General features: G+C 46.7%; 2 protein-coding genes across 4 annotated transcripts; both read left to right on the forward strand.

Annotated features, from left to right (window-relative positions):
• Positions 1–3,016: 3,016 nt before the first annotated feature.
• ITPRIPL1 (ITPRIP like 1) lies at positions 3,017–8,461 on the forward strand. 2 transcript variants are annotated; one of them, XM_066267744.1, is made up of 2 exons: positions 3,017–3,272; positions 4,329–8,461. In XM_066267744.1, the coding sequence occupies exon 2, from the start codon at positions 4,343–4,345 to the stop codon at positions 5,984–5,986; it is 1,644 nt and encodes a 547-aa protein (XP_066123841.1). In that variant the 5' UTR covers positions 3,017–3,272; positions 4,329–4,342; the 3' UTR covers positions 5,987–8,461. The 2 variants fall into 2 exon arrangements, with proteins under 2 accessions (XP_066123841.1, XP_066123842.1); XM_066267745.1 differs by having other exon boundaries at positions 4,374–8,461.
• A 5,181-nt stretch (positions 8,462–13,642) lies between these two features.
• NCAPH (non-SMC condensin I complex subunit H) lies at positions 13,643–48,961 on the forward strand. 2 transcript variants are annotated; one of them, XM_066267746.1, is made up of 18 exons: positions 13,643–13,715; positions 19,907–20,123; positions 20,274–20,364; positions 21,042–21,134; positions 21,879–22,017; positions 22,428–22,552; positions 26,697–26,886; positions 28,008–28,099; positions 28,838–29,043; positions 33,791–33,939; positions 34,538–34,644; positions 35,361–35,483; positions 38,736–38,846; positions 40,548–40,730; positions 42,489–42,602; positions 43,721–43,812; positions 44,196–44,271; positions 47,677–48,961. In XM_066267746.1, exons 1-18 carry the CDS (start codon positions 13,697–13,699, stop codon positions 47,734–47,736), a joined length of 2,187 nt encoding a protein of 728 aa, XP_066123843.1. In that variant the 5' UTR covers positions 13,643–13,696; the 3' UTR covers positions 47,737–48,961. The 2 variants fall into 2 exon arrangements, with proteins under 2 accessions (XP_066123843.1, XP_066123844.1); XM_066267747.1 differs by lacking the exon at positions 13,643–13,715 and adding an exon at positions 13,875–14,009.
• Positions 48,962–70,774: the final 21,813 nt, after the last annotated feature.

Raw genomic sequence — 70,774 nt, forward strand, 5'->3', positions numbered from 1 at the left:
CTTCTTTGAAATATTCTTGCCTGTGTTCTTTTTTTTATGCAGATTATTCATAAGTCTAATTCTTCAGTAACCACAAAGTCTGTGCTGGCTTCTGGAACAAACAGCTACAACTGGACAGTATCAGTAACATCTGTCAACTCATCAAGAGCCAAGGAAAACCACTCAATATCATTTGTCTTTTAAAAAATTGATTATTGATGTTTTTGTCAACATTCTCAAGTTTTTGAACAACTGTTCTCACCAAAAGGTTAACAGTCTTGAGCAAATTTTAGGTTTTGCAGGTCAAGGCAGAATTGAGTAAATTTAGGTATTTACTTTCTATGTCCCTTAGAATGTACCTTTTTAAACAATAAAAATAAATTTATTTTTGCCTGACCTGTGGTCGTACAGTGGATAAAGCATTTACCTGGAATACTGAGGTCACCAGTTTGAAACCATGGGTTTGCCTGGTCAAGGCACATATGGGAGTTGATGTTTCCTGCTCCTCCCCCTTCTCTCTCTCTCTCTCTCTCTCTCTCTCTCCTCTCTAAAATGAATACTATATACAAAATTTAAAAAATAATTTAAAAAAATAAATAAATTTATTTTGGGGAAAAACTACCATGTCTCATTGTTTGACGAGGGTAAGTTCCACACAGTGTAGTCTAACCACTGCTACAATTTACTCACACATCATTTGTGTACAATCACCAGATAACATGAGTGACAAAGTATCCCAATGACTTGATTTCCTGTTAGTCCTATTGACTAAGCCAACAGTTTTTTCACATCATGTGATGAAAAAAATCACCAAAACAAAATAAACCAGGCTACTATTTGAGAGCATTCTGTGATTGAATGTGATCTTTTTTTTTTTTTTTTTTTTTTTTTTTTTTTTGTATTTTTCTGAAGCTGGAAACGGGGAGAGACAGTCAGACAGACTCCCGCATGCGCCCGACCGGGATCCACCCGGCACGCCCACCAGGGGCGAAGCTCTGCTCATCAGGGGGCGATGCTCTGCCTCTCCGGGGGCGTTGCTTTGCTGCGACCAGAGCCACTCTAGCGCCTGGGGCAGAGGCCAAGGAGCCATCCCCAGCGCCCGGGCCATCTTTGCTCCAATGGAGCCTTGGCTGCGGGAGGGGAAGAGAGAGGAAGGAGGAGGGGGTGGAGAAGCAAATGGGCACTTCTCCTATGTGCCCTGGCCAGGAATCGAACCCGGGTCCCCCGCACGCCAGGCCGACGCTCTACCGCTGAGCCAACCGGCCAGGGCCAAATGTAATCTTTAAATGGATTAATAGTTCTCTACCTTGGGGTCTCTAAATCTGTTTAACAACCTGTGCAGGCCATGAATTAACAAATGTCTTCTAATCCAACAGTCACTTTTTTTTTTTTACAGAGACAGAGAGAGAGAGTCAGAGAGACGAATAGATAGGGACAGACAGACAGGAACGGAGAGAAATGAGAAGCATCAATCATCAGTTTTTCATTGTGGCACTTTAGTTGTTCATTGATTGCTTTCTCATATGTGCCTTGACCGCGGGCCTTCAGCAGACCGAGTGACCCCTTGCTCGAGCCAGCGACCTCGGGTCCAAGCTGTGAGCTTTACTCAAACCAGATGAGCCTCCGCTCAAGCTGGCAACCTCGGGGTCTCGAACCTGGGACCTCCGCATCCCAGTCTGACGCTCTATCCACTGCGCCACCGCCTGGTCAGGCCCAATAGTCACTTTTTAAAACAAACCATTACTTGACCATAAACACACATCTCTAAAACACTTGACTTTAAACACCATTGGTTTGCACACCCTGAAATGTATTTTTTTCATCTCAACATTGCCATGTCATAAATTAAAAAATAATAGAGCCCTGGGATGCTCAGTATCCTCCTGATATGTCAAGGTTGTGGGTTTGATCCCTAGTCACCACACATGCAAGAATCAATGAATAAATGCATAAATAAGTGAAACAAGAAATTGATGTTTCTTTTTCTTCCTAAAATCAATAAGTTAAAAATAATTTTTTTCTTAATCATACAGAATTTCATTATCACCACTTGAATGCTTAGTAGCACCTGTGGTATGTTCTTTGTCATGCAAGTTAGAGTAATCTTGGAGTTTCAGTCATGGTCAACCAGAAGACAGTCTTTCCCCCTCTGTGATTAATCCAATATTTTTGGAAGTATGTTCAAAGTTGTTTGGGGCCTCCCTCTTCATTGCCACTAGATAAGAAGGCCTGCAACTTGTCTTTCAGCAGAAGAATTTTAATTAGTAACAAGAGATCACCCCTTCCTTTTCTTCTTAGGACGCTGATAACAGGGCAGAAGTCTGGAGCTCTTCCTCACACTCTAAAGATCCATTTCAGGAAATCCATTCTGTTGGTATTTTTTAATGCTGATCCTAAGACATGTCCCACCTCCTCATAAGCAGAGATTCTGTAGGTTTAGAATTCTTATTCTCACGTGGCAAGGCCTCAAGCCAGGTCTTCGGATGCTGTGTGGTTGGTCCATCATCAGAGCCAGAAGGAGCTGGGAGGAACGCCGAGTCGGGGGTGGGGGGTGGGGGTGGGGGAGGGCTGGGAGCGACGCACCTGAAGGGTGCTGACAACACACCTGATCTGTACCACTTTGCGCGGCCCTTAGTGGGAAAGACGTTCCCCGCGTCAATTCCTACTTTTGCTGCTATCACCTTCACACCTAAATTCGTGTACTGTTTTCTCCAATGAACCGAGCTGAATGAAACTGAAGCCGTCATCGTAGTGCCCCCTGGCGACACCAATGGAGGCTGAGCAGTTGCGGCGTAAGCACCCCTTACCTACGAGTCTGGGGCCGCAGCTCTTGCGCTCTGAGCACAAACCCTTGGGAGTCGGGGCCGCGACAGAGGGTGTGTATAGCAACGAGGGTCACCGCTGCCCCAGGATGGGCTCCTGCAACTCGCTCTGCGGCTGGGGTGTGGTGTGGGAGGCTGGGCGGGGCCTGGACAGCAGGACGAGCGGGGCTGGGCCGGGCTGGGCGGGGCTGAGCGGGCGGGCGGGGCTGGGCGGGGCCTGGACGGCGCGAGTCGCGCTGCTGGGCTGGCGCCCTCGGGACCGCGCGCCGCACCTTGGGGTCTCAGCGGCCGGCTGCGCGCAGACTTACCGGACACTCGCACAGACATGGTGTGCTCCCTGGGAGAGGAAAGCCAGGCCACTCCCGCGGGCGGCCCCGGCGAGGAACCAGGAGCCCCCACGCGGCGGAGTAGCAGGCGGGGACGGTCAGGCCGCGCTGTCTCTTTAAGACCGTGTTACCGCTGACACCCACGGTGAGGAACCTAGCCCCAGGTCCCGGGAAACCCCCAGGGAGAATGGGCGGATGATATCTGAGCGTGGAAATTGGGGAGGTTAGGAATGAGCCGGAGCACCTGCTTTGAGCCAAAGCCTCCAGGTACCTGGTAAGTTATAACAGGGCTCAGGTGAGTCTGAGCAAGGCCAAGGTCCAAAGGAAGGAGAGGCCCGAGTCTGGCTTCAGCGCCCGCTCGGCTTGGTCCTTCATGATCTCGGTAAGCCCAGCCAGTTTATGAACTAGTGGGGTGAAAGCAGGAAGCTTCTGGCCTCTGTGGTGGGTGGGGAGGCGGAGGAACCAGCTACTGTCAGCTGTCAGGCCTTGGGCACCCAGTTCTTTACAAGTTTCCTGGGCTGAGAGGTGCAGCTGTGGCTGCCCGTGGGCCCAGATGAAGCATTTGGCAATGCGCTTAGGACCTCAGGGTAAGCAGTGGAAAGGTGGCTGGGAACTGTGCCTCCCTGGTGCCCACTGGGGGTTGGTCCACTGGCACCAGGGAGAAGAGGCTGAGGGGTCTAATGACACTGGGTGAGCAGAACTGAGGATTATGAAGTCATAGTGCAAGTGGGATGCTACAGGTGGGACCTGGGGTTGACTGCCTGCCAAGAGGAAAGGTATTGCCCAGGCAGATCAGTGCTTCCTGCCCGTGGAAGGGAGCCTCTGGGATCAGTAGAGCACACCTGGTGCCCATGGTGGACTGATGAGTCGGGTAGGCCACCCTACCACAAGGGTCCCCCTCCCTATCCTACACAGGAATGAAAGCAGTCCCATGTCCACAGTCTGTAAGCCTAAATAGCACTCACGCCATGGGGAAGGAAAGCAATAGAGAGACTGAGTGGCATCTCCTGCTGCCCCGCTTTCTCTCTGACCTCTTCCTGGGCAGACCACTGTGGCTCTGTCCAGCCCCAGCTCTGTGAGCTTTCTGTTCATCCTCAGTAATTGGCTTCCAGGATATAGGGTTCCAGAGCTCTGGGGAATGTGCACTGAGGAGCAGATAGTACCAAAGATCACCACTGACTCCCACCCCCTACTTCTCCAGATGCAGAGGCCTCCATGGCTGTGATAAGCCTTCTGTTCTTGGCAGTGATGTATGTTGTTCACCACCCCTTGATGGTCAGTGACCGGATGGACCTGAGCACACTAGCCAGAAGTCGGCAGCTGGAGAAGCGCATGAGTGAGGAGATGCGCCAGTTAGAGAGAGAGTTTGAAGAGAGAAAGCGAGCAGCTGAGCAGAAGCAGAAAGCAGAGAACTTCTGGAGAGGAGACACATCCAGAGACCAGTTAGTGCTGGAAAGGAAAGACATGGGGTGGCCATTCCAGGCCAAGGGCCAAGAAGGGCCACTGAGCTGGGTGCTGGGAAACCTGTGGAATGCTGGCCTTTTTTGCCTTTTTCTTATCTTCGAGCTTCTGCGACAGAACATGCAGCATGAACCGGCCTTTGATTCCAGCAGTGATGATGAGGAGGAGGAAGTCCGGGTGGTGCCTGTCACCTCCTACAACTGGCTTACTGACTTCCCTTCGCAGGAGGCCCTGGAATCCTTTTACAAACGCTGTATCCAGAATGCCACCCGTGACCTGCCCTGCACCTGTGAGTTTGTGGAGAGCTTTGTGGATGACCTTATTGAAGCCTGTCGGGTGCTCAGCCGCCGGGAGGGTCACCCACAGCTGGAGGACTGCCTGGGCCTTGGGGCTGCCTTTGAGAAATGGGGAACCCTCCATGAGACCCAGAAATTTGATATCCTGGTACCCATTATCCCCCCTCAGGGTGCCATGTTTGTACTGGAGATGAGGGATCCATCCCTAGGCCATCGCTGTGGCAGTGTGCTGGTGGAGTCAGAATGCATGTGCAAACGTGAGAAGCTTCTGGGGGATGTGCTGTGCCTGGTGCACCACCATGGGGACCACTCAGGCCTCTTGAACAAGTGCAGCAGCTCCATCAAAGCAGCCCTCTGCACTGGCTCCCACCTGGACGTGTGCAAGACCATACAGTGGTTCCGGAACATGGTGGGCAATGCCTGGGCCCTTGTAGCCCACAAGTATGACTTTCAGCTCAGCCTCCCACCATCCACCACCTCCTGCAAGCTCAGGTTGGACTACCGCTCAGGCCGCTTTCTCTCTATCCAGTTGGTCCTGGGGGTGCAACAGGAAGACACCTTGGTCTACCTGGTGAGCCGGGCCCCCGACCAGGAACAGCTGACCAGTGTGGACTGGCCTGAGTCCTTTGCAGCCTGTGAACACTTGTTCCTGAAGCTGGTAGGGCGTTTTGCTCCAGAGAACACCTGTCACCTCAAGTGCCTCCAGATCATTTTAAGTCTCTGGAACCTTCAGAGCTTACCCCAGGGAGCATCCCGTCCCATCCTTACCTCTTACCACTTCAAAACAGCCCTCATGCACCTTTTGCTGTGGCTGCCCCTCCCAGACTGGCAGCACAGCATGCTCTCCCAGCGGCTCCAGGACATCCTTTGGTTCTTGGGCCGTGGCCTCCAGCAAAGATCCCTCCACCATTTCCTCATTGGTAACAACTTCCTGCCTCTGACCATCCCAATCCCTAAGAAATTTCGGAATGCTGAGCCTGTCAATCTCTTCCAACACCTGGTGCTAAACCCCATGGCACATTCACAGGCATTAGAAGAGTTCCACAACCTTCTGACCCGGGTGAAAGCTCTACCCTGTACCCCATTGGCTGGGGCACATTAATGTAAAGACCATTAAAAAAGGGGGGAAGTTATTTCTGATTCTAAAGGCTGCAAAAGAGTTTCTTTTTCAGATATTAGTGGTATGTGTGATCCTTGTCTTGTGAACAGGCATTGTAATAGATTAAGATACTTTAAGGAGCGTGTAAAGTGGTCAGGAAGATGAGGTCCCAGTGGGTCTTCTGAGGTTTTCTTCTCCTGACTTAACTTTTATCATGTCCCACAGAGATCCCAGGGAAATGGATATTATGGGAGGATCTTGCTGCTAAAGAGTTAGATCCCAAGGTGGCCTCTGAAGTTGTGTTTTGTATCAACACTGGAAATGAAAGAGAACCAGAGAATATCTCCACTCCAGCTCATTCCTTATATTTTAGGAGCTAATTTTTCAGACTTTCACTATTTGAAGATACAGCCAAGATGTTTATTTTCTGTTTTCTTAATTTAGACCAATTTTATATGACAATTTAACTTTTCATGCATCTGAAAAAATTTCATTACTACTCAAATAATTTATTAGCATTGACTCACAAATATTAAGTCAATAGTGACCTGTCCCATAACTGATAATGTATTTACTACAATTACCTTAGATAGCCAACATCTGATGACCTTTTCAGTGCCTGGAAGCAACATTATAAAACCCTTAGAAAGGATGATCTTCACCTGACCAGGCGGTGGCACAGTGGATAGAGCATCAGACTGGGATGCAGAGGACCCAGGTTTGAGACCCTGAGGTTGCCAGCTTGAGTACGGGCTCATCTGGTTTGAGCAAAGCTCACCAGCTTGGACCCAAGGTTACTTGGTCTGCTGAAGGCCCACAGTGAAGGCACATATGAGAAAGCAATCAATGAACAACTAAGGTGTCACAACGAAAAACTGATGATTGATGCTTCTCATCTCTCTTCGTTCCTATCTGTTTGTCCCTAACCCTCTATCTGACTCTCTGTCTCTGTAAAAAAAAAATAAAGTGAAAGTAGCAACTTTGTAAATGACTAAGCTTAGATGTAAGTCAATAAAATTTTTTTTTTTTTTAAAAGAAGGATGATATGCTGGGGGCTCCAAGATGAACAATTGTTGTATCTGATAGCCATTTGTTGCTAAATGGAAAGTTTTAGCTATCATATATAGATGTGCTTTTTCTCAGTTTGATATTTTTTGTATTCTCTTTTCAAAGTTCACAAAGGGATTATCTGAACTATATTTGCAGTTTTGCAAAGCAAGGTCAACACAATCGACCACAGGCAGGGCTGGACTGGAAGGGACTGTGAAAAAGTCCAACTAAAACAAAGTCATGATTATGGAGATGTCATTGATGTATATATTTCTGTTCTTTAAAACCATGAGCAGGGCCTGACCTGTGGTGGCGCAGTGGATAAAGTGTCGACCTGGAAATGCTGAGGTCGCCAATTCGAAACCTTGGGCTTGCCAGGTCAAGGCACATATGGGAGTTGATGCTTCCAGCTCCTCCCCCCTTCTCTCTGTCTCTCTAAAAATGAATAAATAAATAAATAATTAAAAAAAAAAAAACCATGAGCATCCTGCCTGACCAGGTGGTGGCGCAGTGGATAGAGCGTCGGACTGGGATGCAGAGGACCCAGGTTCAAGACCCCGTGGTTGCCAGCTTGAGCGCGGGCTCATCTGGTTTGAGCAAAAAGCTCACCAGCTTGAATCCAAGGTCGCTGGCTCCAGCAAGGGGTTACTCAGTCTGCTGAAGCCACATATGAAAAGCAATCAATGAACAACTAAGGTGTTGCAACGTGCAATGAAAAACTAATGATTGATGCTTCTCATCTCTCTCTGTTCCTGTCTGTCCCTGTCTATCGCTCTCTCTGACTCACTCTCTGTCTCTGTAAAAAATAAAATAAATAAAGATATTCAGCCTGAAAAAAAAAAAACCATGAGCATCCTGAGGAGTGTTAAGAAATGTGACAATAGGCTTTAGCCAAGGAGCTTAATTGGTTCGAGTGTCATCCTGATGTGCTAAGGTTGCGGGGTTAGATCCTCAGGGCACATAAGAGAATCAACCAATGAATGCATAAATAAGTGGAATAACAAATCAATGTTTCTCCCCCCCCCACCTTCTTCTCCCTCTAAAATCAATTTTAAAATGTGACACTAGTTGTGGGTGTGTTCTTACCTTGCAAGCCAGGAAGATCTGCTGGGGATAATCAGGCCCACATTTCACTTGACCTTAAGGTGGTTAAGATGCTGGCCTTATGGCTCTGGTTGTAGAATCCACACCCTACTCCCAGAAAAAATAAATCACAAGTGTCCCAGAAGCTGATACCAGTCAATATTTGGGGCTCCCACTGCTCAGTAGCTGCTATGTTCCCATGTCTGCTAGTGTCTGTCAGGTACTGCTTTCAGGTTTAGATGCAGTGGTGGTTGGTTCCATGCTGGTGGGATTTGGGTGTATTATAAACATCCCTATGCTTTTTGTTTAGAAAATAATTTACTGGTGTTTCTTTCTAAAGCAATAAAGGGGGCTACGTTCTGTATCATTTGGAATCTGTGCATAACACACACAGAAGATCAGCATTCTCACAGGCCTGTTTCCAAGAATTTCACGTTACCCTGATGGCCTCATCCAACACACCCTGGTGTTTCACAATGCACCTTAAACCAGTCTGCCCTGTGGTTTCCCAGTGGCCTGGCCAGTAGCCAGAAAGAATAATTCAGAATGTTAAGGAACATCTAAATAATTTTCATGGTGCCCAAACCAAAATAGCTAAATTGAAAGATCTTAGTGGCTACAAGCAGCATACATAAGTTTTAGAGGGCATAAGTGTGTCACGTAGTGAGAAGATGGTATGATGTTCTAGCACTGTAGGGTTTCTAGTCTAGTAAGAGGCAGGAAAGAAAACATGAAGTTATGAGCCAATGAAAGACTACAAAAGGGAACAGCACAGCTTGCGTGGGGCAGCAGGTGTAAGAAAGTATAGAAAAAACAAGTAGTGGGAAGAATGGAGCTGTAGTGCTCTGAGAAAACTTACAATGAAAGGGGAAACCTTCAGGTATTTAGGAAGCTGAGCTTTCTTTTAAAACAATACCTGGCTGGCATCCAGGGTAGAACAGCAGTTAAAGTAATGAAAATAGTAGCGTTCATTGAGTATCGCCAATGGTCCAGGCACTGTTCTAAATGATTCACATCTGGTAACTCATTTAATCCTCACACTAGAATCCCATGGAGTTGGTGCTTTATCTTCTCCATTTTATCTATGAGGCAACTGAGGCACAGAAAGGGTACACAACTTCCCCAAGGTCACATAGCTGGTAATAAATGACAGAGCCTGGAGTAAACCACCTGTCCCAGCAACCTTTCAGCATGATCTTGGGAATTAAGATGTAGGGCTTAAAGTTCTTTGAAAAGCAAAAAGTACTGTATTAATTTTAAGATATAGGGTGGTATGTTGTTTGGAAATTCCAGAAGACAGAAATTGTTGGTTCTTAGCCCAGTCTTTAGGAGGTCAGGAATTTCATATCCCATACAAAATTAAAGGTATTTGCTCAGAGGCCAAAATGAATGTAAATCCACTTCAACTATGTGCCTGTTGAGTCCCAGTAAAAACATGGTTTGTATCATAAACTACATTATGATATAAGCCAGCTGCAGGTTAGAAGGTCAGGGCAAATTTGAAGCCAAAAAGATTAATTGTATAGGTAGCCAATTGATAACACTGTTGTTGTTCTCCACCTAAACTAAGGCAGTTTGCATTCATTTTGGGGAAGTAGAATCTCAGTGAAGAGTGAAATGAGGAAGGGAAGTGGCCTCAGCATTGCTTTTCTGCTGAGAAGGAGTAGGGGAGGGACCCCACTACTTTGGTACCAACAGGGTAATTGAGTTTGTTTGTTTTAAAGACTTTATTCATTGATTTTACAGAGAGAAGGGGGGCGCTGTGGGAATGAGAAGTGTCAACTCATAGTTGCTTCACTTTAGTTGTTCATTGATTACTTGTCATATGTGCCTTGACTGGTCAAGGCCAGGGTTTTATTTATTTTTTATTTTTTGTATTTTTCTGAACTTGGAAATGGGGAGGCAGTCAGACAGACTCCCGCATGCGCCCGACCGGGATCCACCCGGCATGCCCACCAGGGGGCAATGTCCCGCCCATCTTGGGGCATCGCTCTGCCGCAATCAGAGCCATTCTAGCGCCTGAGGCAGAGGCCCACAGAGCCATCCTCAGTGCCCGGGCAAACTTAGCTCCAATGGAGCCTTGGCTGCAGGAGGGGAAGAGAGAGACAGAGAGGGAGGAGAGGGGGAGGGGTGGAGAAGCAGATGGGCTCTTCTCCTGTGTGCCCTGGCCGGGAATCGAACCCGGGACTCCTGCACTCCAGGCCGACGCTCTACCACTGAGCCAACCGGCCAGGTTAAGGCCAGGGTTTTAAACTGGCAACCTCCATGAGGCTCTATCCAATGCACTACCACAGGCCAGGTAGTAATTGAGTTTCACACACCATTGACACCACTGATAAACCATTCAATCTTTTGGCATCCTTCATACTACTAATCCCCCTGAACAAAAATGGGCATTCAGAGCAGGAGGTGAATGACCTTCCTGCACTCACAGAGGGCAAAGGGTAGAGAGGCCCAAGCAGTCAACTCAAGAGGCTCCAGTATAATCAGAACAGCCTCATGCCTCATCTAATGGGTCATCTAGTAACCTTCCTTTGCCAGGAATTCCAAGCCAGTTCTTAAGAGGCTACTGATTCTGCACCACCTACCACCCTCCCAACACCTACTGCTCTTAGTTGGTGCAGACATGGAATCCAGAGGCTCACTCCCCTCGACTCTAGCACTCACTGAACCATGTGCTCAATGGGAGTTTAATCTAGCACTAATACCTATGAAAGAGGGTATTCTCATCACTGTTTTATAAGTGGAGAATAAAATGAGGCCCAGAGAGGTTAAGATGCCCAATCCAGGATTTAAACTTCTCTTCCAATGTCACTCATATTAAAGTGCTAGCTGTGTCCAGGGCTAGCATCAGGCTCTGGGAAAGCAATGATGAGCAAGGACATGGCTTCATCCTAATGGAGTTGACAATCTATGAAGGGGATAGACATGAAATAGGCACCCCAGCAGATGTAAAATTGCACAAGTGACAAGTTCTATGAAAGCCTCCAGTATAGACACTTGAGTGTATCAAGGAAGACACTTGAGTGTATCTCTGAGAAAGTGATGTGAGGTAACTGGGTGAAGATGAGGGTGAAGTGGATTCTATGTGCAGGACATGGCATGTGCAGGGGCCCTGCACTGGGAGTGGGCATGGAGAGGGTGAGTCTGAAAGAAGGCCCAAGTGACCGCAGACCAGGAGCAAAGGAGCAGAGGTATAGTGTAAGATGAGGCTGGAGAGGCTGCAGGGATGAAACCCTGTGGGTCTTGTACATAATTTTATAAGTTCCCAGAGCAGCAGAACTGTTGAATGTGTAGGAGCTAAAAAAAATTAATACTTTTCCTCTCACCTTCTTAGATGCAGCTGGGCTAATAATCAAATGAACGGAGACAGATTAACAGGAGAAAATCAACGTTTAATACATGTTCCTGGGGGATTCACACAAGCATGAAAAAGTCCAAAGACAGTGTGGAAACACTGGGTATATATGACGTTTTTGGACAAAGGAGAGTGGGGGTGGGGGACAGGGTTTAGATTTCTGAAATGAGAATGGGTGATTTACAGGGTGTTGAGGAAGAACAGAACATACATGGCAGGAAAGTTCTTGCCAGGCAATTCAGAAACAATGGGATGCAGAGTATCTAGCTAATAGGCTTGGAATCTTTCTAATGCTAAGGTAAAGATTTTTTTTTTTTAAGATTTTATTTATTCATTATAGAGAGGGGAGAGAGAGAGAGAAGGGGGAAGAGCAAGAAGCATCAACTCCCATATGTGCCTTGACCAGGCAAGCCCAGGGTTTTGAACCGGCAACCTCAGCATTTCCAGGTTGACGCTCCATCCACTGCGCCACCACAGGTCAGGTGCTTTCTTAAGGTGATTAAGCCAGGGCTCCCTTCCTAAAGTAGGTTTTTCTGTATGAATGTCTTAGGCAGCAAAGGAGAGTCAAAAGTTCTGAGTCTTGTTCCTTTTTTTTTTTTTTGGCAGAGACAAGAGTCAGAGAGAGGGACAGACAGACAGGAAGGGAGAGAGATGAGAAATATCAATTCTTTGTTGCGGTTCCTTAGTTGTTCATTGATTGATTTCTCATATGTGCCTTGACCCGGAGGGCTACAGCAGACCGAGTGACCCCTTGCTTGAGCCAGCGACCCTGGCCCCAAGCTGGTGAGCCTTGCTCAAACTAGATGAGCCCGCGCTCAAGCTGGCGACCTCGCAGTCTCGAACCTAGGTCCTCCACATCCCAGTCCAATGCTCTATCCACTGCGCCACTGCCTGGTCAGGCTTGTTTCTTAATAAACAGTTTAAAATCAATATTCAAAAAAAGCAGCAAAAATTAAGTTCTCTTCAAATGATTTTAGACTTTGAAGAAGAAATGACAGATCAGATTTGTATTTGGCAACCACCAACCTGGGCCTGAAGAGCATAGGTCAGAGCTGGGGTGGGGCTGCTGCAGACTTACAAGGTGTTGTGGACAAAAATGAGAGGCACAAGACTGAAGACTTCTGGGAAGCAAACTCAACAATGGATTGTGTGTGAAGAGTGAGAGAGGGAGGCATCCAGGATGGCTCCTGGTGGTTGGTATCATTTGCTGAGATGAAGAAGCCTATAAAAAGTGTTTTCTTTCCTCTATCCCACACTGCCTGAAGGTGGTCGCTGGGAGAACAATTTCGTGCAAAAAATAAATAGGCTATTTAAAGTGTGGTTTTTAACAAAGGGTAGTAGTACCCTATTGGTTGCCAAACTGACTGAGGCACACTGATGTCATTTAGAGGCAAATGGTGTCAGGGATGTACAGAGAACAGGAAGGAGTCCTGCACGTTAGGTATTGTTTCCTCCTGAAAGCGAGTAGCACCCTTAAGAAGAAACCCTGCATAAAATGTCAGACCTGTGTTATAAGAAAGTACTGTATAGGATGTTCTAGGAATACTTGGAAGAATTGTCCTGGCCTTTCCTCCCCTAATACAATTTTCAGGATCATGTCTAGGAATCAGATGAAGCAGATCAGGGACAGGCGGCACTGAGCACCCGACTTACTTCTACCGTTTTTTGTTTTGTTTTTGAAGGAGGTTTGGGGAAGTGATCCAGAAAGCTTTTCGTAAGAATCTGGATAGAAACGATGGCTTCCATTTTTAAAATATACATAAAACATTTTGCGTCTGTCCTTCCCGCCTGTAACGCTCATAGCAGGGTCGGCTCCCTCTTTCCTCTCTCCTCGGTCGCACACGCGTCCGTCACCTTCCTGGAGTGGTGCAGCGCTCACAGCACAAGGAAATGAACCTCGTTTCCTGGTAATCCGCCTTTCCCTTCAGTAAGTGAATTCCGTGAAAGCAGAGCCCTCGCCCGTCCTGCTTCACCCTGGGCTCCCAGCGCCCAGTTCCGCGTACAGCGCCCAAAATAAAAGTTTCATTGGGGGTCCCCTGCAACAGAGCCGAGGACCCCCGTTCTGAATTTCCCTTTATACCACGCCTTCCGAGAGCCGCGTTCCGCTCGGAGGACACGGCTGTCTGCGCACGCGCGCATCCGACCCCGCCCATGGGTGACGTCACGCGGCCGTTACGGCCCGCGCGCGATTTAAAACCAGCTGTGGATTGGTGGCCGCCAAAATGGGATCTCCCTGCCCAGGTAAGGCTAGGCGTGCGGAGGTGCAGTGGGAATGTCCCGGCGCGAGGCGACGGCAAGGCCAGAGGGCTGGCCAGAGCGGGACTGCGGTGTTCTCGGCACTGTCATTGACCTTGCTCTCGGCTGGCCGACGGGGCCTGGCGAGGCGGGGTGGGGGAGGACTCGTGCGCTCACCCAATCGGGAGGCGGCCTCCGCCGGCGTCTTCTCTGTTCGCGGGCGGGAGTGGGACCACTTTTCGCCTGGGTTGCTCCACTGTGCCCTGAGTCTCTTCATTAAAACCGTGTTTTTTTGGAAAGGTACGTTAGTCCAGGGCCGTGAAATAATTTTGGTTACCGCTGTATGCTTAATACGCATGCATTTTTACATTCATTCCACAAATAGTGGGTGCTCCCTTTAGGTCAGGCCCTCTGTCAGTTGCAGCGATACAGTAAAGAACAAAATAGTCCAGCCTGTTGGAACTTCTATTCTAGTTGGGGAGACAGACAGTAAACAAACGAAATAATTTACAGATGAGACCGAGTGCTGTGATTGATAATAGCAGAGTGGGGAGAGGGACCCTTTAGATTAGGAATTTAGGGAAGCTCTTAGCAGGGACTGGGGAAAGTGTTTCAGGCAAAGGAGCAAGTTCAAAAAGGGGGGAGGGCTAGCAGAAAAGAGCCTGACTTGGGATAAGACAGAACATTATGACTAAACAGTGAATGGGGTCGCTCAAATGAGCAGAGCCTCTGTAGGTCTTGGTAAAACATTTGGGAATTTAGAGTTAACATGTTGGACATGATAAATAACAACCAAGACACAGGTGAAGGATTCGATAAACACTTGGATAAGAGATTGCCACTCAGGGAAGTGTGGCTCATGGACTGAGAAATAATTTCAGACATTATCATCATAGATTGTAAAACCATGGGAACAGGTGCAAACACTAGGAAGAGCCTATAGGGGAAACACTCAGGACCAACATTTAGAAGCTGGATAGGAGGAAGAGCTGGAAAAACTTGAAAAGAGAGTAGAACAGAAGCCAAGAGTGTTTCAAGAAACGGGGCGAGGGGGCGTTGTCAACTGCTTCAAATGCTGAAGAATCTCAAGAGAAATGAGGCCTGAAAAGTGTGGGATTTGGCAACATAAAGGTTGTGGGGTGGTCAATAATAAGTTTTCATGAGGTGGTGGGGATGGAGGCCAGAAGGAGGGAGCTGGAAATGATTAAGAATTGAGGAAGTGGATGCAGAAAGTGTTGTTGTTGGGGTTTTTTTTTGTATTTTTCTGAAGTTGGAAACCGGGAGGCAGTCAGACAGACTCCCACATGCGCCCAACCGGGATCCACCCAGCACGCCCACCAGGGGGCGATACTCTGCCCATCTGGGGCATTGCTCTGCTGCAACCAGAGCCATTCCAGCGCTTGAGGCAGAGGCCACAGAGCCATCCTCAGTGCCTGGGCCAACCTTGCTCCAATGGAGCCTTGGCTGCGGGAGGGGAAGAGAGAGACAGAGAGGAAGGAGAGGGGGATGGGTGGAGAAGCAGATGGGCGCTTCTCCTGTGTGCCTTGGCCGGAAATCGAACCTTGGACTTCTGCACACCAGGCCGATGCTCTACCACTGAGCCAGGGCCTTTTGTTTGTTTTTTACAGAGACAGAGAGTCAGAGAGAGGGTTAGATAGGGACAGACAGACAGGAACGGAGAGAGATGAGAAGCATCAATCATCAGTTTTTCATTGTGACACCTTAGTTGTTCATTGATTGCTTTCTCATATGTTCCTTGACTGGGGCTATAGCAGACCGAGTGACCCCTTGCTTGAGCCAGTGACCTTGGGTCCAAGATGGTGAGCTTTGCTCAAACCAAATGAGCCCGTTCTCAAGCTGGTGACCTCGGGGTCTCGAACCTGGTCCTCCTCATCCCAGTCTGAAGCTCTATCCACTGCACCACTGCCTGATCAGGCCAGAATTGTTTTTAAGCTCAATAACTTTCTGTTGAATGAATGGATGCACGATGTCAAAGGAAATGCAAGAAATCAGAAAGAATATTCCAAGAATTAAAGTGTACCTCTAATTCCCATCTTGAGTATTTCTTAGTCGAGTTCCTTCTTCAGTGCTTCCTATTTCTGGTCTGGTCTTTTCTCCTTGAGGTTCAACTCCTTTCCCTTGCAGTGCTCACATCTAAATAGTCACAGGTCTTCTTGACTCAGACCCTGACAATGTCTCATGCCTCCTTTCTATTTTTATTTTCTCTTTTGTTTGTTTTGACTTGAGCTGAGAGTTGTTAATCACTCTTCAGCTTGTGGGAAGCAATCAGGGAACCCTGAAGTTCTCCTCCCTGTATGTTTGTTTGTTTGTTTATTTATTTATTTTATTCCTAATCACCACTCCTATTTCCTTCCCCTAACATGGGCAAACCATTCACTGTATATTGTGTATCACTATTTTTTTTTTTTTTATTCATTTTGAGAGGAGAGAGAGAGAGAGAGAAAGGGGGGGAGGAGCAGGAAGCTTCAACTCCCACATGTGCCTTAGACCAGGCAAGTGCAGGGTATCGAACCGGCAACCTCAGCATTCCAGGTCAATGCTTTATCCACTGCGCCACCACAGGTCAGACGTGTATCACTATTTTTAACATGTTCCTATAAAATATGTTGTGCACGTGTGTGTGTGTATATATATTATGTATATATATTTTTTTCTTTTTTTTTTTTTTTAACAGAGACAGAGAGAGTCAGAGAGAGGGATAGATAGGGACAGACAGACAGGAACAGAGAGAGGTGAGAAGCATCAATCATTAGTTTTTCGTTGCGATACCTTAGTTGTTCATTGATTGATTTCTCATATGTGCCTTGACCGTGGGGCTACAGCAGACCGAGTAACCTCTTGCTCGAGCCAGCGACCTTGGTTGGGTTCAAGCTGGTGAGCTTTGCTCAAACCAGATGAGCCCGCGCTCAAGCTGGCGACCTCTGGGTCTCAAACTTGGGCCCTCTGCATCGCAGTCCGATGCTCTATCCACTGTGCCACTGCCTGGTCAGGCACATATATATTTTTATATGACAAACTCTGAACCATCTAAAATGCACATTCTTAATCATTTGGAGGATGAAGAAACAAATGCTTAGGGCATATACTTGCTTAAAATTTCACCAGCTAGTAAGTGATGGGGCTGGGTTTTGAGAACAAACCTTCAGATTCTTTTTTTTTTAATTAAGTGAGAGGTGAGGAGGCAGAGACAGACTCCCATATGAGCCCTCACCCACCTGGCAAGCTCCCGCTGCTCTGTTGTTCAGCAACTGAGCTAAGTATTTAAGCACCTGAGGTGAAGTCAGGGAGCCATCATCAGCATCCTGAGCCAACTTTGTTCTAACCCAGTGGTAGTCAACCTGGTCCCTACTGCCCACTAGTGGGCGTTCTAGCTTTCATGGTGGGCGGTAGTGCAGCAACCAAAGTATAAATAAAAAGATAGACTTAACTATAGTAAGTTGTTTTAAGATTTATTCTGCCAAACAGCGAAAATCGACATAAAGTACTTGGTAAGTAATTATTATTATATGCTTTAACTTGCTGTAACTCTGCTTTATAAATTTTATAAAGTAAAGTTACTTCCCTACTTTATAAATCACCATTACTGTGGAACTGGTGGGCAGTTAGAAAATTTTACTACTAACAGAGATACAAAAGTGGGCGGTAGGTATAAAAAGGTTGACTACTCCTGCTCTAACCATTCGAGTCATGGCTGCAGGAGGGGAAGGAGAGAGCAAAAGAGAAATGGGGAGAGGAGTGGAGAAGCAGATGGTTGCCTCTCCTGTGTGCCCTGACTGGGAATTGAATCTGGGACTTCCACACCAGTCAGGGGCACCCTCCGATTCTTAAGTCTGAAAGTGTTCCCCAAGGCCTCTCAGTTTTCTCATCTCTCTCTTTGGGTGATCTTGTGTGTGTGTGTGTGTGTGTGTGTGTGTGTGTGTGTGTGTGAGAGAGAGAGAGAGAGAGAGAGACAGAGACAGAGAAGGAGAGAGACAGAGACAGAGAAGGAGAGAGGGACAAACAGGAAGGGAGGGAGAGAGATGAAAGCATCGATTTTTTTTCCCCCTTGAAGTGAGAAGCAGGGAGGCAGAGAGACAGACTCCCATATGCTCCTGACTGGGATCCACCTGGCAAGCCCACTAGGGGCTCTGCCCATCTGGGGTGTTGCTCTGTTGCAACCAGAGCCATTCTAGTTCTTGAGGCAGAGGCCATGGAGCCATCCTCAGCACTGGGGCCAACTTTTGCTACAATGGAGCCTTGGCTGCAGGAGGTGAAGAGAGAGATAGAGAGAAAGGAGAAGGGGAAGGATGGAGAAGCAGATAAGTGCTTCTCCTGTGTGCCCTGGCTGGAAATGAACCCCAGACATCCACACACTGAGCTGACTGACGCTCTACCACTGAGCCAACCAGCCAGGGCCAAGAAGCATCAATTCTTCATTGCGGCACCTTAGTTGTTTATTGACTGCTTTCTCATATGTGTCTTGATGGGGCGGGCCTACAGCAGAGCGAATGACTTCTCGTTCAAGCCAGCAACCTTGGGCTCAAGCCAGCAACCTTGGCCTTCGAGCCAGTGACCATGGGGTCATGTCTGTGATCCCACTCTCAAGCTGGTAACCTCGGGGTTTCGAACCTGGGTCCTCCATATCCCAGTTTGATGCTCTATCCACTGCGCCACCGCCTGGTCAGGCTCTTCTGGTGATCTTGTTTCTCCCAAACATAATAGGCCACAGCACTTAACTACCATAGTCACACTCTAGACCTTCACATTAATCAACAGCTGCACCACTCTGTAATCTCATTTTTTTAAGAGAAAGGAGGGGAGATAGAGAGACAGACTCCCGCATATGCCCTGATCAGAATGTACTCGGCAATCCTGTCTTGGGCCAATGCTGGAATCAATTGAGGTATTTTTAGCAGCTGGGGCAGAAGCTCCAAGGAGCCATCCTCAGCACCTAGGGCCAACTTGCTTGAACCAGTCAAGCCATGGCTATGGGAGAAGAAGAGAGAGAAAAAGAGAGAGAGGAGAGGGTGAGGTAGAGAAGCAGATGGTCATTTCTCCTGTGTGCCCTGACCAGAATTGAACCCTGGACATCCACACACTGGGCCAACACTCTACCACTGAGCCAACCAGGTAGGGTCTCTATATTTCTTATAAAATGGAAGTTAGATCATCTTAGTTAAATTTAGGTTACCCATCTTTGGCAAAAATATTTTATGGGTGATGTTGTGAGTTTCAAATTTTGTTCCATCAGGAGATGAGTCGGTTTCATTTTTAGATTGAGTTAAGTTGTCTCATTTTTATAGAGGCTACATTGATGGCTTGGTTAATGTGACTGCTAGGTCTTTTGTTGTAAAAACCATTTACCCAGATAGCAAGTTATCTGTGGGTGATTCTTTGGAATGTTATATTTATTTTATACATTTGTATTGTTTATTCTCTGTGTCCTAACCTGCCTGACTTGATAGCCCATACTTCACCTTTATCTGGGTATCTGTCTCACCAGGAGTGTGGTTATATGTTTGTTGTTTCTTTAGCTTGTGAGCTTATCAGAAGCATCAACTTTCTCTTACTTATTTTAATATCCTAATAGTGCTTTAGGTTCACATAGTGGATTTTTGTTCCAGATGGGCAAAGAAGCATCAGAAACTTATCACCCCTAAGAAGCCCTATAGAAGTTGTAGCCATAGACTCTTAGAGCTGATAATGATCTTGGTGGGAAATATGCAGTAATCGTCTACCTTGTCATGGGCCCCAAGCTCCCCTTAGATCTAGGAAACATTCTGTTGAAGGTTCTTTTTTTTTTTTTTACAGAGACAGAGACAGAGAGAGAGGGTAGACAGGGACAGACAGACAGGAATGGAGAGAGATGAGAAGCATCAATCATTAGTTTTTCATTGCGCATTGCAACACCTTAGTTGTTCATTGATTGCTCTCTCATACGTGCCTTGACCGCAGGCCTTCAGCAGACTGAGTAACCCCTTGCTGGAGCCAGCGACCTTGGGTTCAAGCTGGTGGGCTTTTCCTCAAACCAGATGAGCCCACGCTCAAGCTGGTGATATCGGAGTCTCGAACCTGGGTCCTCTGCATCCCAGTCTGACGCTCTATCCACTGCGCCACCGCCTGGTCAGGCTGTTGAAGGTTCTTGAGCAAGGGTTTTGTTCCATCACTGTGAGCCACAATGAATCTCTCTTCTTCAGAGACCCGTGCACACCACCTCAATGCCTCACCGTCAAAACGAGTGTTCTCAATTCCCCCACCTAAGAAGGCCCCTCTCAATACTCCTGGCACCCCGGTTTTTGAAGACTTTCCCCAGAATGATGATGAAAAGGAGCGTCTGCAGCGGAGGCGCTCTCGGGCCTTCGAGCTGCAGTTAAGCACAGGCTCACCTTGTCTGCTGACCTCCCCCTTGAGTCGGTGAGTGTGTTCTGGGGTGGCCCACCACCCTGATGTGGTGGTGCACATGGGTCTGCCATCTCCACACTACCCCATGGATTCTGGGTCTTTTTGAAAAGTTACAGCATTGTGGATCCTTGTCAGAATTTTTTATTTTTGTTTTTCATTTAGGAATGTTGACTTTTCAGCTACGATTCCTAAATTTACAAACACACAGATTACAGAGCATTATTCGACCTGTATCAAACTATCTACTGAAAATGTGAGTATCTGCTGGTTTATCTGCAAAGATTCTGCAGCTTGAGCACCAGGAAATCTAGCGTTCTTGATTCTGTAAGAGAATGCATGATCCATAATAACTGGGTACTTTTATTCTCCAGTGACTCCTAATGTTGGTGTTTTCAGTATGGTTTTACTGTTTCTTTAGAGACCTTTGGTGTGCCTTCTGACAGGCTGCAGTATACCAGCATGGCTTATGGGATAATAGTGTGAGTTCTGGCGCAGATAGTAGAGAGATAGAGTTGTGGACCTAATTATGATTTTTAGAGCTCACTTGAGTTGGAATCCTCTCCCTGCCACTTACAAACTGTGTGTCCTTGGTAAGTCACCCAGCCATTTTGCTGCAGGGTCCTCTGGAGAATGAGAATAGTGCCTACTTCATTGAGTTGTTCTGAGGGTGAAGGGGTCCCTTTGTGTGCAGTGTTTAGAATGGCCTGCACACAGTGAGTACTCAGGAATCATGTGCTGTCACTCTCTAGGCCTTGAGGATGAGGAGGGACGTGTATAGATTTAGCTATGTCCCCAAATGTTTGTTGGAATTGGTATCTGTGGTGACATGTGAGCTATCCCTGTTTTAAAACTTAGCTACCTCTCAGGTAGAATCATTTATGTGAGCCTGGACTATAAATAACAAACATTTCTGCAATTTTCTCTTTCCAGAAAATCACTACCAAGAATGCTTTTGGCTTACACTTGATTGATTTCATGTCAGAGATTATTAAACAGAAAGACACCGAATTGACCAATTTTAAAGTAAGGAGAATGTTGCACCTTCTGTTGCATCTGAATGTCCACCTTCTGTTGCATCTGAATCAATGATGATTAGTTCTGTTCTTAACATAGCATAATCATTGAATTCCACAAACATATAATCGCCTTCCTTGTTTAAGACATTTTATTTTATTTTTATTTTTATTTATTTTTTGTATTTTTCTGAAGTTGGAGATGGGGAGGCAGTCAGACAGACTCCCACATGCACTTGGCCGGGATCCACCCGGCATGCCCACCAGGGGGCGATGCTCTGCCCATCGGGGCATTGCTCTGCCACAATCAGAGCCATTCTAGCGCCTGAGGCAGAGGCCACAGAGCCATCCTCAGCGCCCGGGCAAACTTTGCTCCAATGGAGCCTTGGCTGCGGAAGGGGAAGAGAGAGACAAAGAGGAAGGAGAGGGGGAGGGCTGGAGAAGCAGATGGGCGCTTCTCCTGTGCCCTGGCCGGGAATCGAACCTGGGACTCCCTCACGCCAGGCCGACTCTCTGCCACTGAGCTAACCGGCCAGGGCCTGTTTAAGACATTTTATTAGCTACTTTACCTTCTTTCCCGAACTAATAAAATCTTTCTTCTAGGTTCTGTCCAATCCCTATCAGTCTTAGGGGATCTTTGTAAATTTTTGGAAGGTCAAATAGATGCAGTATTTTATAAAGCTTGCTGTGTTTTGCCTGTTCAGCAGTTCCTTTTTATGTATCTCCATGAGTATAGCTTTGCTTGTCTGACTAGGTGGCTGCAGGCACTCTGGATGCTAGCACCAAGATCTATGCTGTGCGAGTGGATGCCGTCCATGCTGACGTTTACAAAGTTCTTGGGGGCCTGGGCAAAGATGTACCATCTTCAGAAGAGGCAGAGAACCATGATGCAGGTACGTGGGTGGAGATCTGCTTTTTAAAGTTAAGAGCTTTTAAAAGCTCATAGCAGGTTATTATTTGAGTAATATACTGGAGTGGAGTCATAAAAATCAATTACCTCATCTGGTGAAGACATGGACATTTTCAGATTTGTCTAGGATAAGCTTTTAGATTTTATTTAGGCCAAATTGAGTAAACATCACCAATTAGGAAACTTTCAATTTGAGAGTCTTTGGAAATTGATGTGTCTTAGAAGCTTAATTAAGTAGTTTGGTGTCTCCCTCAGTTGAAGGCAGATGTGCTTGTTGCTTTGGGGGAATGACGTGTTTAAGTATCAATCACTCTTTCGAGTTTTGCAGAAATTGAAATTCACTTGCATCCTCCAAAGCAATCCTCATAGTACATGGTCTTATTCCTTCTTTAGATGAAAGTGCAGCTGAAACAGGAACAACTAAAAAACCTCCAAAGCCCAAGAAGAAGCACTCACACAAAACCATTGAGCAGAATATAAGCAACCTTAATGTCTCTGAGGCAGATCGGAAATGTGAGGTGAGCAGTTGTGTGCACAGTGTGGTCTCTGCTTATCTAGGACCTGGGGGCTGAGTCTGCTTTGCTGGATTGTGCTTGGTTAGGCCTCAAGGGGGTAAAATATTCAGCTGGTCTCTTCAGTATCTTCCTTTAACCTTGTAGTGAAGAGTAAAGGGGCAAGTCCCTGCTTTCCCTCAATATTTCAGAATGAGTAGAAAAAGATAGATGACGAATTACCAAGAAATTCAATTAAAACGTTTATTTTCTTGCTAGTACTTGCAGTAGTGATGGCAATAGTGAGCATTTCTTGTGTACTTGCTAGGCATTCTGTGCTGCCCTGGGCCTGTGACGAATGTTAACTCATTTAATCCTACAGCATCCTTGTCACATTTTATGAAGGAGTGATTGTGGTATAGGACTGTCAAGGAACTTGCCCAAGATGACACAGCTAGTTAGTAAGCCTGGTGTGAAGCTAAGTGGTCGCCCCAGAGTCCTTGCTCCAAGCAGCCAATACAGTCTAGGAAATCCTAAGGAATCTGCTTAAAGGAATAGCACTGGTGACTTCATTTCAAACTATCACAGTTAATTTGAAGCAAACAAGTAAAGTTAGACAATAGTAATGAGCCAAGAGCTAATATTAACATCTCCCAAGAAGGGGTTAGGCCTTGTGGTTAGAAGGCCCTAACACAGGTGGGCAGAGGGTGGTATGGTCTGATGTTATGTTCAAAGCTGAGAGTTTTAGAAATTGGGAATAATAGTCTGGAAGCTGCAATGAGAAGCAAGGAAATCCCCAATTCTTGCTTGGCCAGTGGTTTGAGGGTGGCGGGAAGGCAGTGGCCATGCTGGAAAGGCTGCATGGGCAGCACTGTCCATGAGGGAGCACCATGTTTCATTTAGAGTGGTGCTCCTCCTCAGCCATTGTCATTGTCTCCCCCCTTCAGAGGGTGACAGGCATGCCGGAGTGTGGGAGTCAGTATTGACCTTGGGTGACACCAGATTTGGAAGCATGTGAAGTTCAGATCCTGGTTCCACTGTCTTAGTTGTGTGGCCTGGAAAAAGGTTCTGAATCTCACTTTGTTAAAGTATAAAAGTAGGCAACACTGATGCTACCCATATAGTTTGTGTTAGTACATCAGTTGATGACAAGAGTTTGATGTAATATGCTGTACAGGGCGCTGTGAAATCCTCTCCTACCTCCCCTTTCCTTCACTTCCTTTCCCAAGTTGTTTTTTTCTCCTCCAATAATATGATTTTTTTTTAAGTGAGAGGAAGGGAGATGGACACCTCCCACATGTGCCCCAACCAAGATCCACCCGCCAACCCCCACTGGGGCTGATGCTCAAATCATCCAAGCTATCCTTAGTACCAGGGGCCAGTGCTTGAACCAATCAAGCCACTGGCTGCAGGAGGGGAAGAGAGAGAAAGGGGGCAGAGGGAGGGGAGAGAAGCAGATGGTCGCTTCTCCTGTGTGCCCTGACTGGGGATCAAAACTGGGACCTCCATATACCAGGCCAACCGGCTATCTACTGAGCCAACTGACCAGGGCCAATCTGAATATTTACCATATTTTCCCATGTATAAGACACACCTTAATTTTGGGGCCCGAAATTTGGGGGGGAAATGTATTACATAAAGTTATTGAATTCAAGTTTTATTCATCATAAAATTCATACAACTCCTCATCACTATCAGAACTCCTCATCTGTGTCTGATGACAAATCACTGTCTTCGACAATGACTGCAAAAAATTGCAAAAAAAAAGGGAAATGTGAGTAAAAAATCTACAACCACTGTATAAGATGCACCCAGTTTTTAGACGCCACATTTTTCAGAAAAGGTGTGTCTTATACGTGGGGAAATATAGTATTTCACTATCATTCTTGCTTTTGCTTCTGGTTCTACAATAAAATGTTCAACAGTATGGTTGGCTTTTTTCTACCCAGTTTGGGCGAACCCAGGAGGGTTACAGTAGCCTCTCTCATTTGTTAAAAGGAACGGGAAAGCAGGCAGCGCTGCCCCCTCTAAGCCTCTGGCTTTTGGGCTATGGTATATTTTTGCCATATTAAATCAGCAGTCTTGAAGAAACACCAAGAACCCCAGTCCCGGAGAGTTTTGTTTGCTCTGTCATCTGCCAGAAACTTGTAACAGCCAAAGGTACAGATGATGAAGAAGGGGTTAATTACAAACTTAGAATTTGAAGTTTCACCTGGTTATTGTAGTAGTGCTCTCTTTATGGAGAGTAGAGAGCAACTGTCTGTGGGTGTGTCTAGAATGGCGAGAACACTATTTGTATGTGAACTCATTGGTTTGGACACAGCTCTCTACTGTGTGCTCAGTTTGTGGGAGAACTGGAATGTGAACTTGCCCCGAAGGAAGCGTAGGTCTTTGACAGGTGGACACTGCCAGAAAGGTGCGTCTAGGCAAAAGCATAAGCACAAGCCATGAAACAGGAAAGTTTTGGCTCTTCAGGGAGCAGTAAAGAAGTTGGGCTGGAGCTGAGGACTTACTCCTGAGGCTGCACCAGCCCTGCACCTTATCATGCAGTCTGCTGCCTACCAAAGCCTTTACTATTTTTCTTCTTTGCTGTGCACCCTTGTTTCAAAAGGGTTGTCTACCCAAACTACGTAGCCAGCAGTAATTCACTTCCCATGACATTACTAAAGGATGTCAGCCAGATCTAATGTCTATGAAAGAACCATTGTTCTCACACTGGCATGGTATGATTCTAGACAAAAGTGCAGGAAATTGTCTTTTTTTTTCAGTGTTTATTTTTATTGATTTTAGAGGGAGAGGAAAAGAGAGAGAGAGACAGGACATCAATCTGTTCTTGCATGTGCCCATATTGGGGATTGAACTAATAACCTCTGTGCTTCAGGATGATACTCTAACCAACTGAGAGCTATTGGGCCAGCATGAGGAAAATCATCTTACTGTTTTCAGCTTTAATGTGGATTATTATTGTTTCTTTGTTGACTCTTTGAAATGCTGAATTTTATTAATTCCCTATACAAGCTCTCTGGGGGTGTGGGGCTCTGGTGAGAACCATTGTTCTGGTTGGCATCTGAGGAAGGGAATGGAGTAACAACATGGTATTTGCAGGTTAGGAAACGGGAGAGACCAGAGACAGGGTTAACTCAGGTGAGGACTGTGATAGTGGCAGTGGAGGTAAGAAAGAAGGCATAGATGGCAGAGATGTACTGGGAGGAAAACCCACCAAACCGTGTGACCGACTGGGTGAGGTGACAAGGAGAATGTGAAGGGACATACATATATCTCTGGTGCTGGTAAAATGGGTTATTGAGAAGGTGGAAGGAGACTCAGTCCTGGTGTGGTCTGGCTCAGAGCTCAGGGAGACAGGAAAGAGCCACGTCTATCATCATGTCCAAGGCACCTCTCCCCATAGTAGGCATGTCTTGAGATATCAGGAAGACCTGTGAACCCAGTACTCAACCTATTCCTGTCACAGGGCCACCTATAGAGTCCCAGTTGACTTCTACCCTCTGACCACACATGCATGTGCTTTGTCCTGTCCCTGTTCTTATGCCGTGTGCCCTGTTCTGCCTTTGGGCTTGATGTCACATGGCTGTGCCACTCTTTCTCCTTGACCCAGCCTGGGGGCCTTCTTACACCCCTCCCTGCTTTACCCAGCCATCTAGCCCTGTCCTTTGCATGTATCTCTTGGTTACATTTTTCCAAATATTTACCATATTGCTGGTCTGAGGGATCTGGTGGACAGATCCATCACCTAGGCTTTTTAAGGCAGCAGAGTTTGTTGTAAGAACATTCTCTTAAGAGATTGCCATTTTAAAATGATGACTTAAAAAAGTAAACAAAAATAAAAATGGTGACTTATGGAAAGAGACCAACAGAAGGTTACTGTTCAGGTTTCAGCAAACAGATTGATGTATTATGAGCTTCTGATCACATACTTTGTACTTGAACGGTATCCACATATATTCATCTGACTACTTACAGCTTTTCTTTTGAACTGATGTCTTCTGGGATCGACTTGGCCCTGACTAGTTGGGAAGCCTCCTTCCCTGCTGATTATGTGCAGGGACATTTTATCCCAGTGTGTGCAGCATTATGAGCAGGCCTAGTGAATGGATTTGATATTTCCTTTGACTCCACTCCATAACCTTGGGTTCCCTCTATTTGTGTTCAGATTGATCCCCTGTTTCAGAAGACAGCAGCCTTGTTTGACGAGTGCAGCACGGCAGGGGTGTTCCTCTCCACCCTCCACTGCCAAGACTACAGAAGTGAGCTGCTTTTCCCTTCTGATGTCCAGATGCTCTCCAGTGGAGGACCTCCTGAGATGCCAGATTTAGGTTGCATAGACATGACAGATTTAAAAGGTGAGTCTACACAATTCCTTTCACCAGAGCATGCCAGTCATTAGAGCTGTTTCTTACAATGGGGTGTAGAAAGTGCATCTTGCTCTTGTGTTTATTTCATTTACCCAGAAGGTTACTCTGGAGTGTCAAAATGGGCACCCTTTTGGGAGATACTGACTTTCCCTACTTTCTTCTGATGGAGTCTGAGACAGTTGTAGCTGGTGCTCCCCTGCTCCTGGTCTGCATGTGCCTGTCCCCCAGGTGCCCCATGAGCAGCCGGTACTTAAAGTCATATATTGGAGCCCACGGCTCCAATGCTGGAGTGTTAGACTTTGGACTTAGGAGAGGGGCTTTCAGAGACTTGTCAAGTCAGGAGGGCCTCATTCTTATTTGTTACCGATCCAGGGACCTGTGGAGAAGTGAACTGTCTCAGATGTCTCTTGTGGTCTAAGAACAGACCTCCTCTGTCGTCAGCCTCCTGTGCTGGCTTGGCAAGGATTTTAACCACCCTTCCAACCTCTTCCCCCATGCTCCGCAGTGGGGGGATCATCTCAGGCTGTTGTGACAGGCACAGGTTGGGGCAAGGCCAGGTACGAGAATTCAAGAGCTGTACTTCTATGTAATTGTTTCTCTGCTTACCATGGAATTGACCCTCCCCCTTCAGGCTGCACACAGGTTACAGTGCCTTCTCCTCTCAGTCTTCTCTCAGATTTGCTAAGTACAACAACTTTATACTAACAACCTGTTTTCCAAGTTTGTGTGTTCACTGAGCTCTCTAATCCCATGAGGTCAGTAATGTGTAGTTTAGAGTGAAAATACCATTGACGATGGGCTGTGCACTTAGCACATTTTAAGGGAGGGTTTTTGATTTCCCGACTAGAGCGAAGAGCATGGAATCCATTTCAGAGTCACATGTGTGACTTCAGGTTTCTGTTCAAGTGTTTTGCTAATTGTTGGAATGCCCGTGTGCAGCCTGCCTTCAGTGGGGGCGCCTGCACACCCGCTCTCCTAGAGGGCAGCCAGTTGCTGCCTGAGAGCCGAGGTGACTGTGCCTCCCTCATCATCGTGCTGCTCTGATCCTCCTGGGGGTAAGGAGCATGCTCTGTTCACCTCTGCCCCTCTGGTCTCCCTGTCCTCTCCAGCACCCCTGCAGCAGTGTGTGGAAGACCGCCAGCTCTGCCCTTCCCTGGCCGGGTTCCAGTTCACTAAATGGGACAGCGAAACACATAATGAGGTGTGGTCAGTCGACTTCACAAGGCTCTGGGCACTTAACTTCTTCAGTATCTTGTGGTTGTGGTGAGATGGTCTGAGATTACATAGTTCTGCCCAATGGGAACCAAAACTGTGTCATCATTTTTATTTGCCCACAAATACAGAAAACATTTCCTTTTGGCACTTTTGTAGGAACTAAAACCTGGGGGCGGCGGAGGGGAGATAGGAATGGGCTTGCGAGCTCCCAAGGGACCAATGGCCTGGTAGGTGCCATCTGGGCCCAGCTTTGCACTTCCCTCTGGTGAGGCAGCCCTGCCACTCTTGGCTGCATGTTTTTTATCAGATCTGCTCTTAGACATGGCTCTCCCAATGGCCACTGGTCTGCTGTCATTCTTGAGGAATTTCCTGTTCTTTGAGATTGAGTCCCTTGGCAGAGAATTTCCTGAGAAATTGTCACATGTAAAGCTTTCCTCTGTGTATTTTTAGCTTGGCCCCTTTAGCCTACCTACTACAACTTCCAAAACAAATGGTCTCTATGGACAACTCTTCTCTAAACATATAGCTAATGATGCAGATTCCTGTTTCATGTTTTACAAAGTGTGCCCAATGACAGCACAGCTCCATTCTGTGCTGCACACTGTAAACCTCCACTGCGCTTTCTGTTGTAAGAACATTGGCTTCAGGGAGGGGCGCGGAGTCTGGAAACTGGTAGTGGGGGTAAGGAGACACATCAGTCTGCCATTCCTCTTTGTCTCACCAGTCTGTGTCAGCCCTGGTGGACAAGTTCAAGAAGAATGATCAGGTATTTGACATCAATGCCGAGATAGAGGACAGTGATGGCGGGGACTTCCCTGATGGGCCTCTGGAGGAGGACTTTGATGCCAACGACGAGCCGGACCGCACCACCTCTGGGGACCACACTGAGTTCGGAAGCTGGAGGGAGCCCCACCACAGTCAGAGCTGCCAGTAAGGCTCTCAGGGCCACAAAAAAAATGCTCCCATGGGAGTTGTCCCAGATTTCCTGTTGGGATGATCTTATTCCAGATCTGTAATTAGAGGGGCTGCTGTGCCGTGTTGTCCAGCCAGGTGGAGCCATCTGACTCACAATGGAATCACATCTACCTTTGAATGTCAGCCCAGGCTCTTATGTAACTGACATTGCAGGAGTTTGTATAGCTAGAACTAGAATAGGTAAAGTGCTGGGGAAAAGTAGCTGTGATACAGTAGCTGCTTCATTGGTGGTGGCTCTAGGGAGCACTTGCATTTGGCAGCATGGAGGTGCTCCCTTTCTGTACACTACACCTGGTGTGGCTTTTAAATGCTCCCTATTATTAATAGATGGAAACAGGCTGATGTACTGCTTACAGAAAAAATGGCCCCTGCCTGAAGGGTCAAGCAAAATGGGTCTAGGCCAGGGGTCTCAAACTCGCGGCCCACGGACCGCATGTGGCCCGCCGAACAATTTTGTGCGGCCCGCAAACTAATCCATGAAGTTCAAAATATTTTGGATAAAATTAAGTAAGCCTAGGGGCCTACTTGTATTTTTCATTTCTCTAGCATCCTAGCTAGATATTAGCTTAGTTAACAGCAGTTGTGATGCGAACTACAGTTTCTGGTCGTTTTGTGACACTGAGTAAACTGCATGTACGATTGTGCTTGTTGTACTGATTTTTTTTTTATTTTCAATTGCAGTGAGAAAAGTGTTGTGTAACAGTTGCCTTTTGTAGACCTAGTGCGGCCCGCCAAACCGCTGTGATCTTGCTCTGCGGCCCACATGCTGAGTTGAGTTTGAGACCCCTGGTCTAGGCAGTGTTGGGTTACCGGGGACAAGACAAGCAGAGCAGGGGAAACTCAATGGGCAGATAACATTGTGTATATGGGGCAGGAAGAGAAGTGGTAAGATTGATCTGTAGTCATTTAAATGTTTTATTACTCAAGTAACTATTAAGCATTGTTGGCCTTTATTATACATACATGCTTAACAGATTAGTATTACTTAAACTTTGAATATGATTTAGAAGCAAGATTCCATAATCCTGTAGTACCGATGGCCTCTAAAGGTCTTAAAAGGGACTAGGTGTCAAACAAGCCCTCTGATGATGCCTGTGCCTATAAGAGCAGCTCTGCAACCCTGGGACTGGAGACAGCCAAGCTGGTTGAGTATGGATGAAACCTTAAAAGTCGTTCAGTACAGTTTCTCCCTGAGGCAAGGATCCCCTTTAATGTCTTCAGGGTAAGAGACTGCTTTCTTGAGCTCAGTTTGTGTCTTCAAATCAGACTGGAAGTCAAGGGGCTGAACGTTTGGTACCTCAAGGCAAAGTTACCGCCTAGCCCTTTAGCACCCTCCTTTCCAGGTTTGTGCTATTGACCTGTGAGTTGGTTCCTGTTCCCATCCTGTATTCTAAGAAGTGAGAAATGGGAGGCAGCTTAGAGGGTCATTTGCAAATATCAGAGAAAAAGAGCTGTTTTTCTTCCTAAACAATGAGGTGGCATCTGAGGAACTGCTGGAGGCGGTCACTTCCATTTTGTTATCTTGTTAGGGCCACAGATGCTAATTTTGAACAAGTGTCTCTATTTGTCTTCTTAGTTCCAGACAGAACAGAATCCTAAGACTCCATCCCAGTGAGTGCTGTAGGGCGAGGGCTTATGTTCTAGTCTAGGCTTTTGTCCATCCTGTAGTCCTCTGTCCTGGCAGTGGTCTGGCCTGTTTTGGGAGCTCTGTAAGTGTTTGAACTGAACTGGACCTGACCTTGCCACGTAAACCATGAGATGTGAGGCAAGTGGCATCACCTTTTGGCCTCTTTGTTTTCTTGAAGGGTTGAGACTAGATGATTATAATAATATCTGATATTTATTGAGCTCCTCATTGTTCTGGCTTTGTGCCAGGCACTATGTTAGGGGCCTTACCTTTGTTATTTTACCTAAACTATGTAACATACAAGCTGTAGTCACTTAAACCTCACAAATGTCCTATAATTAAGTCCAGTTTGCCCCATTTTACAGATGTGGAAACAGGCCCAGAGAGGTTAAGTAATCCTGGCTCCAGGTTAAGTAATGAGCTGTGGATTGCAGCCTCCATCCAGAGCACTTAGGTGGGAGTCTGTGAGGCCATGCATCACTGTTCCCCCAGATCTCCCTGGGAGACCATCCTGTGCACCAGGGTTGAAAACCCTGCACTAGACTGAAAGGTCTTCAGGGAGGGGAGGGACTATGCTGGATTAAAATACCCGTGCACATGTAGGATGCCCATGTCACCTACACCTGGATGGCAACACTGATAGCTCTGCAGTGTAAAGAGCAGCTCTGCATGTGTATGTTAACACGGACATGGCTGAGGAAGTGCTCAATGTCCAGGAGCAGCTCGTGCACCCTTTTCCTGGTGTATGCACGACATGAGATGCTCAGTCTCCAAGGTCCAGGCCCAGACTACAGCCTGCCCAATGCATGCAAGAATGATGCATTGTGTGGGGTATGTGCTAGGAGCCAGATGGTAGGAGACCTTTAACCCAAAATAACTGAAGGAAGAGCTGGGGGTGGGGAGAATAGAAGAAATAGAATTTCTTCCAGGGGATTAGAGAGGTGTTCGATGGGGGTGCAAGCCTTGAACGAGGTAGACTGGTTGGGTTAGCTGTTGAGGGAGGACCAGAAGGGTTCCTGCCACAGAGCATGTGTATTTTAAGAATTATTAAACAGCTAAGAGTTCAAGCCCCCAGGGCCTCAGTCCAGCCCTGGCCTACAGACTTGGGAAGGGAACCAAGCTCTTTATAACTTTGCCCATCAGTTTCTGATGGTTCCCAGCATGGCTGCCAAAGCTTTAACAGGAGTATCTGAGGATTGGGGGTTGTTGCTAAAGCCATCTTATAGTTGTTACTTAATAACACAGGCTGAGCATTCTGCAGACTGCAAGTGTGGAGTTTTTCGTACGTTTTAATTTTTAAAATTAATGTTTAAAAACATTTTTAGCTTATTCCATAATGTCTGCTGTAAACGGGATTTACCTTCGGGCTCACCACAAGTGAGCTTCCTGGAGCTTCCCTGTTACCCTTCCCTGGCAGGGGGCAGTGGAGCAGGGCTCATGCTGGCTGACCTGTCAGAGGCCCATAGGAGAAAGCTACCTCATATCATTACCTCTGGTAATTTGCAGAAAGGGTGAAAAACCAAACCAAAACTGCCATGCTGGATTGTCCAGTGAGATACTTTACACACAGCTAAGAGGGAAGCGAGGTGGCTTAAAAGACGCAGTATAAGGGGAACCCCCTTCACTTGGGGGATATAAATTAGAATAACATCGTCATTTCTAATAGGAACTATAGCAGCCTTACCTGAGCCCCCCTTAGGGAAGTATGATAAGGAAAGGATGAGAAGGTGCAGCTTGTGGTGGAAGCCTGTATGTGGGAAGGCCCCAAGACTGGGGTCAGGGGGTTATGTTAGCTCCCTGCTCTGGCAATTTACCAGCTGTGTGGTCTCGTGTAAAAATTTAACTTCTTTCTACCTGTCTTCTTGTCTTTCAAATGGGTAAGCTTGCATTTATGAAGCAGGTTGGAACATCCAAAGTACTTGTGTCAATATGATCATATTGTTTTAAAATCAAGAGAAACAAAATGGTTTAAAAAATCTTTTTTGCCTGACCAGGCGGTGGTGCAGTGAATAGAGCATCGGACTGGGATGCGGAAGGACCCAGGTTCGAGACCCTGAGGTTGCCAGCTTGAGCGTGGGCTCATCTGGCTTGAGCAAAAAGCTCACCAGCTTGGACCCAAGGTCGCTGGCTCCAGCAAGGGGTTACTCGATCTGCTGAAGGCCCGCGGTCAAGGCACATATGAGAAATCAATCAATGAACAACTAAGGTGTCACAACGAAAAACTGATAATTGATGCTTCTCATCTCTCTTCGTTCCTGTCAGTATGTCCCTGTCTATCCCTCTCTCTGTTCCTGTAAAAAAGTAAAAAATAAAAAAAATAAATAAATAAAATAAAAATCTTTTTTAACTTATTGATTTTAGAGTGAAAGGGAGGGAGAAGTAGAGAGAAACATTGATTTGTTGTTCCACTTATTTATTCATTCATTGGTTGATTCTTCCATGTGTCCCAACTGGGGATCAAACCCTCAAACTTGGCACATTGGCACAGTGCCCTAACCAACTGAGCTACCTGGCCAGGTTATAAAATCTTTTTTTTTTTTTTTTTGAAACAGGGACAGATAGGGACAGACAGACAAGAAGGGAGAGAGATGGAAAGCATCAAGTCTCTGTTGCGGCAATTTAGTTGTTCATTGATTGCTTTCTCATATGTGCCTTGACAGGGCAGAGGGGGCTCCAGCCGAGCCAGTGACCCCTTGCTCAAGCCAGTGACCATGGGGTCATGTCTGCGATTCCATGCTCAAGCCAGCAACCCTGCACTCAAGCTGGTGAACCCGCGCTCAAGCCGGCGACCTCGGGGTTTCGAACATGGGTCCTCTGCGTCCCAATCCGATGCTGTATCCACTGCGCTACCACCTAGTCAGGCTGAAATCTTTGATGTTGTAAAAACTAAGGGGTTGTTAATGATGAAGTATTTGTATTAGACTTACTTAGATATGTTGCTCATTTGTGGAAGGTAGGTAGGTAGAGACTTCAACTGCAATACGTGCTGCTTTACATGCAAATACATGATTATATTGTGTATATCGACCAGGACATGACTGTATATTTTAAAATATTACTTCGTATGTGTTACAGGAATGAAATGATTCCCCTTGGGGATGGAGACATTAGGACCATGTGCCCCCTTCTATCCATGAAACCTGGAGAATATTCCTATTTTAGTCCCCGCACCATGTCGATGTGGGCTGGGCCGGAGCACTGGCGCTTCAGACCCCGACACAAACGTATGTACTTCCAGGTGGACCTCTTAGGAGAAAACATAGTGTAGGTGACCAGTAGTCAGCAGGTCAGCCAAGGAAGGGACATACCACTCACTGTCCTGTTGAACCTCCTCGCTAGCTACAGACTCATGTAAATAAGCCAGCCTCCTGTTTGGACAGTCATTTGGCCTATCCTGGAATAAGGGCTCTGCTAAGACTGAGGTGTCTCAGTGGGAAGAGTCAGAACAGCTGGGCTCCTGTCTTGGTCCTGACCTTCTGTGTCCACATGGCTTCAAATTGACCATAAGTGGGAATGACCACCAAGCTCTAGGGGCCCTTGCAAGCACTGCACAAGGCGGCCCTCAGCGAGACCCTGACGGTAGTTAGGCCAGCATCATGTTTTTCATTCCCTCTTTGAAAAGGAGGGGTAAATTCGCATACATTTTTGTTCTATTTTGTTAGCAAAACCACAAATTATAAAGTAAGGATGAAAATACGGTGTGTTATTTGCCTTTCCCATGCTTTATGGTGCAATTGGCAAGACTGTCATTGCATCATGTGAGGTGGTGCAGAGGTACTCTAGGCCTCAGAGTGAGCAGTGTTGCTCTGTCCGTTTCTGCAGAAGAGGCTGCCTCGAAATCAGAAAATAGAAAGAAGAACACAAAGAAAGACTTTGAAATCGACTTTGATGATGACATTGATTTTGATGTATATTTTGGAAAAGCAAAGGTTTGTGCTGAATTTTTTTTGTATTTTTCTGAAGTTGGAAACGGGAGGCAGTCAGACAGACTCCCTCATGCGCCCGACCGGGATCCACCGGCCATGCCCAACAGGGGGCGATGCTCTGCCCATCTGGGGCGTCTCTCTGCCGCAATCAAAGCCATTCTAGTGCCTGAGGCAGAGGCTACAGAGCCATCCTCAGTGCCTGGGCCAACCTTGCTCCAGTGGAGCCTTGGCTGCAGGAGGGGAAGAGAGAGACAGAGAGGAAGGAGAGGGGGAGGGGTGGAGAAGCAGATGGGCGCTTCTCCTGTGTGCCCTGGCTGGAGATCGAACTTGGGACTCCTGCACGCCAGGCCGACGCTCTACCACTGAGCCAACTGGCCAGGGCCTGTGCTGAATTTATTACCACTGTACTTTCTCAAATTACTCTTTGCACTCCTTTTCCCCCTCTTAGATGTAATAAATTTAAATTTAATTCTTAAACAGATGGCTTCATTGTCCCTCAGTTCTTAGAGGAATTGAGAAATAGCCCCCAACTCAGTGGTGGAAAGAATAAAGTTTAGAATATGAGTAATGTCTAGCAAAATTACTGTTTTGCACAGAACTGGGGACTCTAATGGCAGACTAGTGCTGCCTGTACCCTTCCCAAGCACCTTCTTAAAAGAATAGATTTTGACCATTTTTATTAAATATGCCTAAAAGTCACTTTTAAAAAAAATTAATAGGCTGCTACTATTCTGACCAAGTCCACTTTGGAGAACCAGAACTGGAGAGCCACCACTCTTCCTACAGACTTCCACTATGAGACCGAGCATCTAGTGCAGCTGCACCTCAAACCAGGCACCAGGGTAAGGCTGCTTCTTGGTTCCTCAAGGCCACTATTGTTGAACCTGTTTACAGCATCCAAGGAGCCAGGTGGCTGGTAGTGTTGGCTGTCAGGCTGTGCCTTTGAGGGAAAGGTGAGGAAGCAGGAGGAATGTGTTAGCCAGGGGGCGTTACTGGAAGATGGGGGGGGGGGGGGATATGAGGCGGAGCTGAAGGGGAAAGTCATAGGCCATAGGCTACGTGGTGGACCTGGACAGGAATGCTTAGGAAATACCTCACCTGGATGGAAGGCAGGACCCAGGCTTACGTATTGAAATGCTCAGGGGATAACCATAAAATCTTTTATTGAAGCTTATATAAGACATTAGTTGTTTCTTGATTCTCTCATGTTTTTTTTTTTTTTTTTTTTTTTTTTTTTTTACTAACTACCATCTCTTTCTCCTCGATTCTCTCATGTTTTCATTGATGTTGTGGATTCACTAGCTGGTGCCTCCCCCACAATCACAGTGTAGACAGGAGCACACATGAAACATAGGAGGTGCCCAGCACCTGACTGTTCAGTCCTTTGGGAGTTCCTAGAACTGCACAAGTGGCCTTGCTTCCTTCTGTGACTGTCAGGATGAGCATTTGAGACTGCCTGGTGCTGCACCCCAGTTACTGTTCACTGCCTTTGCCTGGGGCTCTTGCAGTGCTAGGAGCAAGTGTATGGCCCTGTCACCTGGTGACTAGGTGGTGGCTCATGCCAAGTTTCATTTGATTGGCACCCTCTGCTCATTTGCATTCCTGGCCATTTTAGTCTTTGGTGTCAAGTGTACAGTCTACAATTTCCTTTGCCTTATTTTACCTGATCCACCACAGGGTCTTAATGATTAGTATACAGTTCTCTGAATTCACTGGTATCTTATATCCTGTTTTTATAAACCAATCCTGCTATAATTTTCTTTCTAATCAGCACTTCACTTAACAGAAATACAGTTGACTTTTGATCAACGTGAGGGTTAAGGGTGCTGATCTGCCTAGAGTAAAAAATCCATGTGTAACTTGACTCCCCAAAAACATTACTAATAATCTATTGTTGATTTGAAGCCTTACCGATAACATAAAGTCAACACATATTTTGTATGTTACATGTATTATATATTACAATATAATTTATTCTTATAATAAAGTAAGCTAGGGAAAGGAAAATGTTATTGGGAAAGTCTGCATATCAGTGGACTCGCGCAGTTCAAACTGGTGTCCAATTCAACTGTATTCTTTTCTGGTTTTTTGCTTTTTTTAAATTAAGTGAGAAGCAGGGAGGCAGAGACAGATTCCTGCATGCACCAGGATTCACTTGGCAAGCCCCTACCAGACGATGCTCTGCCCATCTGCAGCATTGTTCTGTTGCTCAGCAACCGAGCTATTTTTGCACCTGAGGCAAGGCCATGGAGCCATCCTCAGGGCCTGGGCCAACTTGCTAGAACAGTTTGAGCCATGGCTGTGGAAGGGATAGAGAGAGAGAGAAAGAGAAACAGAGAGAGAGAGAGAATGAGGGAAGGTGGAGAAGCAGATAGTTGCTTCTCCTGTGTACCCTGACTGGAAATTGAACCTGGGACTTCCACATGCCAGGCCAATACTCTAGCACTGAGCCAACCAGCCAGGGCCATCAACTGTATTCTTAAAAATGCAGAAAGTACTGCTATATGTCCATTATACCTCAGTTTAAAAAAGAAAAATGCAGAAAGATGCAAATCTGTAACAGTAGTAGCAGCTGTGGCTACTGTGCATGGTTAGATGCCAACAAGTCCTCAGAAAGCACAACCCAAGGCAGAGGAGTAGAGCCAGACGCAGCTGCTGGGAGCTGAGGGAAGGTGGTGGGGTTCATTGCCAGTCCTGGGCCAGCCTTGAGTTGCTTCCAGTTATCCACAGGAACAATTTCCCCATGGGTAGCAGGACAGCCGGGACAGGGGCTGCGGATCCCTCCCCCTTCCAGCAACAGTATACTAAGAAATGACTTTTCAACACTGGAAAGGGAATGCTGTACTAGTAAATGTTCTGTTTACCTAGCAACTCCACATATCAACCAGCCATTCAGTTTAATATTTAATAGGGCATTCTGCCCATTGGCAGCCAGCCAATATTTGACAGGGTCATGTACCTTTTCTGAAACATTTCCTATAGATTCTGTATAATTTAGAGTGTGTCCAAAGGGGAGAGTATTCTAAATGGAGAGGGATTTAGAAATTGTGTAGTGTTAGGAGCAGTGGAAGAAAATGGGCATTTCTTAATTCAATAAATATCTTAATATTATTTTTGGATTTTTATTACAAGAACATTGGGTTTGGGGGCTGCTTTTGGAGCATGTAGTTGATTAAAATATGTATTGTGCTTTTGTAAACTGTACACAGCTTTATTGCCATTTCTTTGCTCCAAAGACACACACCCCAGTTATAAAAAATCACTGGTTTAAGGGCCTGCAAATATCTGAAGGGCTGTGTTAGTAGGCACTCCCAAAAGAAGAGGCAGACTTGATCTGTGAGATCTAGAAGGTGGGACAAGGACCCTGGATATGATGACAGGGAGAAAAGCTAGACGTTTCTCCCTATAGCTCTGTGGGGAACAGTCATTGCCTTGTTAAAGTAGTGATTGAGTTTTCTATCAGAATTGTGCAAGCAGCAAAAAGTTGACAAAAGACAGTTATAAGCAGTCTTGATTTCAGTGAAAGAACCCTTTTCCAATAAAATTGTGTGCAGACCTCATTGTAAACCAGCTGCTCTGGTTTATTTAGGGTTGATAGAGGCTCTGAACCCTGCTACCTGGGCTTGCACTAGAATGGAGTTGTGCATTTGAAAAGTTGGTTGGATTAAATGACTTTTTTTTTTAAGTGAGAGGAGGGGAGACAGTGAGGCAGATGCTGGCATGCACTCTGACCAGGATCCAACTGGCAAAGCCCATCTGGAGCTGATGTTCGAATCAACCAAGCTATCCTCACTGTTTAGGGCCAACACTCGAACCAGTCAAACCAGTGGCTGCAAGAGGGGAAGAGAGAAGGAAGAGGGAAGGGAAGAGAAGCAGATGGTCACTTCTCATATGTGCCCTGACCAAGGGATTGAATCTGGTGCATCTGCATGCCCGCAAACACTTATCCACTGAGCCAACCAGCCAGGGCCAGATTAAATGACTTTTGATGACCCTTGTAGCTCTAAAATTCTAGGAGATTGAGCATAAGAACCCAGTTGACTGGTTGCTTTTCTAGAAATTGCTTTCTGCAGTTGTTCTTTTCTTCATTCTAGATACTTAGAATAGCTCGAGGCCAGAGGGCAGGAACCGAACATTATGAAGACATTGGAGACTATGACTATAACAACCCTAATGACACATCCAACTTCTGCCCAGGATTACAGGTAAAGGCAAAAGAGCTCTGTCCTCTCTTCCAACCACAAGAGTCTTTCTTTCCTGTTCCCATCCTCTTCCGTGTCATGGAAAGCTATAGGATTTTAATGAAGTGAAGGATTTTGGGTGCCTGCCCTTCCCCAGGCTAAAGAAAACTGAGCAGCAGAGCTGAGGAAACAGCCAGAAATTGGCTTGCCTTACTGTTAGCCCTGTTTGCAGAAAAGTGGACATGCTCCAGTGACCCAGTCAACGTGTGGATGGAGTTGTTAGCATGCGTGAAACACTTGTATTAGCTATTTTGGTCGGGGAGGCAAAACTCATAGACATGAGAAGACGGTGAGTTCTAACTGGAAAAAAGGTTCCTGATATGTCTCTGGAGAGCAGGCTGTAGGTCTGATACTGGTTCTCACAGTGTGAACCTGGTCAAGGTAGTCCCATCTTTAGGACCTGGCTAGACTGGATAATGTTTTCCTCCTGTGATTCTACTACTGAGACACAAGTGGAAATAATAGCAAGGAGAGAACACTAAGCTGCATTGGGGTCCCGGAATGTGGGGAGAGGGAAGAGAATTGGAAAGATAGTTCATTTACTTTGTTTTCTTAGTGATAAGAGTTGGGTTTTTAGATTTTAGTGAAAATCCAGGCTGAACTCTTTTTTTTTTTTTGTATTTTTCTGAAGTTGGAAACAGGGAGGCAGTTAGACTCCCGCATGCGCCCAACCGGGATTCACCCAGCATGCCCACCAGGGGGCGATGCTCTGCCCACCTGGGGCATCGGTCTGTTGCGACCAGAGCCATTCTAGCGCCTGAGGCAGAGACCACGGAGCCATCCTCAGTGCCTGGGCCAACTTTGCTCCAATGGAGCCTCGGCTGCGGGAGAGGAAGAGAGAGACAGAGAGGAAGGAGAGGGGGAGGAGTAGAGAAGCAGATGGGCACTTCTCCTGTGTGCCCTGGCTGGGAATCGAACCCGGGACTCCTGCACGCCAGGCCAATGCTCTACCACTGAGCCAACTGGCCAGGGCCCAGGCTGAACTCTTGATTAATGTTTCTCAAATTTTCAGTGTGCCTGAAAGTCACTTGGAGAGCTAATTTAAAAACTGTTCCTGGGCCCCACCACAGAGAGCTGGTCTAATGCCCCTGGGTTAGCCAGCATGGTCTTTCCCACCTCCTCCCAGCAGGACCCTTGCTGCTTGGCCTGTGGGCAGGCCATGCCCTGCCATTTCAAGAATGCTTTCTGTTAAATGAAATCCTAAATTTATTAGAAGTCAGGGGACACTATATTAGTTGTGATGACTGTTTTCTCTTTGACTCTCAGTTCCACAGTCTTAGTTATTAACAAATGCCTTCCTGTTGGGTTTATGCATGGCAGGAGGATAAGTAAAGGCACCTTGAAGTCCACCCTGAGCTGACTGAGGGTACAAACCCTCTGCTCTTGCTGTGTAAATACAGAGTCTCTCTTCTTTGGTTGTAAATTTATTTTATTTATTGATTGATTTTGGAGAGAGAGAGGAGAGAGAGCAGCAGCATTTTGTTTTGTTTATGCATTTATTGGTTTCTTGTGTGTGCCCTGACCGCAGATCAAACCTCCAACCTAGGTGTGTTGGGATGACACTAACCAACTTAGCACCTGGCCAGGGCACAGGATCTCTTTCAGGGATATCTCTAAGCCCCTCCCAAGTTTCTGCTAAACTTGAAGAGCTGTTTCCTTGCCCAGGCTGCTGACAGTGATTATGAAGAGTCGGATGACTTATTAGTGGGACCTGTTGGGACCTCTCACCTCTCAGCTTATCCTTGCCATTCGCCCAACACAACAGAAGAGAATGGTGACAAACCTGACGTCCAAGGAGCAGACATCACTCACTATGGGGAGTCAAATCTGGTAGCTGAGCCTCAGAAGGTAAATATGGAGTAAGAATTCCTTTTCTTAGTGTTCTCCTGACATGTGTCATTTGCCTTCTGAATAAGAGTCACATTGGTCTGAGCTTCAGTTTTTCTTCTTCTTGATTTTTGATTGATTGATTGATTGATTGATTGATTAAGACGGAGAGAGAGAGACAGGAACATTGAGCTGCTCCTACATCTGCCCTGACTGGGGAATTGACTGGCAACTTCCATGCCCTGGATGACGCTCCAGCCAAGCTATCTGTCCAGGGCTTAATTTTTTATTTTTGTTTTATTTATCTCTTTTGAGAGGGGTGGCAGACAGGGACAGATAGATGGGAAGGGAGAGAGATGACAAGCATCAACTCATTTGTGGCACTTTAGTTGTTCACTGATTGCTTTCTCATATATGCCTTGACCAGAGGGCTCTAGCCAAGCCAGTGACCCCTTGCTCAAGTCAGTGACCTTGGGCTTTAAGCCAGTGACCTTTGGGCTCAAGCCAGCAACCATGGGGTCATGTCTATGATCCCTACGCTTAAGCCAGCAACCTCAGGGTTTCAAACCTCGATCATCAGTGTCCCAGACTGACATTGTATCCACTGTGCTAGTGCCTGGTTAGGCAATATTTTAGTTTTAGAGAGAAAGGGAAGCATTCATCTGTTATTCCACTCAGTCATGAATTTGTTGGCTGCTTCCCATATGTGACCTGGCTGGGGATTGAACCCTCCATCTTGTTTTGGGATGACGTTCTTAACTGACTGAGCTAACTGAGCAGCCAGGGCCACCTTCTTGATTTTAAGCCATTCCTAACTATGTGGCTGATTTTATTTTTTAATAAGTGAGAGAGACAGAGATAGGAAGGGAGAGAGATGAGAAGCATCAACTTGTAGATACGTCACTTTGATTGCCTCTCCTATGTACTGAGCCAGTGACTCCTTGCTTAAGCCAGTGTCTGATTCTTTAATAGGGCTGTGGGGATGAACTCATATTCATTAGATTTGTGGAATGAGCCATCTCTAAAGGTTGTGATAAACCACATGTGCTAAATCAGTCAGAGAATATGTGAATGGCCTGACTAGGCGGTGGCGCAGTGGATAGAGTGTTGGACTGGGATGCGGAGGACCCAGATTTGAAACCCTGAGGTCGCCAGCTTGAGCGCGGCTCATCTGGTTTGAGCAAAGCTCACCAGCTTGGACCCAAGGTCACTGACTTGACCAAGGGGTTACTTGGTCTGCTGAAGGCCCACGGTCAAGGCACATATGAGAAAGCAATCAATGAACAACTAAGGTGTTGCAAAGAAAAACTGATGATTGATGCTTCTCATCTTTCTTTGTTCCTGTCTGTCTGTCCCTATCTATCCCTCTCTCTGACTCTGTCTCTGTGTAAAAAAATAATAATAATAAAATATGTGAATGAGGCAGAGAGTGGGTTTCTGTGCCGATTGGCTGAGGCTAGCTGTTTGACTCAGCTAGGTTCAGTTCATATTAAATTATCCTCGTTAAGCATCTGTTTCACAGCAGATGATAGACTCTCATGTTAGGGTCATTCTTTATTTTACACTGTAGTTCTAGGTTAGCCTTAATGTACATTGTACTTGACCAAGAAAAAATGAGGTTAAAATGAAGGACTATTTAAATAGGTCCAAAGAAAGCTCTTTAGCTCTGTGGTTTACACTTGATCCTTCTCTACTTGGACTCCAGAGTTATTTTACAATGCACTGATGATAAATGCTTCATTCTGCTTCACTTTACTTTTCATCACGTTCTTATTTCAGGTAAATAAAATTGAAATTCACTATGCCAAGACTGCCAAAAAGATGGACATGAAGAAATTGAAGCAAAGCATGTGGAGTTTGCTGACGGACTTCTCCACACAGATGGACGCAGAGGTTAGCAGACATGGAGGTGAAGGAGGTGGAGGGCTCTACTTCCCCTCTGGGAATGGGGGGAGGGAGCTGACATGTCCACAGCTCCAGGATCCAGAATGCCAACACAGAAACACTGGGATGACATCACACCTGAAATAGATGAACCAGGTCACACACAAGGAGATAGAGATAGTGAACATGGGACATTACTCAGTCTTGCTGCTGATCAAAACACCAAGCAGCAAGAGGATGCGCTGCTTTCAGATACAGCTTAGCAGCGAAACTGTGTTTGTCAGTGAGAGTCGAGGAAGGATTGGAGGATGGAGTCACTGCTGACACAATTTAAGTTGATAAAGGGCCTTTTTTGATAACAAATTCTGACATTTCAGGCACCATGAAGTGTTTAAGCCTCTTGATCTAAGAATTCTGATTTGGGAAATACGATAAATGATCATGGCTTTTTGTTGTCTTTTTTATTTTTCTTACTTTCTTTGCAGTTTTTTCCTTTCTTGGGATTCCACTGGCCATCAACATCACATTTATCAAAAACTCAGTAAATGTCAATGTCATGGTCCAGGGCTGAGGCTTTGGTCCCTTTATGGATCCTTTTCCTTGAAAATATGGCTAAGAAATTGGTTTGGTTTTGTTCAGATGTAGACTTGTCTTTGTGTGTGTGTGTGTGTGTGTGTGTGTGTGTGTGTGTGTGTGTGTTTTTTTCCTGAAGTGAGAAGCAGGGAGGCAGAGAGACTCCTGCATGTGCCTGACTGGGCTCCACCCATCATGCCCACCAGTGGGCGATGCTCTGCCCATCTGGGGTGTTGCTCTATTATAACCAGAGCCATTCTAGTGCCTGAGGCAGAGGCCATGGAGCCATCCTCAGCACCAGGGCCAACTTTGCTCCAATGGAGCCTTGGCTGCAGGAGGGGAAGAGAGAAAGAAAGGAGAGGGGGAAGGGTGGAGAAGCAGGTGGATGTTTCTCCTGTGTGCCCTGGCTGGGAATCAAACCCAGGACTTCCACGCGCCAGGCCAATGCTCTACTGCCTAGCCAACTGTCCAGGGCCTAGACTTGTCTTTTTAGAGGTAGAACTTTGTTAGTGAACTGGCCCCAGATGTCTGATCTGTGACTATTCTTCTCTTAGGCACACCACAGTGAAACTGGGATAGCAAGGGCCCCGGTAGAGATGGCTGAGAAGAAGACGCTCAGTGGTGTCACACGGGGCCTGCAGAAGAGGTACGTGCCCCGGACGTGGAGCTGGCATCTCTCTGATCCTGGCAGAGGGTGCTCCAGCCAAGCTTTAGTGTCACGGAGTCTCTGCATACAACCTTCTGTTCTAATGCCTCTAGCAGTTTTTTCTATTTCTTCTCTGCATTGATAAATGAGAAATGTCTTTAAAGAGACATTTTTCTGTACCAGTGGTTGGAGTGGAACAGGAGATATATTTTATTTCCAGATTAAAAAAAACAAAACTGGAAAAACCTGCTTATTAAAAGCATAAGAAATATTTCTTTGTTTCTCATTAGTTTATTCATTGGACATGTGTATTGATGTTGCTGAAAGAGCCTTTGTTCCTTGAGCTGCAGTGCCCTAGCTAAATATTGCCCTTTGTTTCATAGCCTGCCTCCCCTCATGGCTCAGAACCTCTCCATACCCCTGGCCTTTGCCTGTCTCCTCCACTTAGCCAATGAAAAGGTAGGTGACTCTGGTGAGCATGGGTGTATTTTCTGTGTCCACCTGCTTGAGCTTGTTATTAGATCTTTCATGGGCTACCTGATAGGATCTTATGTATAGTGACCTCTATGACCTTCAACCCAGAGGATTGACTAGGCACCAACTTAGAAAAAAGTCATCAGGTGTGATTGGCAATACAACTAGGAAGACCAGTATGGGAAAAATGTAGATATGTCTACTTCCAGCTTGAAAACATAAAGTACTTTTATGTCATTGATGTCAAAGGCTTCACAGGTAAAATCCCACCAGTGCCAAAGTCAAGACACATGGGAAATGGGTCAGAAGAAAGGGGAGAGCAGAAGATGGAAGGAAGTCACGTGCTCAGGCAGAAAGAAGTGAGGTATGGAGGCCACGCCAGCCAGGCAGGGTCACCAGGAGTGGTGAGGGAAGTCTTGGGAATGGAGATAGCTGTCACAAGGGGGAAAGCAGGAATGCCACCTGTGACAGTGTGCCAGGCTCCTCCCTCTGAGCAGCTGTGGGACGGTTTTAAAGAGCAAATGGCAATCCACCCTCACAGGAGCCTGTTGATGCTCCTGCGGGGGCCCCTGCATGTGGTGCTACTGGAGACCTGCTGTTCTGGGGTATTCCCAGGCAGCTGGTACCTAATGCAGAATTTGGCACTTGAAGTAGCAGACCTTGGATGGGACTTTGGCTCTAGCATGTGCCATGAGCATCACTAGGGCCAGGGTGCTAACTGCCACCACTACAGATGCTCAGCCTTTTCTAGAGCAGGTGCCCTGCCCAGAGGTGAGAGGAGTGGAACTCCTGAAGTGTGGTTTGAGAGGACTGATAAGACTGAAATGGAACGGTAACAAAAATGACGTTCTGGTTTCAGTGCCTGGGATTACTATGTGCCAGTGTCTGACCCCTAATGACATCAGTAGCAGTGATGACTGGCTCGGTTTCCCAGGCTTGCCTTTGCTTTGGACTGTCAAGCCCCAAGGGGAGTGTGTCCTGTAGGGCAGCCTTTCCAACCAGTCCCCATAAATCTACCCCTGGGAATCAGGGACCACTTCTCTTCCCAACATCTAAGCTTGTAACCTCACTGAAGAAAGAAACTGTCCGCCTGACCTGTGGTGGCGCAGTGGATAAAGCATCGACCTGGAAATGCTGAGGTCGCCGGTTCAAAACCCTGGGCTTGCCTGGTCAAGGCACATATGGGAGTTGATGCTTCCAGCTCCTCCCCCCCTTCTCTCTCTCTGTCTTCCTCTCTCTCTTTCCCTCTGTCTCTCCCTATCCTCTCTAAAATGAATAAATAAATTTAAAAAAAAGAAAGAAACTGTCCATTTGGCAGCAGCAAGTTTTGATTTTGGGTGGGGCACAGATGTAGAGGAGCCAGGGCCAAGTGCTACATGTATCTGACATTGGGGTTGACCATTGGGCCTGTAGCCACCAGGCTAGGTACAACTGAGGCCTGAACAGTATCCCAGTTGAGTTCCCAAGAGTGAACAGTTGTTCATCAAAGCCACTGTAGCTGGGTGTCAGCCCAGGAACACAGCTCACAGAGCTGCTGGTTGGAGTGAGCAACCAGGCTGACTGCAGAGATGGTGTGTCCTGGGCAGAAGCCATGAAGGTGGGGCTGCGGTGTCTGGTTCTGGGAGCCAGTAGTGAGAAGGTTTCCATGTGATTCCTGACACATCCTAAGGTATCTGATGTGAGAAGCCAAAAACTACATGAGGAAAGGATGACTAAAAAAAATGGAGCCTTACCTGTGGTGGCGCAGTGGATAAAGCATCGACCTGGAAATGCTGAGGTCACCAGTTCAAAACCCTGGGCTTGCCTGGTCAAGGCACATATGGGAGTTGATGCTTCCAGCTTCCCCCCTTCTCTCTCTCTCTCTCTCTCTCTCTTTCTCCTCTCTCTCTCTCTCTCCTCTCTAAAATGAATAAATTAAAAAAAAAATTTTTTAAATGGATAAAATGATATGCCATAGTCCTGACAAAAAATCTACAAATGGCTATGAAGAGGGCCTCCTCTGAAGAGGACACTGGCCATCACCTGTCTGACAGAGGGTTGCTGCCGAGCTTTTCTGGGTGGCCGGGACCTCACTTCATCCTCATGGACATGGGTACTGGCCCAGCCCATACGGTCTCCTGAAATGTGGGGTTCCCCCAGTGCACCGGTCTGAGAAGCAGAGTGCTCCCTGGGCTGAGTCTCCTCAGCTTGTGGCCCTCACTTGGCTCCTGCATAGCCTGGGGCCAAATAGATACTGCTGAGGAGGTCGGCCAGCCCTAGTCTGCTTCCCCTGTGACAGTGCTGGCTTTGTCCCTTCTGCTGTGGTCAAGTCTCTGTAAGGGGCTCCAGGGCACTCAGCATGTGAAGACTAGGGAGCTGCCCCCCTCCCCCCATGACCATGACCTGAGCACTGAGGCCATTATTGGGGCCTGTCTTTGAGCTGTTGGAAATGTGACTGGTAACGTTGGCCCTGACAGTAACCAGAATTCAGGGAATTCTGTATGATAACTCAGCTTAGAGCTACCAAGAGAAATCTCCCCACACTTATTCTCAGAATGCAGCCTTTCCTGGCCCTCTTCCTCCCAGTCTGTCCTTCCCCTCTGGACACCTATCCAGCCACTCTGGTAATGATGCAGTGACCTCTTATGCAGTGATGGGGCTCAGAACGATCCGTGGATGGAAGGATGCTGGGCCCTCTGCCTTCGTGACCCTGAGTGCCAGCAGTGTGTCGCTACTTGGCCACACCTAAGCAACTTGTGGCCCCCAAGCTGCAGACATCACACCTGGGAGTATGGTCTGAGCTGCTTATCTCCAGCAGTCTAGGAGGGTGTGCTACTGCTAGAGAAGGGTGGGTGTTCAGCACAACACAGCACCCTCCCTCTGTGCAAGCTAGGGGGTGTGCGAGGTCAGGCAAGAAGGACTCTTGGGGTTGGTGGGGACTTCCTGGGCTGGGAGAGTGGGATAGAGCTGGGAAGTGGGAACAGGCCTGCACACAGCTGGAGGAGGGAGGACAGATGTGTGGCCCTCACTAAGGGGTGGGGTTTGGGGTGGAGATGGAGGGCCTGGAGATGCCACCCATGAAGAAGAAAGTAAATGCACTGGGGCTCCCAGTGGCCTCCCCACCACTTCCCCCTGCCCTTTAGGGCAAACAAACATCCTAGCTATTGGACCCTTTTCAGGGAGAATGCTGTGGGAAGCAGAGCCAGAGAAGGCTTGCTTTCTGCTTTAACCCCTGTGATTGGAAAGAATTTGGAAAGAAGAGTTCTCTCATGCAAATTATATTTGCTGTGACATAATTTTACTTACACAGTAATCATGGGACAAATCTGCTGCTGTGTTGCCTCAATTAGAATTTGTTTTGTGACTTGCGATCTTGGTATAACAGAGCCCATTTGTTTGGTCCTCTTTCAGAATCTAATGCTGGAAGGAACCGAGGATCTGTCCGATATTTGTGTGAGACAAGGGGATTGAGCTCACCAGCAGCGGCAGGAGACGAAGGGGCTCTTTACTTCTCCATGACCAGGACGTGTCCACTCTGGGTCTACTATGTGGGGCTCGTGGCAAGGCTGTAGCCAACTTCTGACATGCCCGTTGTCACTCTTCCCTTCCTCGCTGGGAACAAGCTCGCCCTTAATTAGAGCTTTCTGCCCTGTGACTGCCCAGGGCACGTTTCTGGTGGTGGAAACCTATATCCTCTCTCTGTATCCATGTCTAGTTTGTCTCCTAAATTGATCTGTTGTACTCTATACTTTTCTACCCCTGTAAAAAATGATTTCTCAGTAGGCATATGTCGTCCTTTACCAGCTACCTAATTTATGTACATAAAATACATCACGTGCATTTATAAATGTATATATAATGCTTAAAATGAAATTCTGAGTAATATGCTTGGCAAAATATTTGATTACCCACCAGTTAAGTGTTGGACCTGATCTTTATGTTCAATCAGGGTGCTGTCTTGATAGCTAGACAAGATACCCATGTATCGGGGAGGCAAGGGACACCTAAGAAAGTGCCTAGATGGTGTGTCTTGTAGCAGAGTGGGAGGTAGAGAAACACTGGCTGGAAACCCAGGTTTCAGATCACATCCGTGGGGCCTATGAGCTCTGTTGGAGAGTGATGGCAGTAAAAACTGCTGACATTTTTTAAGTGGCTCCCGCATACCTTCTGTGGCTCACCTTAGCCTTCTCAGCATCACTGTGAGGAATGTACTATTAGCACTCCCATTTTATAGAGGAGAAACAGGACACAAAGGTTAAGTCACTTGCATAAAGCAGACAGCTGACTGTCAAGAGCTTGGTCCTGAACCAGGAAGTCTGCTTCTAGATCCTTGTGTATAGCAACCCTGCTCTACGCTACTCAGGTCATAGACTCAGTGCTTGTAGGTGTGGGTCCAAGTGATTCTGTCCTTGGTTGGTCCTGGGTCTGCCAAAGCTTCTGTCATTGTTCATTGGGTAAATAGATGTTTTGGATGTTAAGTCAGAAGCAGTGAAGTCCAAAATTTGTGATTACTCCTGATAATGAAGAACTTGCTTCTAAGCCAACAACCATACAAAATAAAAAAATGACTAATCCCTTCCACCCAGGAACGTGTTTTCCAAACTGTGTCCTAAATACAGAGTGGGGGAAATGTATAGGTTTATTGTTTGGTATAAAAAATAAGACAATAATTAATAATACAAGAATAAACTGTGTTTTGCATACATATAACTGTAAACCTACTTCTTTCCCCACCCTATAATACCCGCTGTGCCCAGTTGAAAGGGTTAGACTTGTAAACATGTGAAGGGAGAGTCCATGCCCTGTCCTGCTGGGCCAGGGCTTCTAAAAGGGCAGCGCTGGCCCTCTTGCTCTGCTCTCATTCCTGGGAGAGGAGCCAGCCAAGCCGGTCCCACTCTCAGTGCAGCACAGTTTTTTTTTAGATTTTATTTATTAATTTTAGAGGGATGGGGTAGAGAGAGAGAAAGGGGGGAGAAGCAGGAAGCATCAACTCTTAGTAGTTCCTGTACAGGCCTTGACCAGGCAAATGCAGGGTTTTGAACTGGTGACCTCAGTGTTGCAGGTCAACGCTTGATCCACTGCATCAGTACAGGTCAGGCCGCAGCAGACTTCTCTGTTGAGGCTGGGCTGGGGTCTAGTGGCTGGTAAAACTGTAGGGGTAGTCCCAGCTTCCTCAGTGAACTCCCCTCCCCTCCACCCTACTTCTCCGAGGCTTCTCCTCACTCATTCACATGGTTGCTGTGTCAGAATTCTTTTGGCTACATAATAGAAAGCCCATATAACTGGGCATGCAAATAAGGGGGCTGGTGTGGCAGTTGCATGAAATCAGAACAGACCAAGGATCATTCCAGCTCTCTTCTCTGCCACCCCTAATGTATTACTCTCATCTTTGTGTTTACATGTGGCTGCTGGAATCCAGCTATCACATTCATATTCTAGGTAGCAAGATGTGGGATTGGGAAAAGGCAGCCTACTTTTTTATTCTCTATAGATTTGCCTTTTCTGGACATTTCATAGAAATTGGAGCATACAGTGTGTAGTCTTGTGACTGGCTTCTTTCACTGAGCATGTTCTCAAGGTTCCTTCAAATTATAGCGTGTATTATCCTTTTTATAGGAATATTCCATTGGATAGACCACGTTTTGTTTATTCATCAGTTGCTAGACATTGTTTCCACCTTTTGGCTATTGTGAATAATGCTGCTGTAAATATTCATGCGCAAGTTTGTTTTGTTTTATTCATGCACAGGTTTCTTTGTGGATATGGGTGTTTTTTTTTATTCAGAATCCTTTTCTAATTCCTTTTTAAAATTTATTTTTATTATTCATTTTGAAAGAGAGAGAAAGGAGAGAGAGAAAGGGGTGGGGAGGAGCAGGAAGCATCAATTCCCATATGTGCCTTGACCAGGCAAGCCCAGGGTTTCAACCGGTGACCTCAGCTTTTCCAGGTCAACACTTTATCCGCTGTGCCACCACAGGTCAGGCTGTGGATATGTTTTTAATACTTTTCGGATATATACCTCGGACTGGAATTGCACGGTCTTATCGCAATTTATTGTAATCTTTTGAGGAACTGCCAGGCTATTTTCCAAAGCAGCTGCACCAATTTACATTCCTCCTAACGAGGTCCAAATACATGGTCCAATTTCTGCACATCTTTGCTGATGGTTTATTAGGTCTGTTTTTACAGGAAGGGAGAGAGATGAGAAGTATCAATTCATAGCTACGATACTTTATTTGTTCATTGATTGCTTTCTCATACCTTGACTGGGGGTTGGGGGGACTTCAGCTGAGCCAGTGATCCCTTGTTCAAGCCAGCAACCTTGAGCTCAAGCCAGCGACCTTGGGGTCATGTCTATGACCCCACACTCAAGCTGGCAACCCCATGCTCAAGCTGGTGATCCCATGCTCAAGCCAGATGAGCCTGTGCGGCAACCTTGGGATTTCAAACCTGGGTCCTCAGCATCTCAAGTCAATGTTTTATCCACTGTGCCACCAACTGGTCAGGCTGTACAAGCATTCTTTTTTTTTTTTTTTTTTTTTTTTTTTTCCATTTTTCTGAAGCTGGAAACAGGGAGAGACAGTCAGACAGACTCCCGCATGCGCCCGACCGGGATCCACCTGGCACGCCCACCAGGGGCGATGCTCTGCCCATCCTGGGCGTCGCCATGTTGCGACCAGAGCCACTCTAGCGCCTGAGGCAGAGGCCACAGAGCCATCCCCAGCGCCCGGGCCATCTTTGCTCCAATGGAGCCTCGGCTGCGGGAGGGGAGGAGAGAGACAGAGAGGAAAGCGCGGCGGAGGGGTGGAGAAGCAAATGGGCGCTTCTCCTGTGTGCCCTGGCCGGGAATCGAACCCGGGTCCTCCGCACGCTAGGCCGACGCTCTACCGCTGAGCCAACCGGCCAGGGCCTTGTACAAGCATTCTTAATCCCCTGCTGAGGCAGTTAGGACAATCACTGCTTCCTGCTGGAGTCAGTACACATTTGCTGTTCTGACAGATGAGGACTCCAGGGTACTGGTGTCCAGGCTGGAGTCCTGTTTCCTAGTGATGACTGTTAGTGAAGCAAAGAGGATCATGTTTGCTTCCTTCACCTGCCCGTCAGGTGCATTGGCTGCACTGTTCACATCTAATTCAAAAAACAAAGTGTTTCCCTTCAGGCTCCACCATCACCAGACTTCACCTTGGATTCTTCCAAGTCCTGAGCTCCTCACATTTTATTCTTTTCAGTAAAAATGATTTATGAAATAAAAGGTTGTAATGTCATTTTTATACCTTTGTAAGATTTTCACATGAATAAGTCCTCAGATCACAGAGAAAAGAAAGCCTTTGTCAGTTAAATGGGACAGGACCGCATTGTCTGTCGTTGCCCCCTGATGCCTTCGGTGCCTCTCTCAGCGGGTTCACATCTCAGCACTGTTCATTCTGGATTCATGTCTCTTTACGATGTCCCCATCTCCACAACAACAATTCAGACATTGTGCACAGTGGCAGTGGGCGGTCATGGTAGCATTGTCAATGAAGATATACTTCCTTTGTTCTCTGGGGATGGTTGGCTGGAGAGTTTGCTTCTGGAGCTCTGCTAAACAAGCCTATTTTATTTCCTAGGAAGTCTCCTAAGAAAACCTAAGCCTCCAAATTTCCCTGCTTGTCCTGAGGCTCCGTGGCAAGTGTTCCAGGTGTCTTGAGTCTAAGCCCACAATACCTTTTTTAAGAAAACCTTTGCTAGAAAGAGTTCTCCCTGAATGAGGAATGGAATTCATTCACAACTAGGTTTCCCAGAGTAGGATCTGGTGACAGCTCCTCAGGAATTAAATAAGTTACAGAACCAGGAACAGGGAAACCAGGGAAGGGAGGCCTGAGGATTGAGAGCGGCCCCCCTCTTCTCATGGAAGGAGCACCGAGCAAGAAAGCAGGTAAGGCAAGGAGATGGGTCCCCAAGGCTCAGCCACAGCTGTGTGGGTTCTCAGCAGACAGAACTACCCTGTCAAGTGGGAGCCCACTTTGGGAAACCACCTCTGTTCTTATAGGTAAATAGGAGCATGGAGTCCATGATACTGCCTTAAAACTGGCCCTCTGGGTCTCAGTCATCTGTGGGGAACAGATGAGTGTTACATTAAGTCTGGTCAGGCCTGACCAGGAGGTGGTGCAATGGATAGAGTGTTGGACTGGGACGCAGAGGACCCAGGTTTAAAACCTCGAGGTTGCTGGCTTGAGTGTGGGCTTGTCCAGCTTGAGCACGAGGTCGCCAGCTTGAACATGGGATCATAGACATGACATGTCTGGCTTGAGCCCAAAGGTTGCTGGCTTGAGAAAGGGGTCACTGGCTTGGCTGGAGCCCTCCAGTCAAGGCACATATGAAAAAGCAATCAATGAACAACTAAGGCCTGACCAGGCAGTGGTGCAGTGGATAAAGTGTTGTACTGGGATGCAGAAGACCCAGATTTGAAACCCCGAGGTCTCCAGCTTGATGCAGACTTATTTGGCTTGAGCACAGGTTGGCTGGCTTGAGCATGGGACCATAGATGTGACCCCGTGGTTGATGGCTTGAGCCCAAAGATCGCTGGCTTGAAGTCCCAGGTCACTGGCTTGAGCAAAGGGTCACTTGCTCTGCTGTAGCCCCCTGGTCAAGGCACATATGAGAAAGCAATCAATGAACAATAAGGTGATGCAATGAAGAATTGATGCTTCTCATTTCTCTCCCTTCCTGCTTGTCCTGTCTGTCTCTATCTCTTTCTCTGTCTCTATAAATAAATAAATAAAACAGAATAAATAAATAAAATTGAACAACTAAGTTGCTGGAACTATGTTTTGATGCTTCTCATCTCTCTCCCTTTCTGTCTCTACCTCTCCATCTCCCTCTCCTCTCTCTCTCTCTCCTTTAAAGAAAAAGAGACTGGTCAGGAGACAGAAACATATCATGTAGCTAGAGATCTTACCTGTGGTAAGAGCTGATTACTAGGTGTACAGTCATTGACACTGAACAGGTAAAGAGAACTCTCAGGTTCAGGTGAGTGGCAGCTGCTGGGAGCAACCCCCCACCCCAGGCTGGGAAATGAGGGAAATGGAAAAAAACAGGCTTGGAAGAGGCTGCTCCTGGCAGCAGACATTGATCCCTGGGAGGGGGGGGGGGTTGCTGCCAGGGGTGCTCTGTCTTCTAGGGGACACTGTTCAAGTGTTGGGAAAGTGGAAACTGCTGCAACAGCAGAAACTGCCATTGGTAAAGAAACCGCAGGATGCTTGCAAGATCCGGAAGGGAATCTTTGTCTCAGCTTGCTATCTGCACCCCTGGCATGACCTAAGGGAGCTCTTGGCAAAGCGGTAGGCACAGGATTTAGCATCACCTGTAGAAAATAGGGTTTGGAACTGAGAGACAGTCACCTGGCAGCTGGCACAGAGCGGGTTTCATCTGAGGATTTCTAAAATCCTTGCTACTTTTCTCTGAAATGGCATTTATTGGTATGTGTTTAGTGAGACATCTTCAGTGAGACAATGGTAAACGTTTTGAAAATGAGGCCGGGAGGCCTGGAGGAAACAGTGTGGAAGGAGGGTTGAGGTGTGGCCAGGGCTGCTGCTGACCCTTCACACTCCCATCCCAGTGCATGACCTCCTCCTCCCTCACTTCCTCCTCCCTCATCTTCACAACTCTAGAGCAGTGATTTTCAACCTTTTTTGAGCTGCGGCACATTTTTTACATTTACAAAATCCTGGGGCACACCACCTACCAAAATGACACTCTAACACAGTACATATTATACATATAGTTAATAATATAGTTTCTAAATGTATTTATACTCACACCTGACCATGTCTCCCGGCACACTAGTGTGCCGTGGCACACTGGTTGAAAAACACTGCCCTAGAGCATCATTGCTTTTCACCTCTGCCCTCCCTGCAGCAGAAAGCTCCATCTGCCATATGGGATTCCCTTCCATCCCCTCTCTCCTACTTCCTCCTCTCACTCCAGCTTATGCTCTGTGCTTCTAGGGGCTTTCTCAAGACCCACGCAGCAGCCGAGCTATGTATGGCCTGTGTGCTGTGGGATGCTCCAGCCCTGCCTGCCCATGTGCCCTCCTGGTACTTCATGTCACTGAGTCTCCCATCCCAAGGACTGCTGCTTCTCCTCTGTGGAGATCTTGGGCCCCGCTTGTCCCCCTGGGCATGGTAACTGGAGGCCATGGCACCAGGTGCATCTCTGGTGCAGCAGCTCTGGCCTATGGCTCCCATAGTAACTAGTGACCACAAAACTGCCTGGCCAGCCCTCCTCTGCCTTATGGTAGGGTTTCTTTGATGTCAAAACAAAACACATGTATGTGCTTGAACCATTGTAACACCTTCCTTTCTGTTATATCAACCGGATATCATCTTCAACGACACAGAGACAGACCATCCACTCCAAAGGACAGGCCGCAACAGGTGGGGAGGTGGTTGGTGGCAGGGTCAGTCAGGAAAGGTAGGTCGAGATGCAAAGGGGCCAGACTGGAGGAACAACACATAACATCAAAGTTTGCAAGACTAGGGGAAACTGCTTCTCTTCTCCCACTGCTGGTGGGAGTGTAAATAGTACAACCTTTTGGAGGGCAATTTGGCCATAGATAGTTTATAATATGAATGTTTGTACCCTCCAACCTAACAATTACAATTACACGGAATGCCACCAGCTCATTCCGTGACATGGGCGAGGCACTTCCTGTTGGTCTGGCCGTGTAAACACTGGAGTTGAATGGCCCTCTTCCAGCTGGCATGGCTTCCACCTATTGGAAACAGTGGCCCCATTATACCAGCCAGTCTTTGTTTTAGACTATTCTCCCAGGTGCGCAGAGACGCTTATAAAGAATATTCTTTACAATATTGTTTGAAGTATCTAAATAGCTAAATGCCTATTATTAGTGAGATTGTTAAACAGCCGTACCATGTACCAATACGCCACAGCTAAAAAGAATATTCTGAGGTAGAAACAGCTCCAAGACACACTCTTACATTAAAAAAAAAACTTGTAAAAAGTATACTATTTATGTAAAAAAACAATACACAAACAAGATATTTGTTAGTGAAGTGCAGAAAAAGCAGAACCTCTGTGCACTGTTGGCAGGCATTTAAATTGGTGTAGCCACTAGGAAAACAGTGTAGAGGTGCCTCAGAAAATTAAACATAGAATTAACACATGATACAGCAATTTGGTCTCAAAGAGATATTTGTACACACAAGTTCATTGTAGCATTATTCACAACAGCCAAAGGACAGAAGCAACCCAAGTGTCCATTTAGGGAAGCCACACTGAAAATTTTGACACAGTGTAGAGGGAGCTGGCTGGGGCTACAGGCTGAGAGCCACCAGCAAGCCCTGGCTCTGCCACCAGCTCATTCTATGACATGGGCAGGGTACTTCCTGTTGGTCTGGCCATGTAAACACTGGAGTTGAATGGCCCTCTTCCAGCTGGCATGGCTTCCACCTATTGGAAACAGTGGCCCCATTATACCAGCCAGGCATGCCGTTAATGCCTCAGACTCATTCAGCCTGAGGGACCACGGGGACCAACTCCCCCAGAGTGGCCCAGGGACACTGATGTCAGACCTGTGACGTCTGTACCCACACGCTGGCTGAAAGGACCCATACAACTCAAGTAATAATTAAATGGTTATCTGAAAGGACACATGAGGCTATATTGAGAGTCCCTTCTCTGCTTTCCCACATACAATGTAGCCAGCCTTGTGCAGGGCACCCATCAAGCAATCCCTGCCCTCAGGGTCTGCCTCCCAGAACACACACATTCTGCTGAGCTGACTCAGACTGGCCCCTTCTGCCAGGCACTAAAAATCTGGGGACCCCTAGCTAGGCTGGCATGGGCTCTCTGTCTTGTCCTCTCTTCCTCTCAAGGAAGATCCTGCCTGTTGGAGCCCTGCTCTCCTGTGTGTGGGCGTGAGTCTGAGGGAAAGGAACTGGGCAGACGCTCACTCCCAGGCCAGCCTTGTGAGGATAAATGTGCCTGAACTCCACATGTCTCCATCTGCTGCCCACCCCCCTGAGTGCAGACAGCTCTGCTGTGGGGGTTCTTGTAGAAATGTCAGCTCAGCTCTAGGCTGGCTGGTGAAGAGAGACATGGCCCTGGAAATAGCCAAATTTAGTTTGCTGACTTTGCATAAAGCACTAAATTGAAACACAAACGGGCCTCTGGGCACAGACTGGGCCAGTGAGACTTCAATCTGACAGAGGCCGCATGCCTGTTCTGCCTCCAGTAATCACTTGGGAAGACTGTTGTATTAGGCAGGCCTCACATGGGCAACCTGAGTGGGCAAAGGTTTAAGGCAAGGTTCTCTCCATTAATTTTGACTAAAATGGTTTCTCTTGGATAGAATTACCACTTTACTATATACAGGAGAGGAAACTTTCCCACTTACCCTCTTAGGTTCTGTACCTGAATCCTGTAAATTAAACTACTAAAGACAAATTATCAGGAGAAAAGGTATACGATTTTTATTTTATGTTCATGGTGGCTTCACAGCAAATGAGTGAGAAACCCAAGGAAGCTGTTAGAATTGGGAGAAGTGATTAGACATATGAAAGAGTGTTTGGGCTCTTAGAGCAGGGGTCGGGAACCTTTTTGGCTGAGAGAGCCATGAACGCCACATATTTTAAAATGTAATCCTGTGAGGCCTGACCTGTGGTGGCGCAATGGGATAAAGCCGTCGACCTAGAACACTGAGGTTGCTGGTTCGAAACCTTGGGCTTGCCTGGTCAAGGCACATATGGGAGTTGATGCTTCCTGCTCCTCCCCCTTCTCTCTCTCTCTAAAAATCAATAAATAAAATATTAAAAAAAATGTAATCCTGTGAGAGCCATACAACAACCTGTGTACATTATGCCTTATCCAATAAAAATTTGGTGTTGTCCCAGAGGACAGCTGTGATTGGCTCCAGCCACCCGCAACCATGAACATGAGCGGTAGGAAATGAATGGATTGTAATACATGAGAATGTTTTATATTTTTAACATTATTGTTCTTTTTTATTAAAGATTTGTCTGTGAGCCAGATGCAGCCATCAAAAGAACCACATCTGGTTCGCGAGCCATAGGTTCCTAACCCCTGTTCTAGAGGCTGTAAATTTGGAAGCAGTGACTAAGAAATGTATGGCAAATGAAGTTTGTTATGCATTCATCTTGTGGTTGCAGCACGTTAGTTGTTCATTGATTGTTTTCTTATACATGTCTTGACCAAGGGGCTTCAGCTGAGCCAGTGACCCCTTACTCAAGCCAGCGACCTTGGGTTCAAACCAGCAACCATGGGATAATGACTATGACCCCATGCTCAAGCCAGTGTCCTCAGGGTTTTGAACCTGAGTCCCCAGCCTCCCAGGTTGATGCTCTATCAGGCAAGACCCATTGCTTTAAAACAGCTAAGGCTTTTTACAATGTAAAAAATTTAGGCCCTGGCCAGTTGGCTCAGTGGTAGAGCATTGGCCTGGAGTGCAGGAGTCCCAGGTTCAATTCCCGGCCAGGGCACACAGGAGAAGCGCCCATCTGCTTCTTCACCCCTTCCCCTCTCCTTCCTCTCTGTCTCTCTCTTCCCCTCCTGCAGCCAAGGCTCCATTGGAGCAAAGTTGGCCCGGGCGCTGGGGATGGCTCTATGGCCTCTGCCTCAGGTGCTAGAATGGCTCTGGTTGCAACAGAGCAATGCCCCAGATGGGCAGAACATCGCCCCCTGGTGGGCATGCCGGGTGACTCCTGGTTAGGCACATGCAGGAGTCTGTCTGACTGCCTCCCCGTTTCCAACTTCAGGAAAAAAAAAAAAAAAGTCTTTTCCAAGTCAAATCCAAAATGAAATTTTTTTTACCTTGAGCTAACTTTGATATTTTCCAGAGGGCCCCTAGAAAATCTCTAAGGCTGTGTTCTTTGTGAAAAGAGAAGTGTGACACTAATTAGATTTATTTGATTTGTTAAATTATATGAAAAGGCATTGTCAAAGAGACACTCAGCTTTCCTAGGTTGTATTTGTGTGGGTAACTATCGTTAAATCGTTTCAGAAATTGTATAAAGTTCATAGAAATTTGTCAACACCCTTGCTACCCATCATATGTCCTGGTATATAATGCTGTCAGTCATAATTCTGCATATTATATTGTTGTGTTGATGTAAGAAACATCCAAACCTATAGATAATTTTTATGAGTTTATTCGATCCAAACTGATGACAATCGCCAGGAAGCAAAATCTCAATGGACTAAGAAAATGCTCTGGGAAATGCAGTTTTACAGCTTATTTTCTACATCAGAATCAAAGGAGAAGACATAAAGGGCTACAAGAAATCCACTGGTGATAGATTGGGAAGATGCGAGATAAAGTGGGAAAATCTCTGGGACTGGGTAAAAGTAAAACATATAGACACATACTTGTTTTACATTTGTGGGTATAGGAGAGTTAATGGAAAACATTTAACACGATAATAATAACAATTCAGGGTTTTGTGGTCTCTGCTCTGGTGCAATGAGAAGCCTGGAAAAAGGAAATGACCTGGACATTCTAAAGGTACATTTATCATAGATTGACCTTTGTCAGGGAAGATACTGGCTGAGGACATGACTACCTGCCATGACTTGCTTTTAGTTAGGAAGTTTTCATCAGACCATCCTATGTGGTTATTTACCTTTGGTCTCTGAGTTTGTAAGGTCGCCATACAGGTCTCTCCTGAGCTTGTCGGTTTAGTACATGGCCCCTTTTTAATCCACAGTTGTGTCACAGAAACAACCAAATTTTCTTGTCAAATGAGCTCTTATCAGATCTTTAGAAACTGATGGGTTCATGAAACTGCTAATCCAGGGTCAAGAAGAACAAGAATTGACTACACAGGATGATAAACTGATAAAAGATGATTATGGACATGGTTTTGAACCACTGCTAGTTCTTTGATGTTATATTTTTCAGTCACAAGAAATCCCTTTCCCTTAAGCCATCTATAATTTATAAGAATTTATTTAGTAGATTATACTTGCATATACAGAAACAAAACTTTTAACTTTTCTCCCTACCTGACCGCTCCAGAATTTGGAAACTCTTACTAAATATTCTTATTTTCATGACAATATAACTTTTTTTTCTTAAGTAAGTAACAGGGAGACTCTCTAGACAGAATCCCGCATGCGCCCTGACTAGGATCCACCCAGCAAACCTCCTGCCAGGCGATGCTCTGCCCATCTGGGGCCATGCTCGCAACTGAACTATTTTTTAGTGCATGAGGCAGAGGCTCCAAGGAGCCATCCTCACTGCTAGGGGCTGATGCTCTCGATCAATAGAGCCATGGCTGTGGGTGGGAAAGAGAGAGATAGAAAAGAAAGGGGAAGGAGTGGAGAAGCAGTTGGTTGCCTCTCCTGTGTGCCCTGACCAGGAATCAAACCTAGGGTATCCACATGCCAGGCCAATGCTCTCTACCACTGAGCCAACCAATATAGTTATTTGTCTTTTTTTTTTTTTTTTTTTTTTTTTTACGTAGGCAGAGATAGACAGGGACAGACAGGAATGGAGAGAGAGATGAGAAGTATCAATCATTAGTTTTTCGTTGTGCGTTGCGACTTCTTAGTTGTTCATTGATTGTTTTCTCATATGTGCCTTGACCGCGGGCCTTCAGCAGACCAAGTAACCCCTTGCTGGAGCCAGCGACCTTGGGTCCAAGCTGGTGAGCTTTTTGCTCAAGCCAGATGAGGCCGCGCTCAAGCTGGTGACCTTGGGGGTCTCGAACCTGGGTCCTTCCGCATCCCAGTCCGATGCTCTATCCACTGCGCCACCACCTGGTCAGGCCCAATATAGTTATTTGTAATGTTCAGTAAGAATCTGTTCTCTTTGTAACAGGACACAACTGGAAATATTGGTTAAATAACCAGAGCTTTGAGTGGAATGTCATGCTACAGAATGATGCACAGAATCAAATATGACTAGACAGTTCTAAGTAACTAAGGTTGACATTGTGGAGCCAATGCTCACAAAGCCCTGTTGGAAAAATCAACCTTGTACCTAATTTACAGAATTCCCAGTAAGAAAGATAACTTCCTAGCAGGCCCAGGAATCTCAATATATCTTGGGGACTTTGAACAGAGAGGAATTCATCAAAATTGATAAGTACTGTAAGGAAAATCTAGTGGGGAATTCTTGGCTTGGCTTTCTAGCCTCAAGAGGGTTTTAAAGTCTAATCTGAGTGCCCTGGCTGGTGGCACAGTGGATAGGGCATCATCCAGAGGCTCAATCCCGAGGGCTCCAGCTCAACCCCAAGGTCACCGATTTGAGCCGTGTGTATGAAAAACAATGAGTGCACAAATAAGTGGACCAACAAATTGATTCTTCGCTCTCTCTCCTTTCCTCTCTCTCTCTCCCAAAAATGAAAAGTCTAATCCGAGATTTTCCTTCAAGACCCATTGCAGTGGTCCCAACACTTACCACTCTGGCCCCTGAATAAAGTCAGCCTTACCTACCATTCTTTAACAGGTGTCTTGAATACCTTTCTATTGAACACATTGCTGTCTTCTCTGGGTGAGGGAGTGCCTTTGGCTCTTTCTCTTCAATTCTGGGGCAGACACAGGTGTCCCTAACTGAGGGGAATGGCTCTTCCTCCTCTCCCAACTCAGGGCTCCCTGTCTGCCATGATCAGGGGTTGGGGAGCGCTCCAGGGCTGCTTCTAGTAGTGCTCAGGCTTTAGGCCTAGGACAGCCTGTCCCGCAGTGTCCTGGCTCCCCTCAGTCAGCCTATTGTTCCTCACTGTCCCCTACACCCCCACCACAGGCTGCTGCCCAGCACTGGCTAAGAGGCTGGCAGGACTGGATATGCCAGGGCCAGGGTTCAGAGATGCTGGCCTGGCCAGCGATATTCATACCCCTCAGCATGTCCTTGTCTTCTGACTCATGAGTCCCTTGGGGAGAGTTAGAGCTGGCTGTTGGGTCCAGATCATTGCTTTCATGTCCCAGGGACCTTTTCCTGTTTGCTGTCAGACAGTGGCTCTGGGGTGGGCCAGGCTTCTGGAGGATAAGAAAAGCGGTGTGTCCTCTCTCACCGAGGGTAGATGTCCCTTCAAGGACTGCATGTCCACTCTTGCTGGTCATTCTGTCTGCCTGAGTGAACAGGACAGGTGGGTAGAGTGGGGGGCTACCTGTGGCAGAGGGCATCTGACTCCACATCTGCTCTTTGACTCTGGATATTTGGCCCAGGAATAGATAGGACAGACACTGCTCAGTGAGTCTGACCAGGCCCAACTCTCAGGCAGGAGCAGGGAGCTCATGTGTGTGGCCTCCCTCACCCCACATGGTTGATGGACACTGACTGACCCACTGACCCCCAAAGAAAAACCTGCAGCTTCTTAGCCTCCAAACATCAGCGGACCCATTTGCGTGTATCATTGTGGCTTAATGGCCATCAAGAGGCCCGGCTCATGGGGGCAGGTGGCTACCTCCTCTGACCTAGAAAATTAGAGTTGTGGTGGCCTCTGGCCTAGACTGCCCAGTGTAGAATCTTGGGGTCAGGTGAAGGGCACCAGGGCTGCCCCCCATGCCACCCTTGGCAGGTCAGCAGACACCCTGCAGAAGCCTTGGCTCTCCTTCCTGCCCTGGGAGTTAAGCTGAGTATCTGGATGCCTCCATCTTGGTGACCCAGGCCCGCTGCAGGCATCCACTGCAGGGAACGATGTGGCTTTAGAGCTGCTCTGTTCCTGTGCAGGTGCACCCAGGGGGACAGGGACATGGACACTCCCTGCTGGCTGGAAGGCAAAGGGTAACATCAGAGTTCATTCTTTTTGGGGACGTGCTCTGTGACCTTGGCACCTGCTGGGTATTCAGAACTTTTCATCTATGATCTTTTGTTAATCCTTCCCTAAGTCCTCCCAGTGACAGACACCAGATACCTTAACTTCAGATGCAGGAAGGACAGAAAATGGCACAGCCTCAGGGAACAAACTGGGCCTCTTGATCTACTGTTTCCCTCCTGGGATAGATGCCTTGTCCTTCAGCCCTGGCTCTTCCCTCAGGGGAAAGAGCCAAGTTCCTGGGAAGAAAATGCCAGGTGTTGGCACAGAGGCTGCAAACTGGCCACCCCAGGTTTATTCTGGCCCCACTGTAAGGCCAGAGGCTGCTGCTGTGGCCATTTAGATGCAGGTTCTCATTGGATTTGGGCAGACAGTGTTGTAAAGTACCCATACCTCAGTTTCATGGGTTTACATAGAGACACCAAGTCCAGATGAATTTTGAAGAGTTTTATTAAAGAAGGAAATTTATTAAATATGCCGGCCGCATATGGCTTACATGGGGCTGTCTAGAAGCCCAAATTATGTGCCCAAAAATATTTCAGCAGCTGGTTATATACCCTTGATCACACGTGGGTGGGGGAGAGCATGACATCATGGCACAAGCTTACAACATTTGTTTAGGGGATACACAGAAACATTAAGACTTTCAAGGTAACACAATCAAAAATGTTTACAAATCTTTTAGGGTTCCTTTGCCTAGAGGTATGTTACTCTCAGGATTCCAGGAAGAGGGAGGAACTACAATCAGTGTAAGGTGATATGTAAATTCTGTCTCCCATTGAAAGAGAAGAAGTTTATCCATTAACATTTATTTTAGATTTAAAACTAAATAAGCCATTGTCCTTGCAAGCCAGAAACTTCTACATTCTTCTCTTCTCCTCCCCAAAGGAAGGACGGTACAGGAAAGCCTGACCTTTCCTCCTAGAATATCAATATTAATTTTTCAGCTTTTTGGTACCTTACTACAACAGTAAAGGAACTATAGAGCCAGAAAATGGTTGGCCATTTCGTTTATTCAAGTCTCGTAACAGAGGACGAGCAAACAGGCAGGGAAGACTGCTTCCCTTTCTCTCAGGGCTCCCAAGCCCCTCAGCATTCTGGACTCACAGGCCCTCACCAGCCTCAGCAGGGCTCAGCCAAACAGGCCAGGCTGAAATCTCAGGGCTCCCAAGACCCTCAGCACTGCCCCCCACCTCTGACTCTTCAGCAAAACAGGTTGGAGAGGGGACCCTTCTCCAGTAAACAGTAACAAACAATGGCCCCTCCCAAGCAGGAAGGCATTCCACAATTTGCAATCTGCCACCCTGAGAGCAAGCAGCCCTCTATAGACTACACACTCCTGGCACTGCCCCAATACAAGCGAGCAAACCTATGTGTGTTTTTTTTTAAAGCACTTTTTTAAATTAATTAATTTTTTACAGAGACAGAGAGTGAGTCAGAGAGAGGGATAGACAAGGACAAACAGACAGGAACGAAGAGAGATGAGAAGCATCAATCATTAGTTTTTCATTGCGCGTTGCAACACCTTAGTTGTTCATTGATTGCTTTCTCATATGTGCCTTGACTGTGCACCTTCAGCAGACCGAGTAACCCCTTGCTGGAGCCAGCGACCTTGGGTCCAAGCTGGTGGGATTTTGCTCAAACCAGATGAGCCCGCGCTCAAGCTGGTGACCTCGGGGTCTCGAACCTGGGTCCTCTGCATCCCAGTCCAACACTCTATCCACTGCGCCACTGCCTGATCAGGCAAACCTATGCGTTTTAATATAGCCCAACCAGTGAACAAGGCTGCCATTCAAAAATTGAAATATTTTCAATATAAGACCTAGATTTCTAGCTCTTTCTTTTTTCTTTTTTGTATATTTACGAAGTGAGAAGCCAGGAAGCAGGCAGACAGACTCCCTCATGCAACCACCTGGGATCCACCCGGCATGCCCAGTAGGGGGCGATGATGCTCTGCCTATCTGGGCCATTGCTCCATTGTGACCTGAGCCACTCTAGAGCCTGAGGTGGAGGCTATGGAGCCATCCTCAGCGCCCGGGCCATCTTTACTCCAATGGAATCTTGGCTGCAGGAGGGGAAGAGAGAGATAGAGAGAAAGGAGAGGGGGAAGGGAGGAGAAGCAGATGGGCACTTCTCCTGTGTGCCCTGACTGGGAATTGAACCCAGGACTTCCACACGCCAGGCCAATGCTCTACCGCTGAGCCAACCGGCCAGGGCCTCTAACTCTTTTTTAAGAAGGGAAAAAATGTGGCAACATTGGTCCCTGGTTCTGGCAAGTGTGTGGAGCTGAATGGTGGCTGCCCCCAGGCTCCCATGGCCCCTATCAGCCCCTGCTACCTGGCTGATGGCCGCCATTCTCCAGTAACTACATCACCCTCTGGCCCTCGTGGTACCTGGTTGGGCAGCAGTATCCAAGATCCCTCACCAGGTGCCTGCTGGGGCAGTGCCTGCCCAGTCCACAGAGGCTTTTCCTCAGCCAGCAGATGGCAGTGCAGTTCAGAGAATGGTGTTCTGGGCTATGGCGCTGGTGACCTGGGCTCCCACTCTGTGCCTGCCAGGGAGTGGCCCTGGACAGCTCATTCTCTCCCAGGCCACAGCTTCCTCTTGGGTGAGGAAATCTCATTGCTGGATTTTTAAAAACACCTTTGCAGTATAACTGGTATGCAAGTAACTGCACATATTTAAATTGTACAATTTGACAGATTTTTTTTTAACTTTTTAAAAATTTTTTAAATTTTATTTATTCATTTTAGAAAGGAGAATGAGAGGGAGAGAGAGAGAAACAGAGAGAGAGAAGGGGGAGGAGCAGGAAGCATCAACTCCCATATGTGCCTTGACCAGGCAAGCCCAGGGTTTCGAACCGGCGACCTCAGCATTTCCAGGTCAACACTTTATCCACTGCGCCACCACAGGTCAGGCCAATTTGACAGATTTTTTTTTTTTTTTTACAGAGGCAGAGATAGACAGGGACAGACAGACAGGAATGGAGAGAGATGAGAAGCATCAATCATCAGTTTCTCGTTGCGCGTTGCGACTTCTTAGTTGTTCATTGATTGCTTTCTCACATGTGCCTTGACCGCGGGCCTTCAGCAGACTGAGTAACCCCCTGCTGGAGCCAGCGACCTTGGGTCTAAGCTGGTGAGCTCTTTGCTCAAGCCAGATGAGCCCGCGCTCAAGCTGGCGACCTCGGGGTCTCGAACCTGGGTCCTTCCACATCCCAGTCCGATGCTCTATCCACTGCGCCACCACCTGGTCAGGCCAATTTGACAGATTTTGATACACATATACACCTATGAAACTATTACTGCAGTCAGGATCATAAGCATAAAAACTACTCTCATAAAGTTCCTTCTGCCCTCCCCCACTCAGAGATTTGTTTACATTTTCTAGAAATTTTTGTCTCCTTTCACTCACCATAATTATAGTATTTTAAGATTCATTCATGTTGCTTTTATAATAAATTATTCACTCCTGTATTTTGCCCACTAGTCTCTTGTGTGCATATACTGCCATTGTCTACCTGTTCACTTGTTGATGGACATTTGAGTTGTCTCCAGTTTGGGGCAATTACAAATAAAACTGCTCTGGCCTGACCTGTGGTGGCACAGTGGGTAAAGCATCAACCTGGAACCAGCCCTGGTTGCCGGTTGAAGACCCCAGGCTTGCCTGGTCAAGGCACATAGGAGAAGCAACTACTGTGAGTTGATGCTTCCCACACCTTCCCTGCCTTTCTGTCCATGTAAAATCAATCAATAAATAAAGCTGTTCTGAACATTCGTGGACAAACTTGTGTGGGTGTCTGCTTACCTTTTCAAGCAGACAGCAAGGTGTGAAAAGGCTGGGTCACATGATAGGTGCATATCTAACTTAAGTAACTGCTAAACTGTTTTCCAAAGTATATGTACCATTTTATGTTCTCACTAGCAATATGTGAACGTGTCAGCTCCCCCACATCCTCACCCGACACTTGGCATATTAATTCTTTTTAATTTTAGACATTCCAATCAGTATATAGTGACATCTCTTTGTGCTTTTAATTTATAATTTTCTAATGACTAATGGTGCTGAGCATCTTTTTGTGTTCTTATTTGCCGTCCTCATATCTTCTTTGGTGAAATTTCCAAACCTTTTGCTCATTTTTAAAAACTAGGTTGTTGGCTTTCCATTACTGAGATGTGGGAGCTCTTATATTCTGGACATAGCTCTTTGATCAGACATGCAATTTGCAGACCTTCTGGTCTGTGGCCCGTCATCACAGGGCTCACATCTTCTCTTTTCCATTTCTCAGGGATTAGTGTCTTTTATCATCTGCTGTCCAACATCTTGAAAATCATTGTTTTATTTACTTTGTGTGGGGTTTGTTGTTTTTTTTTTCAGTTGTTACTCTATCTTGGAAGCATATAAGTCTCCACTGGGTGATTTTAACCAAGATAACTAGACTACCTAGGACATGATTCCAGGTGCAAATAAGTAGACCTGTTGATCATGAAAGTCTCCTATGCCTCCAGGAGGGTCTCCTCCTGCTCAATCTCCAGCCACTGCCTCCTTGAAGTTCAATTTCCAGGTCTCAGTGACGTCAGTGTTCCAGATTCAGAAATGAATCTGTATAACAGCTAAAAAGAGCTAGCATTAGTTTGGTTTGGTTCTATGCCAGTTCTTGATCCCAGATGACTTCTAGCCTGCAGCATTGTGAAGAAACACATTTCTGTCATTTTCCCCCAGCCTGTGGTATTAGTTTTGGCGACCCCAGCAAACTAATATAGCCTCCCAGGTCCGGGATAGCCAGCAGGCAGATGATATACAGATGACCACCGCTGGCCAAAATGTCAGTCTCTGCCATGTGGTCCTCCAGCTCCTCCTCTCCTGATCACCCAGACAACAGCAGCACTCTAGTCTCCTTGGTTTGGGCCTGGGTCACACACGACTCAGTTGTAGTTAGTGAGCTAGGGCAGTGCAGTCAAAGCAAAATGACACACCATGCTTTGTACCCGAGGCCCCCTGCAGTGGAGGGACAGGCACATGCAGACACACCACCAGCAAATCTCAACCATGGCTGCACATTAGAATCATCTGGAACACTCTTTAAAAATACCTCTGCCTAGGCCCAACTTCAGCCCAATTATGTAAGAATGTTTCAGGTGATGCCCTAGCATGGAGATTCTTTAAAAGTGTCCCAGTTTATTCTGGCTTGCTGCCAAGGTCGAGACCAGAGCTGTAATGAAACATAATCAATATTGGTTCCCTGAGGACAAGCATGGTCCATGTAACCAACAGCTCATTGTGTCAGGCAGCAACAGCCAACATGCCTGTCATTCACTGATGCCTATCATCTCTCCTGAGAATCCCATAGCTTGTCTCCATGCAGGCCACCCTCTACCTCCTATCACCCACCATCCACCCTCCACACACACACTCAAATGGCCAGTTACCCGCTGATGATTGGATGTGGGAAAGCAGTAATAATGCAAATGGCTCTGGCCAGTTATCTCAGTGAATAAAGCATTGGCCCGGTGTGCAGACATCCCAGGTTCAATCCCCAGTCAGAGAACACATGACAAGCAACCATCTGCTTCTCTTCCCTTCCCTCCCTTCTCTCTCTCTTCCCCTCTTATAGCCAGTGGCTTGGTTGGTCTGAGTGTCACCCCTGGGCACTGAGTATAGTTTGGTTGATTTGAGCATCGGTCCCAATGAGTATTGCCAGGTGAATCCCAGTCAGGGTGCATGTGGGAGTCTTATCTTCTCTCCTCTCACTTAAAAAGAAAAATAAGCAGACCTGTGGTGGCACAGTGGATAAAGCGTCGACCTGGAAATGCTGAGGTCGCCGGTTCAAAACCCTGGGCTTGCCTGGTCAAGGCACATATGGGAGTTGATGCTTCCAGCTACTCCCTCCCTTCTCTCTCTCTGTCTCTCCCTCTCCTCTCTAAAAAAAAAGAAGAAAAAAAAAAGAAAAATAATACACCTGACCAGGTGGTGGCAAAGTGGATAGAGCATCAGACTGGGATGCGGAGGACCCAGGTTTGAAACCCTGAGGTTACTGGCTTGAGCATGGGCTCACTAGCTTTAGCGCGGGGTCGCTGGCTTGAGCGTGGAATTATAGACATGACCCCATGGTTGCTGGCTTGAGCCCAAAGGTCACTGGCTAGAAGCCCAAGGTTGCTGCTAGCTTGAGCCCAAGGTTGCTGGCTTGAGCAAGGGGTCACTCACTCTGCTGTAGCCCCCGGTCAAGGCACATATGAGAAAGCAATCAATGAACAACTAAGGAGCCACAATGAAGAATTGATACTTCTCATCTCTATCCCTTCCTGTCTGTCTCTCCTTGTCTGTCCCACTCTCTGTCTCTTTGTCCCTGTCACACACACAAAAAAGAAAAAATAATGCAAATGATTGCAAAATGAAGTTGGAGATCCTGCAGAAGATGCAGGAAACTCACAAAGTGGATGGGAGTCATGTGGCACAACCCCCTGAACCAATGTGAAGTCATGGAACAAATAAGGGTCTGTTACAGCTAGAAAAATTAGTCATTGAAGAGGAGAAAAGCATCGCCCCTGGGCACTGAGTATAGATGGTGGCATCATCAGTGCTTGAAGAGAGAATTATTTGAATATCAAAGAATTGTGAAAGAACTTTGGAATGACCGATAAAATGGCTAAATATTTATAGTACCGCTGCAAAAGTGAAACAGCGTATTATGCCATATTGAACAGTGTCATTAAGAGAAGATTGCTAGGCTCTGGCCAGTTGGCCCAGTGGTAGAATGTCGGCCTGCATGTGGATATCCTGGGTTCAATTCCCTGTCAGGGCACACAGGAGAAGTGCTCATCTGCTTCTTCACCCCTCCCACTCTTGCCTCTCTCTCTCTTTCTCTCTCTCTCTCTCTCTCTCTCTTCCTTTCCTGAAGCTATGGCTCAATTAGAGTGAGTTGGCCCCAGGCACTGAGGATGGCTCCAAGGTCTGCCTCCACCTCAGATGCTAAGAAGAGCTTCGTTGCTGAGCAACGGAGCAACGCCCCAGATGAGCAGAGCATCGCCCCCTAGTAGGCTTGCCAGGTGTATCCCAGTCAGAGCGTATGCAGAAGTCTGTCTCTGCCTCCCCTCCTCTCATTGAATAAAACAGGGGAAAAAAAGATTGCTAAAACACAATCCTCTGAGTCATTCTTTTTTTATATAACTTTATTTTTATTTATTTTTCAGAGACATAGGGAGAGTCAGAGAGAAGGTTAGATAGGGACAGACAGACAGGAATGGAGAGAGATGAGCATCAATCATCAGTTTTTTGTTGCTACACCTTAGTTGTTCATTGACTGCTTTCTCATATGTGCCTTGACAGTGGGGCTACAGCAGACCGAGTAACCCCTTGCTCAAGCCAGCAACCTTGGGTCCAAGCTGGTGAGCTTTTACTCAAACCAGATGAGCCCGCGCTCAAGCTGGCGACCTCGGGGTCTCGAACCTGAGTTCTCCACATCCCAGTCCAATGCTCTATCCACTGCACCACCTCCTGGTCAGGCAGACAATCCTCTGAGTCATTCTTTGTGTCTAAAGAACTAGTACATTATTAAAATGTAACTTAAATTAATTAAATATAGTGTGTCTGTAAAGTCATGGTGCACTTCTGACTGGTCACAGGAAAGCAACAAAAGACGATAAAAATGTGAAATCTGTACCAAATAAAAGGAAAACTCTCCCAGTTTCATACTTATTCAGTGTATTTCAATATGGGCTCACGTACAGATTTTTTAGGGCTCTTTAGGAAGCTATCCCGTATAGCCTCTACAGACTCATCACTGACTGATGGCCTACCAGAACGGGGTTTCTCCACCAAACTGCCAGTTTCCTTCAACTGCTTATCCCACCAAGTAATGTTACTCCTATGTGGTGGCACTTCGTTATAAACGCACCAATATTCACGTTGCACTTTGGTCACAGATTCGAATTTAGTGAGCCACAGAACACACTGAACTTGCCTCTGTACCGTCCATATCTTGAATGGCATGGCCGTGGGCTGCTCCGCTGTACACACGGTGTTATGTCATCATCTGCGCATGTGCACATGCTGCCACATCATCCTATAGAAACTGGGAGGGTTTTCCTTTTATTTGGTGCAGATTTTACATTTTTATCATCTTTTGTTGCTTTCCTGTGACCGGTCAAAAGTGCACCATGACTTTACGGACACAGTGTATTAAAGACTTGTTTTCATGCTTTAGTCATCACTCTGCGGTAGGTGTTTTTCCATGCACTGCCCAGACCCCACTTCAGGCACAAAGTACTTGTTCCTCCAGGTGCTGGAAGGACTGCCAGGAGGGTACCTTTGGAGCTGATCTCCATCTCCTCTATTCACTAAAATGGTGGTGCTCTGCTGGGATCCCCCTTCCTATACCACATTCTGAAAACTGCCTCCAGGCAGAAAATTGGGAGCATTTCTTTCCTGCAATGTGCTGGGCAGTGATTGCAGTGGTTTTATATATTTTGTCCCATTTTCTGACTGTATATGGTAGGGGCAAGTTCCACTATTGACTACTTCACAGGTGAAAGAAGAAGTCAGTCAGGGGAACATTACTTTTTCCTATATGCCCTTCTATTGTCTTTGATTTGTTTTTTGTTTACAATAATCATGTACCGTATTTATAATTAAAAAAATAAAGTGTTTCTATTAAAAATTTCTTTTACTAAAAGTGTCCATTGAGAGTTGTGTCAGAACTTCCCTTTGGACTTATGACAATGGCCTCCATCCAAGGG

This window comes from Saccopteryx bilineata, chromosome 3 (genome assembly GCF_036850765.1).
Source record: "Saccopteryx bilineata isolate mSacBil1 chromosome 3, mSacBil1_pri_phased_curated, whole genome shotgun sequence".
NCBI lineage: Eukaryota > Metazoa > Chordata > Mammalia > Chiroptera > Emballonuridae > Saccopteryx > Saccopteryx bilineata.

What these genes read in the sequence shown, in the direction of transcription:
- ITPRIPL1 (XM_066267744.1), top strand. Translation starts at nt 4,343, where the DNA reads ATGGCTGTGATAAGCCTTCTGTTCTTGGCAGTGATGTATGTTGTTCAC.
- NCAPH (XM_066267746.1), top strand. An exon ending in CTTCAGACCCCGACACAAAC is followed by an intron (nt 33,940 to 34,537) that starts GTATGTACTTCC and finishes CCGTTTCTGCAG; the next exon opens with AAGAGGCTGCCTCGAAATCA. An exon ending in TGGTAGCTGAGCCTCAGAAG is followed by an intron (nt 40,731 to 42,488) that starts GTAAATATGGAG and finishes TTCTTATTTCAG; the next exon opens with GTAAATAAAATTGAAATTCA.